The following is a 72,089-nucleotide window of genomic DNA, read 5'->3' as shown; positions in this document are numbered from 1 at the left end:
ACAATTCTTGCTTTTTAACCTGAGCTCTTGATGTGTGTTGCTATTACTGGAAACTTATAATACTGTCTCCCAGATATAAGAGACCTTTGGGCGGCTTGCTGACGTGAGTAGAATTGAATGGCATTGCTTGACTCTGCATAATGGCAGATGCCAGTGAAAACCCACCCTGATCGTAAACCCCTTTTGTTTAAAGTTACTTGATGATAAACTATGCTATATAACTATATAAGCAATGGTTCAGGGGGAAATGAAAATAAAGGAAATATTAAATGAGCTGATTTTTTTTTGCAAGGATGATCTCCATGGCGGGGAGATCATTTCACAAATAAGTAGCCCCCGATTCAAGATCTAGTCCACTTTTGAGGTGGAGTGGCTCTACCCTCTCATGTAAATGTTGTGAGATGGTTGAAGCATGTTTTGGGTAGGAGATTGAAGTTATATTATACATAGAAACAGAAAACTTTGCATTTGTTGTTTGTCGTTATACTCACTCCATAGAAAACAGAAAACATGTCTATGAAAAAGTAGTGTTTACCAATTTCTATGAAAAAGTAGTGTTTGTAAGGTTTGTTTTGTTAAAATTTAGTTTAAATGAAATAATATCACTCATGATTTATGATATTTGTTGTGAACAGGTCCGGATTATTGTTTTTTTCATTTACATCGGTGAGTTTTTCTCCCATCTCCGGTTTGGTGTTAACTTGAAATGGGGTTTTTCTAGAAAAGTTGAAACTTGTTTTGTTTTACTTATCTTGGTTATAGATACCGTTAGTAATCTGATTCTATCACCAAATGGGGTTGTGTTATTGTTATATGTTAGTCCCGATTCTAAGTTAAAATGGGTTTGTGTTGGTCGCTTGAGTTTTTAGGTATAACTAAGTTCAATAAAATCACATTTGTTTGTTATGTGACTTACTAGATGATAGATATTTGCTACTTGTTGACGTGATGTACTTGCATTATGTTCTCTATTTATTATATCTGTCACTTTTAAGGTGCAATTCAGAATGTTAATTGCAGTAAGTTGTAGTGTTGATTAGCTAAGTGTTGGGCATTTTATGGAATTCAAATCAATATTTTGTAAGGTCAAATATACCCATTTGTTATTTATTTTAGAAGAAATAATTTAATATATTTAATAATTTATTATATTGTAAGTGAGAGTGTCTCACATACAAATTCATCATGATTCTAAGCACCTTAATAATCCATTTGTCGATACCAAGATTAGTAACTTGGATGCTATTGTTGTTATTGATACTTCTTTTAAACCAAAGCCTAATGTTCGCGGTAGTCTCAAGAAGTAATTGTTTTAATATTGAGTCTGTTGTTAAAGTGTGTGGTAGTTGGTAGAAGTGAGTAGGAGAACCCTTACTTGCTTCTTTTTATTTTTATGCTCCTACTCTATATTATATTGAATGCAAGTTAAGATATTGCTACTGGGTTAACTAAAATACGCTACTAATATGGGCGGTATAATTATATTTTTTCTAGATAACATCCTACTTGGTTGCATATGATATCATCTTTGTTGTTACTGTTCTTTATCTAGTTTCAATTTATTTTTTAGAGTGAGAATGTAGTTTGTTTTTTTTCGTATGCATGCCTCAATCGATCCATTTTTTTGTGTGCTTCCAATTTATTTGAATTTATGGGTGCAACTAGGTTAGATTGATTGTTGGATGTAGTACTTGTGCTATTTTAGTCTCTCCCAACGTGGAGTTCATTATTTACTTATGTGGTGGTCTATTATGTGTATGGTTTACCTGCCATTGTATTTTCAGCTCTAACTATTTTTGATTTATTCGTATTGCAAGAACTACAGTATGGAGGGGTTTGGGGTGATAGATAAAAGTTGGATTGATTTACCAAAAGAGGACAATCGTTTTATTCATGGTGTTAATCAATTTGTACAATTTGCAAGGGATAACTGTCACCACAAGGATGTGATCCCATGTCCATGCGATAACTGTAGAAATAGGGGTCGAGCACTAACCCATGAGGTGGTCACATTGCATTGTTACCAAAAGGGCTTCTACAAACAGTATACATTTTGGAGAATGCATGGAGAAACAAGTCAGCCACCAAGTGTGGCATTTGAAAGGGGTGGAAGGTCAAATTCCACTAATTTTGAGGTGGGAGGGGACTTCCCCTTTTTTAAGGAGAATGTTGCATTTAGTACCGTCGTAGAAGAACTTGACGGTGATAACTTGGATGCTGTTATTGAACAATGTTCAACAGATAGTGCTCGAGGAATAGTTGAGGAAGATCCTATAGTTGAGGAAGAGCCTGACACAATTGAGTCTGATAATTTTCGTGAGGCTTTGAGTCCCTTATACCCTGATTGTGAGGACTTTACAGTTTTGAAATTTGTCATCAAGTTGTTTCGGTTAAAGGTTACACATGGGTGGACGGACAAGAGTTTTACTGGGACTCCTCGAATTACTTACGTGTGGCTTTTTTTCCGCGACAACAAGACTCGGAGAATACTTATAGGGCAGAAAAATTAATAAAAGAGTTGGGCCTTAAATATGAGAAAATTGATGCTTGCCCTAATGATTGCATGCTATTTTGGAGAGATGATGATTGGAGGGATATTTGTACTACGTGTGGGCGTCGAGGTACAAATATGCCGATATCGAACGAGGAAGAAACATATTAGGATTCCAAAGAAAGATACTCCGATATTTTCCAATTCGGCGAGGTTAAAGAGGTTGTATAGTGTACCATGGGTGGCAAAGGAGATGCGTTGGCACTCGGAAAATCGATTGAAAGGTGGAGAGATGGGGCATCCAGTTGACTCATCTAATTGGAAATTAATTGATCGGAAGTATAAAGACTTTTCAGCTGAAGCTTGTAATGTTCGATTAGGACTAGCGACAGATGGTTTCAATCCTTTTGGAACTTGTGGCACATTATACAGCTCTTGGCCTGTAATGTGTGTTGCCTATAACCTTCCTCCGTGGCTTTGCATGAAACCCAAATTTACCATGCTCTCTTTACTCATCGAAGGGCCACGACAACCAGGAAAGGATATCGACATATATTTACAGCCTCTTGTTCGTGAATTACAATCTTTGTGGAATACCGGGGTAACTGTGAAGGACGCAAATAGAGGCAAAATGTTCAATATGCGCGCAGTTTTGTTATGGACTATCCATGACTTTCTTGCATTAGGTAACATATCTGGTTGTAGAACCCATGGCAAATATGCTTGTCCTATTTGTGGTCCAAATACCTCTTCATTGAGACTCCAACATAGCTAGAAATTTGCTTACATGGATAGTAGACGATTTTTGCCCTCGTCGGATGCTAGTAGGATGGACACTAGACCAAGCACCTTTAACAAGACTGAAGAGCTTAGAGAACAGCCTTTGAGATTGACCGGATTGCAAGTTGAACAAATGACACAGAATCTGAAAGTGCAATGGGGTAAGGGCAAAGAGAAGGAAAAGGGGAATGGAAAAAGGAAAAAAAAAGGAAGGGTAGTAGAAAACAAAAAGAGGACAATGGGGATGGGACATGTTTTTTCAAACAAATCGATATTATTTAGGCTTCCATATTGGGCGAGAGCTTCTTATCCGTCACAACTTGGGCGTTATGCACATTGAAAAAAAAATGTTTGTGAACTCCCCGATTGCTATGATGTTGAACACAAAAGGAAAAACAAAAGATAACGCCAATGCACGCAAAGATTTGCAACTTCTTGGGATTAAAAGGAAGTATTGGTTGAGTGATCAAAATGGTAAGAAGGTTATGAAGCCTGGGGTGTTTTGGCTTCGAGCGGAGGAGAAAAAGTTGTTCCTTGCGAGCTTAAGAGATCTCAAAGTACCTGTTGGGTTTAGTGGTAACTAGAAGAATATTGTCCAAGGCGGTGCGAAGGATTTGAGTGGAATGAAGTCTCATGATTATCACATTTTGATGCAACATTTGCTTCCAATGTTGATCCAACATGCATATCGAGATAGGAAGGAAGTCCGACATGTGATCTTGAGTATTTGCACATTTTTTCGTGCATTATGTTCGAGGAGACTTGATGTTGACACTTTACATGCACTTGAGAGGGGTATGGTCGACTTTATGTGAGCTTGAAAAATTTGTCCTCCATCGGTATTTGTAATAATGATGCATCTACCTATTCACTTAGCGTATGAGGCTCGTATGTGTGGACCAAGATTCTATCGTTGGATGTATTTGTTTGAGAGGTAATTCTAACTAATAAGATTGTTTACTTAGCTTCATGGTTGATTTGTGTTAAGTTATTATGTTATAAAATTCTTAATTTTGTGAAGGATGATGAAGGTTTACAAGGATTATGTTACAAACAAGGCACGCCCCGGTTGTATCACGGAGCGATACTTGAAAGAAAGAGAAACCATGAACTATTGACCGGGTTACAAAGGAGGGAATAGTCTTCTCCAGAAGCTTGAGCGAAAGTCTAGTGGTGAAGAAGTAATACCATCAGATGTGTTTGATAGTGAATTTGATGGGGCTGATGAAGTTGGCCCAGTTGGTTTGGGTCATACTTATCATTTGGTAGGTGTTGAATATGAGCAAGCACGCAATTGGGTACTGAAAAGCCATCCAAGATATGATTGGTGGTACACGTATGTATTTCTAAATTTTAAAAGTTGAAATTATAACTTCTATATACTTAAACAGACTATTGCTTTAACTAATACATATATTTATAAACGTAATATCTTATTTAGGGAGTACACCACAGATTTGGAAGCTCGTAGGCAGTGTGCAGGGAGGAAGGCAGGCCAATATAGGGTGTCCATGGATGACGAGTTCATTCCTTGGTTGAGAAGACATCCTGAGTTTGAAGACATAGAGGAAGATTCTTTCAAAAATATAGTGGCGGGACCAATGAGCTGTGCCATGGCGTACAAGAAGTATTGTGTCAATGGTTTCCTCTTTATTACAAAAGACTATCAGGAGAATAAGAGGAACCAAAATTGTGGTGTTTGCATAGAGTGTCCAACTACATTCCGGGCTAGCGCGAAGGATAATAACCCAGTAGAAGATGTTGCAGAATATTACGGTGTTCTTATGAATATCATTCAGTTGAAGTATCGAGATGGGTACCAGCCGGTTTTGTTCAAGTGTGAATGGGTTAAACTTAGACATGGTGTGAAGCTAGATGTGGAAGCGAACCTTAAATTGGTAAATTTATCAAATCAAATTAGTTCGGATAATATGAGTGACGAACCATTCATTCTTGCAGATAAAGCTTCTCAGGTTTTCTACTCTAAAGATCCAAAAGATCCCGATTGGCATGTGGTTTTGGAAGTCCCAAGAAAGGTGTATTGTGATCAAGATGAAACATGTCTTCTATCTGATGACCCAATTGAAGTTGATCCTTCTTATGCGGAGTCTAGTAACCTTGAACAATCCACAGATGATCTGATTTTTAACGATCCAGACGATATGTTTGTGGTTGTTGAAGACACTAGGAGGAAGAAAAGACAAAAAAGGAATTAGTTCACTTTAACTAAATGCTTATCTGCATTAACTATGTTTGAATTTTGAATCTATGTTTAAAATTTGAATACCTGTGTTTGAATTTTGAATACCTGTGTTTGATTTTTCAGGTTACATAATTATAAATGGATATTATGTTTTCTGATTTGTTTTGATAGATTAAATGTTATGCAATATCTATGTTTTGATACATCATGTTTTAGATACTTGAAAAATGCATGGTTTGAATATTAAGAGTTTATGGGACTTGTTACAATATGTACAAAGACCTTCATGGGAACTCCATCTCAAAACAACTTGAACTTGTCCGAAAGTGACTCGAGAGGACAACATGGAGCGACTAATTATGGTAAGAATTTTGAATTTTGTCTAGTTATGTGTTTTCTTGGTTACCCAAGACCACCCCCTGCTCCAAATTATCCTAGCCTCTGCATTGCATCATTTATTGCTGCAGGAGATAAAGCTTCGTGGTTATACTTAGGTCGCTACTTATGCCCATATCGCATCTACCTGGGGTTATACCTATAGCGACTAACTAACCTTTCCACGACAGATCTGGTGATCCAAGTAGCCCCCTAAGAGTGACCCTTATTTCTAGTCATAGCCCCTAACGCGTGAGTTGTCGTTGATCCAAGTAGTACCCGATGCCACGACGAAGCGGTTCCTGTGAGCTGCGGTCGGTTCAAAGATAAGAAGATGAAGCGGCCAGTTTGAGACCCCTTCTATCTTCATCTACTTTTCTCCATAGTCTTTCATTCCTCTTACCCGACTATAAATCAGGCTTTGCTGCACCAGCCAGCCCTTTCACTTGCACCACAAATGGCAGGGGAAGTTTCTTCGATTTATTAGCCATTTATCAAAAGTGAGAAGGCAAAATGTCTTCCCCGAATAAAAGGAAGTCGCTTGGGTGATATAGATATATAGAAGTAGATCGCGCAGATCCAAATGGATCGATTACATGTCTCATTATCGTTTAGACATTCAAAAAGGCTATGTGGCTTCACACTCATTCAGTTATTGCTTTTTGAAGGATTTCTTGTTTACCGTATGTGAATGCATGTGGAATTAGATTACTGTACTGGTTCTTAGATTGCAATTCATTTTTTCTTTGGTCTTAATATTTTCTTTAGTTATTATAGGAATTGCATCTGAACTTTAATGTATACTAATTGACAAGTTTACTATGTACTTATAGATAGGACTCCATCTACTCCAGAATCATCCAATGCTCCTAAGGAGACTAGAGGTAAGGCAAAAGGAATGTTGGATACGCCAAATACAAAGAAAAAAGTTTGGTTAACATTGGACCATCTTGAACAACCATGTCACCCTTTAGCAGAGGTAAGTAGGTTTTCCTTTGAATGTGGTGTACTTGTACGGCGTGACGTCCGGATATGCTACGATACTTTTCCAACCGCACTGAAACATACGTTAGTAGACGTCTTTGAAACATTGGAAACCAGCTTCGGGTTTGTGGGACGTCCTAGCATCAATACGATATACACTAAAAAAGTCATGGGTGAGGCATGGACGGTCATAAGAGCACCTTGTATAAAAACTTAGTCAAGGGAAAATCTCCTGCTGTTGTTAAACAAGGTCCAAACTCGAAGGTGTCAATCTTGAAGATTGGCGGGTTTTGTTGATATCTGCAACACCAAAAATTCGGGTTATCTAATCATTAGTTTATTAGTTGTGAATCTTATATGTATATTCTCTTATATATTGTTTTGTATATAGGTGCTGAGTGAAAGGAACACTATAAACCGGTCAAAACAAACAACTCTACTAGTTTGGAGGACACCCACCCAAATTATTCGACAACAGATTGCTAAGGAACAGAACAAGCCAGTCCATATGGTTGCTAGGCCTGAATCTTATATCCGGATGCACAAGAGGAAAGCTCCATGCACAGAACCAGTTGAGTGGGAGTTAAGTGTCATTTTCCTGGTGGGAGGGATTATTGGTAGTAAGTTATTTAAGTTGTATCAAGGTTTGATTGCAGTCTTGAGCTTTAGTGTAATACTTTACTTGGTAAAAATGTATTATGGTTTCACTCCTGTTGTGTTAAATAGGAGAGGATTAATGAGGACATGTCTGCAAATTCAGGGTCTCCAATGACAATCACTGACGATGCCGTGGTATGCAAATTAGGATGTCAGTAGTGCATTAAATGTTTGTGCTATATTGTAGGTAAAATGAAATGTGTTTGGATACAGGTGGTTGGCAAAGATAGCAAAATGATGTCGGGCTATGGGTCCAGGGGTCAACAAAACAGCAATGAAGAGCATGGAGCTTGTTTTGGGTCAAAACTATCACTTGGCAGAAGAAAACTCCAAGCTATGGAAGGAGACTCAAACAAACCAAATGAATTTTGCTATGCAATTAGAAGAGATTAGGTCAACGATGTTGAGGCAACAAGAACCACCCACGACCAACTCTTTTGGAACTTCCAGTAATATACCTCGCTCCAGTAATGCAACCTCGGTATCACGATTGTCTCTTTTAATGCTTTACTTAAGCCTTTGTAAGTTGTTTGATCTTTTATATCCAACACCTTTGTTTTTCAGCCGGAAACCTCAAAGATTGGCAAAGAAGTTAACTTACTTGGTGGTTGGCCTCTTGACATTGTGGCAACTGGATGTATTAAAGAAGTTGACCCCACCTACAAGTTCCATGAAAGGTGCTTGGGAGAGAGGTCTTACTTAGTTTACGTTGATGAAGTACATGCACAAAATGCTGCTCTACCATGCCCTCATGATGCATGGTGTAAGAATCTAGGAGAGAGTTGCCTAGGAAATGTTATATGGCCCAAGTCATGTGTTGAGTTTACATCATCTACATCAGGTCTTGAATAAGTTTACTATCTTTTTTTTTTTTTGTTTATGATACATGCCTATGGGCATGTTTGACTATGTTATCTCTTTTGCTAATTTGAAACGCGTTTCTATGTTTATGTCCAAGCTACTCCCAAACTGGTATCATTTTTTTTGCTTTCTCAGTTTTTGCTAACCCATTTTTAACTCCGCCAATGCAAGTAAACTTTACGTTTGCATTTGCATTGCCGGTCCCAAGCCCGGAAAAAAGGAGGAGGGAGAAGTGGTGTATAATATGTTTGTCTTTGTATTTAATTCTGTTTATTTTTCTCTGGGCTGCAGGGAAGAGCTACCAAGAGGTACAAGGGCAACCAATATCACTGTTATCCCTTCGCTAATGGCAGGTCCATCATGGTGTTTGAATTTTTATGTGTTATTTGTGCCTTTAAGGCTTACTTCCCTATTGAATTAAGGAGTAAATTAAAATGAGATTATCATTCACAGGTAGTTCTCCTGGTGGTTGATGTGCATGCATGCATAGCGAGGGATGCATCTCAATTCCGCCAACTTGTTGTTTTCCTAGTGCATAAATTTCGAGTTGATCACTCGCTTCTCGAGAAGTGAGTTAATTTCCTTTTATGTTTACCAATCGGTTTGGATAACGTTGTTTCCCTCTATGAGTTTAAACATGTTTTTGTTTCTAATGTAAGTCTTTAATTTTTTTTTCAGGTGGTGCTTTGATAATCCATCGGCTAGGTATTCTTTTGGATGCTTTGAAATGTGTACTTGGAACTCTCCACAATTCTTGAGGGAGAAGCCGACTTGGATTTTCGTCCATCATGGTTCGAGTTACGTAATATTATGTGAGAACATCCACAGCGATGCCGGGGAGAGAATTTATTACGCTTTTGACATATGTGTTGTCTGCTGATTTGGCATATGATAGCTGTTCACAAAAGTCAAGATTGTGGATTCCAGTCCAAAGGTACGTCCATCTAGTCGATAACACACTAGTACCAACAAAGATATTTTGTAGGAAGACAAGAGAGAATGTAATGAAGAATATTATCGTAAATTGCTAATTTTATCACCAATCTCATTTTACTACTCATCCTTCATATACTTTTTGCATCTTAGAATTTTCCATTGAAGCACTTTCATCCATGATATACTGCAATATCAAGACCGTGAAAAGACCTAATTTACTACGGTGTACTTGTCTTTCTTGGCGGGGTTTACCGGCCGACGCAAGTTCCGCGTGATTCATCACCGGTGGAGGAAGATATTAATGTTAAGTTCTTGGTCCAAATGGACAAGTTGATCCGCTTGCTTTCGAGACTCCAATCTTTTCTTACTTTAGATCTGCAGGTGCACGGCTCATTTCATTTTGTGTAATCTCCAAAAGTCGTGTTTACATTTGCAATTTTTGTAATGGTCTATATTATTTCAGTTTGTAAACCACATTCGACAAGGCTAGAGATACTGAAATGAGCTGATTTTTTTCCTAATTATATTGGAATCAATATTGATTCCAATATAATTAGGGGCTCTTCAAGCTAGGTTCTTACCACTGCACAAGTTCCTCGAGTCCACTCTTAGCATCTGCACTTTGTTGAGTTTCTTCTCATCTCAATGCATGTGAAATTTTCTGTTTTCTCGTTTTGTTTCTATGGATGGATATCCCGAACTTTTTAGAACTTAGTACCATTTAATAATTACTCCAATAATTACTAAATCTTTTTGCGGTCGATCATTCTTGGTCGACTAGTTTAGGTGTTCTGTTAAGAAATTACTTGAAATACATTTTTTCTTAAGTTCACAACGACCCTTCACTTGTTATACAAATGAAGGCTGAATTGCTCGTTAAGAGTGTTAAAAGATTTCATGAGGGAAGACGTAGTTACTAATAATTAAAGTAGACATTCAATACTCATGTTGATTATTTTTTTCATCCAAATAAATTTATAACTTTTGTTGATTTTTTTTTTGTAATAGTTGGTGATGCTTCTCTTGACTAGAAGAAGAATTAAAAGTCATGGAAATTCCAATGCAAGTGGAGAAAACAGTTCTTCTTCCAAGCTAGGTTTGATAGAGAGTATTGATGAAGAAAATAATGTGAAATCCAACAAATGATGAGGAGAAGTTCAAGTGCTTTGAAAAACTTCATGGAGATGAGAGTACTTAAGACTGTTTTTATGAAGAAGATGAGAGAAGCTGGGCATCTCCTCCAATCACAAACGAAGTTCCCCGATCCCATTTTATCGCCTTCTCTAGTTGGTTCAGGGAAAGCTACTCCATTCAAACATCTTCTTGAATCTACACCAAATAGGCTTGTTCGTAAAAGGACTTTCAAGAAGATGCAGAAAACAACATCAAGGGAGAAACTCTCTCACTTCTTCATTGAGCTTAAAAAGTCTGCTTTCTATCCTGTAAGTTCTTAATTTGTACTATTTAGATACTCCACATATATGGTTCCCTGAACGTAGCATTATGATCTCCATGGTTTAACAAGATATTCTTGCTAAGGTTATTTTGACGTATAATACATTGATGTTACAAGTAATTGCATTTTGTATATTTAAACAGGTAATTGAGTACGACAGAAATACACTAGTTTGACATGCTCTAGCTGAGAAATTCGACGAGATTGAAAACTTCTTTGGTTTTCCACAACTCCTAGCGTCATGCCTTCTTGCGTAGGTTTTACCTATATAGATAAATTGGTTATTACTTCTTTATTATCCTTTTTATTTTTTCCTGAAACCTTCATTTAAATCGAGTTACAGGTTTATTCAATCCTCTATTGAGATTGCAACTATTGCGAGCCCCTATGGAGCCATTTTCGAAATATTTTATCATAGGGCTAAATTTTCAGGAGACGGACAAGATGCGGTGAGTCTGATTTATTCTTTCAGGGTTCATGATCACTTAGATATACAACATTTCAGCTTCCATTACAATGCTGCCATAGAAATAGCAAAAACTCTGATCCAAATTCATTGTACTTGCATGTAATTGGGTTTTGCATTCACTAACTATGCCAACGCTTCAAAATCATAGCATCCCCTTCATAAATAGATATGAGAGTGGAACTCATGAACTTATACACCCTAGGGTGGACTCGAGAATCGTGGAATTATGGGACAAAGTGGGCAAGCGTTTCCCATGAACTGGACTAGTTCCGTTGCACGAAGATGACGAAAAACTGTCACGTAACTATGCGTCATTGATGGTCGTAATAAAGAACATGGCGTTAAGATCTCACAAGCAAGTAAAATTCTATTGCAAAATGCTAAATCTTTTCTTTTTGGTCGCACTTCCCCGGATTTTGTTCTTGAAATGTCGTCACGCCGCTTCTCATGTTGGTGGACAAATGTGGGTTTACAAAAACCTGAAACGAGCTGCAGAATTCAGCTGCGGTGAGCATTCAACGCCTTCGATCGCTCACCCATGGTCACACAGGGGCCTCTCGTATTGCCACCACACAGCCGATCAAGGACCGCCCTTCATGCGGCTGTTGGAGGTCCTCCGTACTCGATTCATACCGTGCGAACTACAAAATCGGATTAATGCCACCAATTCTTGGGACCCGGTTTGCACCATTTGATAGCTCAAACCCCGTGCACGTGATGCTTCTCGCCTTCCAAGTTTTGTCGTAAGTCGTCCATTCTTCCATACTCTTATATAATATATATGCTTTGAATGTGCTTCTTCGTATTATCTATCGTATATGTTTATCTGTTTAGGATCATTGAACAAGACCTTATTAATTTAAACATTTTTTTTCAACCTCTTTACAATAGAGGTGATGATTTCTACCCAAGCAACTAGATGTTGAAAACCTCCTCAACCGCAATGTAAGTGGGAATAAAACCCAAGACCTCCCCGGTACAACTACTGGGCCTTGAGCAAAATGAGTCACTGGACACTTATATATAAATTTGAACATTTACACATGAATTAATAATCTTACATTTGATTTTATTTTGTTTTTCCTTCTCAACTAAAACATTTATATGTTAACTAATAGTCCTAGAATAAGAATTTCTTTTCCCATACATTTTTCAATTTTACTTAGTTTATGTGCTGGCTTTATTAACTCCTTAAACCCCCTAGTTTATTAATTGTGCATTTTTGTCATAAACCAACCAATGCTACATGGGCAGAATGGAGATAATGTGGCATAATCCTAGCCTAAGATGATCTCAGGCCTAAGATTCGGCTCGCCTATGTGCTATGTGCAGCAATTCCTATTCGTTTGTTAGATTATTGTATTTTTTAATGATTAAAAAGAAAAAACTGTATGCTCTAATTTTTCTATTTTTCTTTCTTGAATTTAAAAATGTTAATATTAAGAGCTTACATTCAAGGCCATTTTCCCATATGAAAAAACTTTTACATTTTAGCCATTTAATTCACGCAAGTTTTACCAAAACCAATCCAAGCCATGACAAAAGCCGCAGATTATAAACTATAGAAGATTCAAAACTTTTGATGGAAACAAGGCAGACCCTACCCTTAGGCGCGATAGGAAGGGCTAATGATATGGAATTCTTATACAAGTATAACATCCCACCAATGAAGTTGTTTAGAAGGGTTTTGTCGAGGGTATTAAGTGGGTGGAGTGGGGATAGACTATGTCTTCCCAAGGAACAAGGTGTGGGAAACAAAGTGGGTTTGGGTTTAAGCACATTACTGACGGGGGCTTAAATAGGCTTGTAGCATTGTTGAGCCGATTTTGTTGCTTGCATAATATGTACATTTGTTCAATCGAGAATACTTTCCTTTGTAGGCTTTGTTTTCTTTTTGTTAAGCGTAAAACAACATTGTGTTCATTAACATGGAATGTAGAGGTCCGTCATCGGTTGCTCCCTTCTACCTCGGGGGATCTTAAAGGGGTAAGTTTTCATTTTCTCAGGTTGAAATTTAACTTTGTTGGGTCCAACTTATTGAGATTTATAGCTACCGATATTGGCGACTATTGTCGCTCGGGGCACCCTTCACCGGTTTTCACTTAGGCGCCGCTTTCGGCCACGGATATGTTTGACCTCAAGTTCATCCAATATAAGCACTTGATGCTCTTTTACCATTTTTGTCCAATGCACTTGGAATTACATAAGTTAGTTTAAGCATCGGGGGACTTCACTCTTAATTCACGTGACATCCTAATATTTATGTTATGGCATGAAGCGCCTTAGTACACTAATGAGATATGCATCGCCCGGGATTCTCTTTTGATCTCATTGTTACTTTGTTTGCCTATCTTACCGTGTTCTTCTAGCTACTTCTCCGATGGCGGGAGCTCTTGTGGGTCTCTTGAAACCTGGTGCGATGAGCATGTTTGGGACACTTCTTGTCATATGGGGCCTTGTCAAGGAAGGGCTTCTTGGGAAACCCGTGAATACGATCCCGCAAAAGCGTGTTGATTAAGCTTAGTATGTGCTTTCACTTGTATAAAGTATGATGTCAATAAAATTGTTAAAAGTAGTCCGACTTCGACTTTTGGTGAAATGATAGAATTTTGTATGACCCGGGTGTGATGTGATGAATTGAATGAATTTAGTATGGCGTCGAAATCAATTTTTTATCCAATTCAATACATTTGCCACGGCCATAAACTGTGGCTAACCATTAGGTACACATCCAATAAAGACATTTGCCACGGCCTAGACACGTGGCCAAATTATAGATCCATTCTACGATGAGCATTAGCCACGGTTTAATCTTTGTGGCAAAAGGAATATTCACCACGGCCCATGTAACGGTTCATAACCGTGGCATAAAATGAAGCTTTACCCATGGTCTTTAGCCGTGGCCAAAGATTAGCCACACGTGCATTGGCAACGGTCGTGCAACGACTTATAACCGTGGCAAAAGATCTTTAGCCACGGTCAATGACCGTGGAAAATGCTCAGTATTCTTATAGTTCCATTCTCAATGGGTTGTGCCAAGTCATTGCAATAAAGCAAGTCTTCCATCTTGGCTTTCCAAATGGTGTAGTTTTTCCTATTCAGACTCGTCATGCGAGTGTTCACGGAATTGTCCATCTCTACAAGTTATTTAAACTCAAATATTCTCTCAGGAGTTTTGTCAAATACCTTTCGACCAAGATTTGGATAACACCATAGGCTAATCTGACCTGGCTCTGATACCACTTGTTGGGGTTTATACCAATACCAATCGATTTCCCACTACACAGATAACTTGTATTTAAACAATAACCACTCCAATCAACAATCTAAATATTCCCTTCAACCAAACTAACATGCCCAACTCGCTAAACAATAATTAACAATAGATAATAATGTAAAGCAGTAAAAGCATACCACAAAACAAATATATACCGTGGTTCGGCCAATGATGCCTACTTCCACAAGAGCTAATCCTTTTATAAAGTGGGAAAGAAGATTACAATCACTCCTTACAGTCTCTCACCTTACTAGACCACTCTTCCCTATTTACAGGGTTGTTTCTCTATAAAGGTTATCTCTCAATCTTGATTGTTTTCAAGATTGGGTTTCCTCTCTGTTTGCTGTGTATTTTTGTGTCTTCTGACTTAGTTAGGTTTTGCCAAAAACTCCAACTTGTATTGCAAACTCGCTGTTCACAAAAAATAAAATGCTACCAAAAGTAGATATGGGCGCGGAGCGCGCCTTGGGCAAGGCCAAGTCAAGCGCGGGGTGCGCTCTATCGCCTGGAGGTTTGTCAAGGCAAGAGCGGTCGCTTTCGAAAGAAAGAACAACCGAAAGCGTCGCTCAACCTTTCTTCACGCTAGGTGAACTTGAGTTTCTCCTCATGTGAGGGATAACTCCAACACGTCTTTCTCAACTCTTTCCCCAACTTCTCCCGGAAACTATCCTGGCCCCTCAAAATTTCTTTTCTTCTTCAAAATTTCAAATAACATAATTCCGAAGCTATAAATATCACTTTTGTAAGTTACTTCTTGTCCTCTACCCACCTCTGGGGCAGCATAATCGTTGGTCCCTCTATATCCTGACTGTTCGACCTGATTTAAATTCCTTGCCATTCCAAAATCTATAATTTTAGGAGAAATATTTGAGTCAATAAGCACATTATCTGGCTTTACGTCATAGTGAATTATTGGTGGTTCACAATGCTCATGTAGAAAAGAGAGCCCATTTGCTATCTGAATTGCAATCTCATACAACTTCTCCCATTCTAAGTTAAGGTGATTCTTAAACAAAATCTTATCGAATGTGTTTTCCACGTATTCGTAAACAAGTGCTTTCATGTTGGTATCAAAGCAATACCCATATAGTTTGATCAAGTTTCGATGGGAAGTTTTGCCCATGGTGCCCATTTCAGCCTCGAATTGTTTCCTCATAATTTCCTTTGTGTTGTCTTTCAGTACCTTCACCGCTATTTTGACACCGTTAGGCAATTCGCCTTTGTAGACGTCTCCAAACCCACCAGCACCTACATTCTTCTCGAGATCTGATGTAAATCTCTTAAGTTCATCAAGTGAAAATGATCGTGGTATGTCGTTTGTTAGTTTATACAAGAACTCTTCGATTGGTTGTGAGCTGTCATCGTTCTCCATTACTTTATCTCAAAAAATATAGGGAGCGACTCTAGAGGACAAATCGGCCGAAAGAGAAACTCTAGAGGACACATTATTTTTATAATCACTCATAAGGACCGGGTGGATGAAAGTTCAAGTTTACCCTTGATGCGAAATAAGAACTGCTCGGGTAGATGAAAAGTAAAGTATACCCCTGAAGAAAAAAAATAAACGGCCCGACCCAACTGAAACAACCCGGTTATGAACATTAATTGTTCATACCCACAATACCTATCCATGTATGAACAATATCTATGAACATTGATTGTTCATACCCCCAATTATGAACATTAGTTATGAACAATGAGTGTTCATACCTATTTGAGCTATGAACAAGCATTGTTCATACCTATCCATGTATGAATATTGATCCAGTTATGAACATTGATTGTTCATACCTACCCATGCTGAACATCAGCTATGAACATTGATTGTGGCTATGAAAACATGAACCCAAAACAGATATGAACAATAACTGTTCATACCCTAAATTATGAACCTTAGCTATGAACAATAGGTATGAACAAAACAAATATGAATAATAAATGTTCACACTCAAAACAGATATGAACATTGATTGTTCATACCTTCTTATACCTTCTTTAGGTATAAACAATCCGTGTTCATACCCAAAAAAAACATGAACGCAAAACAGATATGAACATTGATTGTTCATACCCAAAACAGATATGAACAATAAATGTTCATACCCAAACAGACATGAATATTGATTGTTCATACCCAAAACATATATGAACAATAAATGTTCATACCCAAAACATATATGAACATTGATTGTTCATACCTACTTAAAAAAAATATAAACCCAAAACAGATATGAATATTGATTGTTCATACCCAAAACATATATGAACAATCAATGCTCATATCATATATGAGCATTGATTGTTCATACCCAAAACAAATATGAAAAGTACGTGTTCATACCAACAAAAAAACATGAACCCAAAGTAGATATAAACAATAAATGTTTATTTCCAAAACAGATATGAACAATACGTGTTCATACTTAAAGTAGGTATGAACAATACGTGTTTAACAGTAAAAAATAAACAATCATTGTTTGATTAACATTAAAATTTTAGATAATCTTGGTGGAATCGAACCACCATCACCTTTGGATATCACTTTTACCCAAATTTGAATAAGTTATTCACATTAGCTATGAACATTGATTGTTCATACCCCCAATTATGAACATTAGCTATGAACAATGAGTGTTCATACCTGTTGGAGCTATGAACACTATTTTGTTTGATAATTAGTCTAGTGCCGCCATCTCTAGCTTTGTTTGATAATTAGCCATTGATATTATCGTATAAAAAGGGTTATTCTTCACAAGGACGTGTTATTATCGTCTAAAAAGGGTCTGGTTAGTTGGAGAAGAAGGAGTTTTGGCCTTTTGGGTTTTCTCTCTCGTAGTTTTGTTTTATTCACATAAGGGTAAAAGGGGAAATAAAATAAAAAATTAAAAACCGGGCCAACTTATTTTGTCCTTGAGGGTTATTTTAATTAAAAGATTGGGTCCGTAAGTGATTAAAACATGGAATTTGGTTTTGTGAGTGGTTTCTAAAATAGGTTGTCCTCTACCGTGATTTTGGCTCAAAATTGGTCCTCTGGACCAATTTAATATAGGTTGCAGACTTGCAGTCCAACAAAGTAGAGTGTGGAGGAAAGAGTGATAACAACTTCTAGAAAAGAAAAAATTAGAATGAATTTCTATATATTAGAGAATAGAAAGAAGACATTGATGATATCCCTTTTATCCAATATATTGAAAGCTCTTCCTTCACTAAACAACCAGTTAATTATATGAAGACATTTCAGTCGAGGATCTCAACAGAATAAAAGTACTAGGAATTCTAAGATAACTGTTCAGTACATGTATTTATTGGTGTGTTATCATAAAACTATAGATGACCCAAATACTTGAAAGTCTAATTAGAATTCAGCTTTCAGCATTTGGAATAGGTTGGCATGCAAAAGGATAAAACAAAATCAAATCAAGATAAAAAATAACAATTGTTCTCTATGTTTCTTCACAAGACTTGCATACTAAAAAAATTAAAAAAACTATCTTACCAGGATTGATTGGATAAATTTAAGTTCCAGTGCGCTCTGATTTCTTACTTGTCAAATTGTAAGGCGTGGCATGTTGTATACTGTATTATTTCATAATGAAGCTTTCGATACATACCAAAATGAGCGGAGTCTGTGTTATTACGTCGAAGTTCTTCTTCTCAAACTGTTGTAAGAGACGATGAGGAGTTGGGATTAGAAAGGAGAAATGAAGTGTTTTGGAGTTTTTAGATTGATTAATAAGCCAACGTGCTTTTTCTCCAACGTTGAAAGCTAGCAGAGGGCGTTGAAGATTACAGAGTCCAACTGGAATCGGTAGTTTGAAAAGTTAATACTCATACTAAAAATTGGACAAGTTGATATATTCTTATAGTACCATATTTAAATATCAAGAAATTGGGCCGAATTTCAATTGAAAACAACTCTAAAGGACAGTGTTTTGTGATAATGACTCACAAAACCATTTTCATCAATGAAATAACTCACGGACCCAATTTCTTGATTTTAATAACTCTCAAGGACAAAATAAGTTGGCCCAGTTTATTTTATATTTCTTAAATACCACTTTTACCCTTTCCTGTTAATAAACAAAATTACGAGTAAGAAAACCCAAAACCCCTTTCTTCTCAAATTGACCTGACTTTTTGATTCATGATGCACGTACCTCATCAAACTACAAGTCGAATCCCTTCCCTGTTTTAATCAACAAAATTACGAGAGAGAAAACCCAAAACCACCTTCCATGTTTTAATCAAACGAAATTATGAGAAAAAAAACCTAAAACCAAAGTCGAGAAATAGACGAAGTTGTGCGAAGCTTCAGTTATTTTAAAGAAGTTGAACAAAGATGGCAACCATTATCCAACAAATCAAAGACATTGAAGATGAAGAATCACACCATTATCATTTTATCTTTTTTTTTTTTTAATAATTAAACCCTTGTGGATCTTTAGCTTAAATGGGCGAGCACTTTGGAGATATCCAATGGTGATGGTGGTTCGATTCCACCAAGATCCTCTAAATTTTTAATGTTAATCAAACAATGATTGTTCATTTTTTATTGTTGAACACGTATTGATCATACCTACTTTAAGTATGAACACGTATTGTTCATATCTGTTTTTGGTATAAACATTTATTGTTCATATCTGCTTTGGGTTCATGTGTTTTTGTTGTTATGAACAATCAATGTTCATATATATTTTTGGTATGAACATTTATTGTTCATATATGTTTTGGCCGGGTATGAACAATCAATGTTCATATCTGTTTTGGGTTCATGTTTTTTTTTAAAACATATATGAACAATCAATGTTCATATATATTTTGGGTATGAACATTTATTGTTCATGTTTGTTTTTGGTATGAACAATCAATGTTTATATATGTTTTGGGTATGAACAATCAATGTTCATATCTGTTTTGGGTTCATGTTTTTTTAGGTATGAACACGGATTGTTCATACCTAAATAAGGTATGAACAATCAATGTTCATATATGTTTTGGGTATGAACATTTATTGTTCATATATGTTTTAGGTATGAACAATCAATGTTCATGTCTGTTTTGGGTATGAACATTTATTGTTAATATATATTTTGGGTAGGAACAATCAATGTTCATATCTATTTTGGGTTCATATTTTTAAAAAAAACATATATGAACATTTATTGTTCATATATGTTTTGGGTATGAACAATCAATGTTCATATCTGTTTTGGGTTCATGTTTTTTTGGATACCTAAAGAAGGTATGAACAATCAATGTTCATATCTGTTTTGGGTGTGAACATTTATTGTTCATATCTGTTTTGTTCATACCTATTGTTCATAGCTAATGTTCATAATTTGAGGTATGAACAGTTATTGTTCATATCTGTTTTGGGTTCATATTTTCATAGCCACAATCAATGTTCATAGCTAATGTTCAGTATGGATAGGTATGAACAATTAATGTTCATACTTATTGTGGGTATGAACAATCAATGTTCATAACTGGATCAATGTTCATACATGGATAGGTATGAGCAATGTTTGTTCATGGCTCAAATAGGTATGAACACTCATTGTTCATAGCTAATGTTCATAATTGGGGGTATGAACAATCAATGTTCATAGGATATGTATGCACAATCAATGTTCATACCTATTATGGGTATGAACAATCAATGTTCATAATCGGGTTATTTCAGTTGGGTCGGGCCATTTATTTTTTTTTTCTTCAGGGGTATACTTCACCTTTCATCTACCCGAGCCGTTCTTATTTCGCGTCAAGGGTAAACTTGAACTTTCATCCACCCGGTCCTTGTGAGTGATTACAAAAATAACGTGTCCTCTAGAGTTCCTCTTTCAGCCGATTTGTCCTCTAGAGTTGCTCCCTGTTTAAATATTGCATTTTAATACTGGAAAATTAAATAACTGGATGTTGATTATTTATTTTTGCCAAAACCACCAATTGACCAGGGATAGAAGATTTTAATCAATTTTAGGACGTGCACAGTGTCAAAGTGGTTTTCGCTGTCTTTTACTATTCCAGTGCAAATACTAAACTGCCCTTTCTGTCAGTTTGTATCTACTGAATGAATAAAAGATCTCTCTCTCCTCCACTCCTCTCTGTTTTGAAAGAACTACAGCTGAATTCTGATTCCTGATCATGTCAACTCAAGGCCAACCCATTCGTGCCGAATTTTCCCTCTCATTTATCCTGCCCTTTTTTCCCTCCCAATTCCCACTGCAACAAGACCCACAGACTTTGCTATTTAGTCCAGAGAAGTTGGTCTTTAGTTTAGTTGATAGCTCATCATTTTATGTACCCTTTTCTGTTTCTTTTAGGCTATTTATTGTTGTTTAGTTGGGGGGATCTATCTTCAGTTCATACCTTTAGTACTTGTCGTTCTAATTAAGTTTCATTGTCGTCTATCTTTTAGCTTATTTTGTGGCTGTCATATTTTAATGGTTGTGGTGGATTTTGAATATGAAAATGACCTTGAATTTTATAGGAGGAAGGAGGGTAGATTTAGGGCAAACAGAATGTGGAGATGGCCCTATTGAGATAGGGACATTTGATGAGTACTGGCTGGTGGGTAAGAGTTATGAAGAGATTGTTTGTATGGTGAACAGTAACAATTTTAGGCTGTTCTTACAATGTCATTCACAATCACCTCATTATGTGGATTTAGACACCCAAGCCCACATGTGGGAAATATTCGTAGTCACAGTGAACTGCTTGTACAAACTGACTTTGGATATGATGACTTTTGAGAGTGGATTTTTTTTTAATATTGTGAGTGACTTAGATTTGCTTATGTACTGGGGATTTGATGTTAAATTCTTGGTGAAGTATGTTTTAGAAATGAAACGTGACTGTTTGGAGAGTTTGGAGTTGGATTAGTGAGATTGAAAATGGATAACTTCAAATTATGTGCAACCTGTCATGAGTATGCACGGGGCATGTCATTGATAAATAAAGACTGTAAGTCTGACAATAAAGAAAGTCTGAGATGCATACAAATGCTCTGCAAGGTCCTTTATGCGAGGTTTGATAATGGTGATGCCAAAAGGAAGGTTGTTATGAGAGGTTTACTTTCGGCTCAATTGCATGTGCAATGGGCATTTGAGATGCGATTTCTACAGTTAGATTCTTTCGTGTCTTCCTGTGAGTTGCTTTCTAAGTTTGACATTTCCAGATATTATGAGAGCCCTGTTTTCCATGATGAACAACCCCCACAAGAATTCCTCCCTCCGCGAGGAGCGCTTAAGAAGGTCATTTTCACTATATTGTGACGACAGTGCTTCTTTATTTATTTTCATATTTTCATTGTCGAGTTTGGCCATGACATTGTATTATGAGATGTCTTGGTGTAGTTATTGCTAGGGTATATTGCATCATCGACATTTGTACATTAGTTATTTCCATTGTCGGTTATAGTCATTACATTGCAGCATGAACCATTAGTTACCCTTATTGGTATGTGGAGAAGGTATATTCATTGTCATGTTTCATCTGTATATTGTGTGTAGATGGACATTCTTATTGTATTTATTAATTGTTCCCTTAATTGTTTTAGTATTGGTGCAGTCGAAGAAAAGGAAAGCAGATCAGTTGGATTGCTCCATGACGGTTGAAGAGGATATGGAGTATGAGGCATTATTGCTAACGAATTGAAAAGACCACGTGTAATGAAGGAAGGAGCACCGAAAGCACAATTCATTACTTACAATCTTGGCGATGGAACAATGGTGATTGAGAACTATGTGCCATGATGTTGTAATCGGTCAGCGCATTGTCTCAGTGTGCATTTAGTTAAGCAGATTGTCTTTGCTAGAAGTTTGCATTTTGTAATGTAATATGTGCAAAAGGTATTTTGAGTAACTCAAATGTGGATGATACTTGAATAGACAAAATTTAAGAGTGTTGCATATCGTTGAATGGTGTGTATAGTTATTAATGCAGATCTATTACTATTTTGGTGAGAGTGTTATTTAGTGAACAAAGCAAGCATGATATGTTAGACTTATAAGAAGAACAATGAACATAACATTGACATTCTGTTTGTGGACCACGGAGTCATTCTTTATCATCTGATAGTGTAGCAAACTCTTGAGGTCGCTTTTCAAAAGTCTCCCAAACAACCACTTGCTTTGTGTCACCCTCCCCTTTGTCTGTCCGTAATGCGCCCCCCCCCCCCCACACCTAGGGCTAGAAATGGTACGGGATGCAACTCGAATCCGACCATATCCGAATCCATTTTAACGGATATGGTTTCTATGTTTGTGACTAGAATCCGACCCGAATATCCGAAAACCCAAATCATTTTAACAAGATTTATATTTTGATGCCTAAAAATTAATTTATATCTTACATTTATATATGAAAATCATTAAAATAGTGTATTTTTTGGTGTTTTTAATGGATATGGATATCCGAAATCCGACCTTAATTCGGATAGATCCAAATATGGTCAAGAGTTTAGAGTGAAAATCCGACCCAAACCCGCTCCATTTCCAGCCCTAGTCTGATCGTACACCCCTATTCTTTTCTCGTTTTTCCCTCTCTTCGCCTCCAATCTCTTCTGTGTGTCCTGCCGATACCTCCTCCGTCTCTCAACTTCTCCCTCAACTCCTCTCTCTCATTCTCATCACGGACTAATCTCTCACTCTCGCCTCTCTAACCCACTCTCCAAATTTATCAACACAGACCTAGAAAACACAAAGAAGAAGAAGGCAGATTTTGTGTAAGTTTTATTCCTCATACAAACTCTTCAATTCAATGTACTGATTACTGAGTTAATTTAATAAGTTGGAGTTCTTTGAATTGAAGTATCCAGTGATGGGGTATAATTATTTTTGTAATATTTGATGTTTTTTTTTAGTTTTAGAACTTGGGGTGTTTGATATTTTTTCGTTTTCATGATGAGAAGTTTGTGTAGTGAAAGAATAAGTGGTGTTGTTATGGCTGTGCAGAAATCAGAAGAAGAGTGGTAAGCTATTTTGTCTCCTGAGCAATTTTGGCTTTTGAGGGCAAAAGAGACTGAGTAATTAAGTTTACATTCTTCTTTTTTTTTGGAGCTTTGGGGGTGTTTTAATTTGATGTGAATTTTGCGTAGCAATTTTTCAAATCCATTCTTGTGCATCATTTCGATGAAGGAATAATGCACTGTTAGTTAATTCCCAATGTCATCGATGGGGACCAATTTTGTTACGGTGTAATTGAGATTTCATTTTGGTCAACTTGCTTTAATGAATCTCCTACACATTCAAAAGAAAAATACCCATCATCCAGCATCATCAAAATACTTAGAAACATAGAAATTTAGAGAGAACATGTAAGTTAGCTACCTTATCCATATCTGTTTTACTATCTTATCTAGGGATGTGGGATAATAAAGTTGAATCATGCTCCTGAAAATTCAGACCAGTCTTTCGCGGTAAGTTTTGGTGGTGTCATTCAGAATCTTGCATGACACACCGTACAATTACATGATATATACGATACTGTCTTTCTCTACTCCAGTAGAAGTTTGTCTCATAGTTTGAAGTAGAAATTTAGGTTTGGTAACACAACGGAAATGTCAAGTACTTTCGGGTCATCTCTTCCACCAAATCGGATGGTGCAAACTTTAGAAGAAATATTGTTGTACGTCCATCACTAAGTTGAAGAAGGAAATGAGTTTGGAAGGCAGGATGGAGTTAGATATTCTCTATGGCAAGCTGGATATATTTGTATGTGAATACGATATGATGCTGAAAAGAACAGAGGTGGCGGCAGAGTTGGCCCTTGCACATAAGTGCCAAAAACTGAGGTGGTTGGTTTTGCGCTGTCTTAAGCGGAAGCACAAATTAAAACAACTAAAAGATGTTATTCTAGATTCATCAGACGACACTTCATCAGATAGTTCGTCTTGAAAATATGTAACATGGCAGCCTCTTCGGTGCCATTGGGAAGAAAAGAATTCAATTTAGTTGTGGGGTTCTGTTGCTTGTTTGTTTAATGTTGGGATATTTGTAGATGTGATGGTTACTGTCGTTATCATCTTACTAGTTTATGAAAGTGTTAATGTTTTGGGTCCGTAATGTAAATCCCTAATGTTTTCCCCTTTCCATAATGTAAATGAGTGCTTCGGAATTTATGCATTTGTTTAGGGTTGAATGCAGTGGAATAATATTTAATATTTATGTAGGAGTTCATTTCATTCGTCGACAAGCACTAGGCGTTGAATATGTTACTATTGTAGTCCAATGTAGTGAAACAGGGAATCTCACCACTCCACAGCATGCATTGCAATCTAGTAAGACTTTAGAATGTCTAACTACTTCCATAAGATTTTGTAAGGAAATTATCCACTAAAAATAAGAGACGCCACAGTACAAAAACGAAATGAAAACCCACAGAAGCAAGACTGGAGACACACTATGACGAGACGACAAGTGATTCCCATTCTTAGAAACTGCAAGTTTGAAGGAAAGTTTTAGAATGGCGATAATATGTATGTTATTCGGAAGAACTTTACTTTTTGGTTGTCGTTCTTGCTAACTACATTGTCGTAATGGTACACATTAAATTTGTTGGGTTATATCTGGTTATGGTTATATTTGTGGTTAATGTTAAGAGGATTGCTAGCGTCCTGCCTATTTTGGGGGTAGGACCATCCTAACCCACTACATGCCAAAAAGAAGTGACTAGGTACTGGTGATGTGCGACTGTGCTACAAGCCTACAACTGGATTTGGTATGGAGAAGCTAAGGCAGTTAGTTGAATTTTGGTATTTGGGATTTTTTTGGTATTCATCCCAGACCATATCATGACATTCATCTTGTTGTACTTGTGCCATTTACCCATTATCATCCAGGCAGCCTGAGTTGGGATGTGACACTCATAAAGGAGATACATTATTTAAGAAATTGTATATCATATGATACAGAAGGTTAACCAAAGAAGATAACACAGGTACACCAGCTACAAACTACAGTATATGGCAGTCCTAGTAGTAGCTTAGGACAAGTTTTGATAGCATATGCTAATGAGCTTTCAGCCTTATGGGTGGACGGAGTACACAGAAGGCATCCAAGACTAATCAGCAATTCACTTTAATTTAATGAACAAATGTAGCCTCATACCATTGCAACTAACATAGATAAACACAGTTACTAGAAAAGCATTATACTGTCACAGGAATACAACTAGACTAGATTGCCCTATTTTATTCAAACAAGTGCGGATAATCAAAAAATTTACAACAAACTACAATTTAACCATGATCGGAGACACCTCGCAAGGCTTACATAACTTAATCCTTAGCTTGCTTTTTCCAATACAGTGATAACCACACCCGTACTACATCCACACAAATGTTTCAACTTTTCTCTTTTTAATGGTTGGACATCCAAATGTATTTCTGGGGCATATCTAATTTGTGTAGATTTTTTTGAACACGGAACCATTGACAACATTGCGTTCTTACTGACTTTGGGCAATGCATCAAAAACTTTCCTTTTGGATTTGATGATTTGAGATAGAAGTGATCCCGCCTCAGTACTTGCAAATTACTTCAATTAGCGAACTCAAAGCACTCCAACAAATAGGTCTAATTGTATGATAATATCATCTAAGAGGTAGTTAAAGTAAAATTCATGTAACCACAAATCTAATCAACATGAATCAAAACATAAATAACTACCTAAAATTAACTTAATAACTAAACATGCACCCATTTGTTTTGCCACCTTTTTGCTCCTGGCGGGAGTACCGGTATATGTTTTACCATGGAAATCCAAAGTTGAGATGAACACTAGAATAAGACAATTTGAATGGGTAGTTGTATAAATAGCCATTTCCAAACCAATCTTCACAGCAAATTCATTAAGGATGGATTTGCAATAGGTCATATCCTACAAGAGTGACAAAAACAAATAAAAATATATAACCTAAGTTACATTGACATGGACACACACACACACACATGTATGCAACACACCTTATCTATTATTGGACATCCTTCGTCTTTGACCTTCTTCAATATAGATTCCAGAGCAACTTTAGCAGCATTCTGTTATACCTCTTTCTTATGTGGAAATGTCTCAACCGACATATAATTTACCCCATCAACCAAAACAGAAGATCTAAATTGTGGCACAGTTCCAAAGCTTTTAGTAGTATAGGTCGGAAGTGGCAGTACGTTTGGATTTCTGAGCATACTCTTGCAATCGGTTCTTATGCATGCATTCATATGGAATACCTACACACATAGTACAAAATATCAGGATATGGGTGTTTATCGATACTCAATTTCTTGATATGTATCGTGGATGTCCAAATTGAGCCCAGTATTTGAACAATGTAAAAGTTGAGAATGTACCACTTGTCTCCATCATGACTTCAATTAGACCACAGGCTGTTTCCAATCAGACAAAAAAATAAAATCCATGTCAACAACTTTTTTGCATTGAGTTAAAAAGTATCTAGACAAAAAAAAAAGTTAAAAGTCATAAATTAAAGGTAAAAGCAAAAAACCATCTCACAAGGCATTTGACATCATAACTTTGTGCGTGTGGTAGGTACAAATTAGTAATCTAATACATGAACATGCAAACCAAGTATCTCAATTTCACATTAAGTGATTATTATCTCAAAACTAAACAACCACGGAGAAGTCAGAGAACTTTCATGTTTCATTCTTATATCAAACAGCGGGCAATCTAATTAACAATGTGAAGAAACCAATAGATGTTAGATACTAGGATAATCACTTTTTTAACAAATCCAAACAAAAATCCATGCCTAATCCTTTATCTCTCTTCACTAAACAGTTGTTACTAATTTGTATATCTAATGGGTCTTATGATTGGTTTCAGCAACTTTTTATTCTCTTGGGGTACTTCCTATCTTCCGGTTTCAACATCATCCCTGCTTCTTTGTACCCAACTAGCCTTCAATCTGATTCTCATTTTTTAATCTCACTTCAGTAGTTCTCGTCACCCTATAAGCTCAATTCTCTTAAACAAGTTGGTTTCAATGGACAATGACCTACAACAAGACGAAAGCTCTACACAACAAACAAGCCGAATTTGAAATAGTAAAGAGACCAACAAAAAAATTAAAACATGATTCATACAACACAAAAATTCAAACAATCATTAGAACGAATAAAGTCGAAATAAAATAAACACAGGATTCATCCTACCATTATTAATCATCATAAAGTCAAAATCAAGCACGATAACTGACCTTAATTTAACGAATAAAGAGACAAACAAAATCCCAAAATCTGGTTTCAGATATAAAATCCAAGTTAACCCACTGAGTTAGGGATTAGTTTTGGTTGAGTTATGGAGATTGTGGTAATTGGAAATTGAATTGACATAGAGAGAAAGAATGAAGATAAATACAAAAGATTTGATAACCAAAGAGTTTCCTTAGGCGATTTGAATTCATTCATAAAAATTTCAATTCAAGTCAATCAATAATTATGAAAGAAGATTCAGTGCTCTTTCTTTCTATATTAATCGCTTCAATTTCTATTCTTCAATATCAAAACTAATGCTTTATTTCCAACACAAATTTGGTAACGTGGTGTAGCCAGTTAAACAACTGATCTACCAGTTTTACCCTTATTCAGTTTTGATGAAATATTCGAAATTGACAGTGCAGAATACTACACATTGAGTGCATTTACAGTACTACGCATTCAAGAAAAAGTAATTTTTATAGGACCCAATAAAATTTGAAAATTGTAACCCAAATGTCCGAATTTGAAGGGAATTTGATTCGCATATTGTCTCTCCAAATGTCTGAAATAACCTTTTCTCTCTCCAACCTAGAAACCCTTATTTGAGTATTTCTCTCTTCAATTTTCTAGAACACTAAATTGAAACCCCTAATGAAACACCAGACTCAAACCTTAAATTGAAAACGAAATTATATACCCGATTTGCATTTGTAGTGGAAGGTACACTTCAAGTTTTGATTTTAATTTGACGTGATTGTATTCGTATTTGTGCAATTATATTTTCAGAACCCTTATATTTTTACCATTTTCCCATTTTTTTTTCTTGAACAAATGTGTAGTGTTAACGAAAGTAAAAGAAGTTAGGGGAAACAATGTTTAAACGGTTGGGTAATTAGGAAGAAATATGTTATTTTGTCTAAGATGAAGAAAGATGTGTAAAAATATAAGTGTAAAAAAGACGAAGATGGTTCACATCGAGGTGATATCAAGGTTATCAGTCGATGTTGTCCGAAAATGCCCTAGAATAAGATGAATTCAACATTTAAAGATGGAAGGGTTTATTTTAGGAAATCACCTTTTGGTTTTCTTCAACTATTTCCTTACATTTTGGGTAAAAGTTTGTTCCATAGATATAGATAAATATCTGTCACAATGATACATCACATAAGAAAAGGTTTAGCATCGTGACAAATATAATAGGGTTCCGAATATAATAAGGGGGACATATCACTAAATCATATTGATATCTTGGCATTTCTCTATTATTGTTTATGATATTCCCTAGATATTTTTGTCACGACGCTTAATCTTTTTTTGGATATTTTTTTGTCATGTAATAATATGAAAATATTTGAAAGGAAGGTTATGATAGAGTTGGCTATCCCGGTGGATGTTTGGTTATAATGATCTGTCTTCTCAATTTGAAAAAAACTTTCAATTTGAAAGGATAGATCATTATAACAGAACATTCACCGAAAGTAGGTAACTCTATCATGTCTAACTTTTCAATTATTTCTATTCATTTTAGGTTAAGTTTGGGTACAAGGTTGTTCCATAGATATAGATAAATATCTGCTACACAATGATACATTACATAAGACAGTGGTGCTTTAGTTATTTTCATTGTCAAATTTGGTAATTACATTTGATCATGAGATATCTTATTGTAGTTATTGGTAGAGGTGGAGAAGGTATTTTGATTGGGGAAACAATATTTACTATTTCAGATTGGTGAAACTGTTGCCTAATTAGGAAGAAAAATGTTATTATGTTATTTTGTCTAGGATGAAGAAAGACGTGTATAAATATAAGCCTAAAAAAGTTGAAGACGGTCGACCTTGAGGTGGTATCAAGGTTACCAGTCAATGTTGTCCGAAAATGCTCGAGGATAAGTTGTTGTCGACATTTGATAAAGATGAAAGGGTTGATTTCAGGAAATCACATTTTGGTTTTCTTCTAGATATTAATACAGTAGATCCAATTGACAGTAAAAGGTATACTATGCTTACCCACTGCAATCTGATTGTGGAAGTGTTGCAAAAGAGGATTTTACCACTGACTTACAAAATAAAAAAGGTATACTTAACTTTCAAGGAGTCGGATGTGGCCCTTCTTACTGGACTATCCATAGATCGACCTCCTGACTGGTATTTCTGGATGGATTCAAAGGTGCCTACCTGCCTTCCGGTTAAGGTATTTCAGGACAACCAAACTTTGGCGGAGTTACTGTGACGATGTTTTGCTAACGGAGATTTTGACGGCAATGACGTTAGTTAAGTCAAAGTCAGTATGGAGGAATAAGACGACTAGGAATGACATATACCGCCTGAACAGATTGTTTGTGGTCGGGGCTTTTTTGATGCCAAAGTCTACGAACGGAGTTAGTGTACTTCATGTCGACATTGCACAAGTTTTGGAACCGTTTGATGCATTTCCATGGGGCTATCTTACTTTCCAAGGCATTAAAGCTGGTGTGGAGCTTCTAAACACTGAAATGGAGAAGCAATTTAACAGTTTTCAGGAGAAGCCATTTACACACACCCTAGACGGGTGTGCACTTGCTTTCACCTTATGGATATTCCTTCACGTTCCCTCTTTGGATGCATACCGATTGGATAGGAATGTTTTCCCCTGGTTTCTAGGGTGGGTTAAAGTTGCAAGGAAAACCATGCGGGACAGTAAGTGGGACCCTAGTTTGAAGAACATGAGAAAAGTTCATGTGGTGAATGACTTACAAGTTCCACGGAATCTACAAGCAATGAGAGTTTACAGAGATGCAGTTCAGGTTAAGATGTAAATTTGTTCTGTTAGTACGGATCCCTTGTTTGTTTCTATTAAAAGTGTTTTTGATTGGGTTGTTTGTTACAGAGAGAAGCTGCTGATAACCAGGTTCCTCTGGACATTTTTTTTCATCAAGCAAAGCAAACAGAGGTAATGTTTTATCTTCCTTTGTGTCTTTGGTCCATCAGTCTAATAAGTATCAGTGATGTATGTTATAATGAATCTCATGTTATAATGACAGGTGATTAAACAAAAAGCTAAGGAGATGTTGAGGGAGTTTTCAAGCAAAGCTGCTAGACCTGTTGTGGAAGTTGAGGGAACTGAAGAGCAAACTGTGGTACCGAAGGACTGTGGTGATGATGCATTTGTAGAATCGTCGGCAAAGAGGCTGCCAAGAGGGAGAAGTCTTCCCAAGCAAAAAAGAAAATCAGACACCAAGCAAGTTTTAGACAACCTTGAACCGCTGAGGAAGAGGCAACCATCAACTAAACTTGTAGTCACACGACATGAACATCTATTGAAGTAGGCGAGGACCACACACAAGTCTAGTTTGAAGATTCTACCCTTTACTAAGAAGCCCAGGACCCAAAAGACAAAACTTTCTAATGATAATGATTTATCTCAGCAAATTGCAGAGAAGAATGTTGTTGAAATTGAAAAAGAACGTGAAGAGGGAGAAGACCTGCCCAATGAAGTCTTAAGCATAAGTTCATTGGAAGATGAGTCCGTTAGGGGTTCTCAACTGGAAAATGTTTGGAACACCAATGGAGGAGTTGTTGAGAATAATGGCGGTGAAGTGGTGGTTGATAACAACGGTCGCGAAGTACAAACTTCAACTGCTGCAAAATTGGTATTTCCATGCTTTTATCTTTTTTGTTTGCACACTGTGGTTGGTAGATTGTAATGCTAGATGTATCTTTCTTCCTTTGTTTTTTTGGCAGTCTGAAGGGGAAATCTCAATTGATATGAACAAGTCAATTTATGATGAAGGGGTGGGCGGTTTATTGTGTTCAAACGATTCTATCTAGTTTTGTCTTAAATATTTACAAGTTATGCGAACTATAAATTCAATTGTTTTGACCTCAACTGTTGTAAGCTCAAATGTTGATTTTGCAGAATGCAGACATGGATACTGCTAACGATTCGTCTGGACAGTCAGAGTGCTCATTACAAAATTGGCTTAAGTTGAGTGTGGGTAGAGATAGTATTTCTTGTTACATCAATTTCGATGCTGTAATAAACAGTGTAAGAGTATGCAGGTGAACTTTTAAACATGTGAGGAATGAATCCATAACTAAAAGTCGCCTTTACAAGGCTTTGCACATTGCACAGGGTAAGAGTATGCAGCAAAAATAACTTGATATTCCCTGTGAAAAAGAAAGGGTTATGTATGCGGCAATGATTGGCTAAAGAAAGTAGTACGAAACATTGGCTAATGAAAGTTCTAGATTGACATAAGGTTACTTGTTTGAAACTTAATGTTTTTTCCACTATTTAGAGTGTGTAGTGTTGACTCACGCACTTATTTGTACTAATTGTATCCATATTTTTTTCATCTATTAACAGGATGGAGAAGCTGAAAAGGTTGATGATGGTGACAACCGTGATGCTGCCAATGAAAATATTTGTACAACGAAAATATTTGTTTAAAAGTGAAGCACTTTTAAGTATTCATATAATGTACTTCGCAAATGCAATTATAATTACAGATCCTTATATTTAAGAGTAAACATTACTGTGTGTTATATTTTTGGTTACAAAACCTGGAGGGGTGAGCAAATTTTAAGTGAGACACTGTATTGTACGTATGCGACAATGTAATGTAGGCTTGTTATAAAGCTATTTTATTGAAACTACCGTTTCTTAGACGTTGACTCAGTCGAGGGGAAAGCAACAAGCTATTCTCATGGATGATTTGTACTATAGGTGAAGGAATGCTACACTTGATAGAACTAGGACATGATACTATCTCTATACAATTTGGGAAAAACTCAAAAGCAATTGTATATGTAGATAAAATATTTTCTTTTTTCTGCGACAATGTAGTTTACCTGTGCGACAATGTAGTATAAGGTCTATTCTACGTGCAACTAACTCACCTTTATCTTATATACTGTTGTAATTTTTATCCTTATATTTAAGAATTCTATCTTGTTGATACTGAACACTGTCATAAGTCTTAATAAGGCTATATTGACAAGTATAACTACTCAAACACTAACCCACGAATCATATAGCTTTCAAGAACTTGTAATTGGACCAACTAACAATAAATAGGATAAGAGCACAAGAACTTTGATGTCAAGATGTTTCATTTTGATTTGGAAATGAAGCATCGGCACTGGATACCCTTGTAGAATTTATGAAAGAGGATGATGAGAAGAATGTTTAGTCCGTGTTAAATCTGGTTTAGTCCACAATTTCTCTTAAGCGGTTGTAATTTAGTTTTTTTTTGAGGTGCATAAGTATTTAGTTTATAGTAATCAAATTCTAAGTAAAAATAAAAAATAATAAGCATTGAGTTATGCGGTTAGGTCATAAGATCTAATTGTATAAAGGATCCGAAGTTTTTGATAATAACTTTTTATTATTTCCTCCAGATCCATTTTATTTCTACCAAGATTCATAATTACTAATCATAAAGACTATATAAACATGATTTATATAACTACGTCGGATCTTACCTAAAACATAACCTAGAAGCAAATCCTCATTATCTAAACGAATTCGAAACAGACCATTGGGAAGTGATTCAGTAATTAAACCTTCATGTATCCATTTTTGTTGTAACTCGTTGTTCAAACAACTATTCAGATTTCCTAGAGCTCCTTGTAAGGCTTGTTGGAAAACGCATTGTCTGACTTGATTAATCGCTCTTTCCTGTTCAAACTCGATGTCTAATAGAGAGCTCGCTTAATTGTGGAGAAGAAGATGGACTAATTTTAAACTTTTTAAATTGAATAATTTTAATTACTCTTTTAATTATTAATTAGAAAATAATGAGAACGCTCTAATTGGTGAGAGTGCTGGTGGAATCTAGCAGCATAATTGGTGGTTAACAAATTCGGACTCAGTTTCTACCTGCTTCATGAGGACCACTTCTGCAATCCCAAATATTTAGTTTTTTGGGGGAAACTAGAAGTAGGAAAGTTTCTTTTCCTCTCTCTATCTATCTTTTCGTAAGTTCTCTCTCGAAAGCTTAACATTGAAGTCAACTTTTCAACCAATATTTCAATCCAAATTTCTGTCGTTTAAATCGGATTTAAATTTTGGAACAACGTGATTTGGTTTTTCCTTAAAGGTTTAACTTTACAGAACTATATCGGTTAATTTGACCATATTTGTTTTCCTTAATTGTACCATAATTTCTATAGTTGAAAATTTGTAATTGACTCGAATATTCGAAACAGAGTATTCCGTTACTACTTTTAATTTTGGAAATTATCATAGGGTCGTTCACATATTTAGGTTACAATGTTCGAAATTGAAAATTTAATTTTCTTGTGTATAATGAAAAAGGGTGGGGGCAAGAAGAAAGTAGTGCCCAATTGGAACTTGATAAGATCCCAAAACTGTAGTTTTAACCCCATAACAATAATACTTTTAGACCAATTATGCGAGTAATAAATAAAAGTTAATGCTGATTACGTGTTTTTATGTATTTCAGGCATTGGAGTCAATTATGTGCAGAAATGTATCACTTTGGCAAGATAAAGGAGCAAGAGTTGGTTGCTAAGAAGTTCTGTGATTAAAGGCCAAGATTCAAGGAGAAAAAGCCTTTTTAAAGCCCGGTCAAAGCTGAAAAGTCAAAGTCAACGCGGGCAGAAACAATGCACAAAAGTCAGCAGAACTTCCGAAGACCGTATCTTTGGACTCAGACCTCGGAATTAGGCCTACCTTATGTCAAAACGACCGGATCGGAAAGAGATTTCCAATGGTCCAAACCTTGACCCAATCAGAGGAGCAAAAGTGGACGAAATGTCTGTTGAAGAAAAATCCAGCTGAAAAGGCCTTTATGGACTGAAGAAATTGGGTTTTGGGCTCGATTTTTCCGGCCCAAAATATGGCTCCTCAGCCCATGCACGAAAATGTGGATCTGGTCTCCTCCATTTCAACACACAAGACTTAACTCTTAAGCAAGGAGTTTTTTAGTTAGCCATTAGGGAATAGTTTTAGATCTAGTTTTTAGTCTCCATTAATTAGTTCAATAACTTGTTTTAGATCTAGATTTATTTCATTCAGTTAATTAGTTTTTTCAATTCCAATAGATTAGTTAGAACAAGTAGATTGCTATTTTAGAATCGAATTTAGTTTATAATAAAGTATTAGTTTTTCTATTCAATTTAGTTTCATTAGATCAATAAAATTAGTTGCTTCTTCATAATCTAGTTTCATTTCATTAAATCATTGTAGTTGCAATTCATAGACTTAGTTATTTATCATTGTTAGTTTTAATTAATCTTGCTTGAGTAGATTTCCATTTAATTCAAATAAGCAAATTTGGAATCTTTATATCATGTCTTGCTTAAGTTTATATGGAAATGATAGTTTGATGAATCAAGGCTAAACCTCCATTAGAGGGGTTTGATGAAGCCTTGATGAAAACTTGATTGTGTAGTATATAAATAGTTGTAAGAGTCTATTCCACTCTAGAAGGTAGTTGATTCGCCATGAGAATGGTTTGAACTTCCTCACATGCTAGTCATTATTTGGTAGAGATTGCCATGATTGATTAGGGATTAGAACGACCAATTCTTATCGTAAGAACGTAAGAATTGTATTACGACAATCAATACTAGTTTATTAAGTTGGATTCAGGGTGGAATCAATTCCCCGAATTCTTTATCTAGATTCAAACCTTAGTATTATTTGTTAAATTATTGTATTTTGTTAGCATTATTTGCACCGTAGTATAATTCCCATCATACTCACATTAAGTTTGGATAGACCGATAATCTTAGGAAACGTGAATACTAAAGAACTAGGAGTGGAACGAATCTTCCACTCCAGCTCTATTACGATAGCTTCAAGAGTAGAAATTTTAATAAATTAGAACATAAAATAGTTTTAGTTTTACTTGCGTTTAAGTTTAATCGCTTATTTGTAGGTAAAACTATCATTTTACTTTTATCAGAACTATGTGGAGAAAGAGAAGGATGTGAAGAAGAAGGTTGTTTCGAAGGAGAAGGAAAAGCTGAAACCTCCTCCGCGAAGAAACATCAAGGTTACTTGTCGATGTTCTCCAAAAATGCTGGAAGAGCAACTGTTTTCCACATTCGACAAAGATGAAACCAAACATTTCAAAAAGTCTCCATTTGGTTTTCTCCTTGATATGAATTCAGTTGATGTGGAAGGCGGTGAGAAAACTCATTTGGTTACCCACCCAAATTTGATTGTTGAGGTTTTGGAAAAAATATTTTGCCAATGACTTTTAACATAGGAAACCGATATTTGACTTTCAATCCTTCCGATGTGGCTCTCCTTACCAGTCTATCCACAGAGCCACCACTTTAATGGTTTTACAAAATGGACGTGTTTGACCCTTCTGATTTTCGTCAAAGGTATTTTCAGCCAGAGGGAAGACACTCGACTCCGCTTGGGGCCGTTATGCTGACCGAGTTTGCGGCAGCAAGGAAAAAAGCTAAGAGAGTTTTGGTACATAGCGATCTGAACACTTGTGACGACATCTACCGACTTAGCCGTTTGTTTGTGCTCGGGGCTTTCCTCTTGCCAAGCGGTTCGAAGAGCGTTGATGTCAAACATATTGATATTGCAGCTGATTTGACGAAGTTTGACAAATTCCCTTGGGGGTATCTGACGATTGAAGGCATTCGTGATGGTGTTGAGGTTCTACATACAGATATGGAGAAGCACTTTCAGGTTCAACCAGAAAAGCCGTTTACGCACACCCTATATGAGTGTGCACTAGGATTCGAGTGTTGGGTTTTCTTTCATGTGCCCGCTTTGAATGTCCACGGGTGGATGGGGAGATATTCCCCTGGTTTCGAAGTTAGGTGGGTTTCCTCGGGAAAACCACCCATGGGAGAACTTGGGAGACCAAATTAAACAACCCCAAGAAACTAATTGTGCTGGGTAAGTTACATATTCCTCCGACGGTGCAAGCATAGGGAGTCTACAGAAAGGCACTAAAGGTTTATAAGTCTTGCTACTTTGAATTTGATGGAGGGTTTTTCTGTTATTATTATTGCTGAATTCCATGGTTTGTTATAGCAAGAACCTGATGATAAGAAGCTTCTTTCTTTGGACATTTTCTGTGAACAGAAGAAGTAGAATGAGGTTAACTTTTGCGTGTTGCACTTTTTATTGATATTGAGAATTTCAATACTGACAAAGCTTCTCATCTGTGATATCGTAATTATAGGTCATAACCCAGGCTGCAAAATTGTTTTTACAGCAATCTCATAATACTGGAAGTGGTCATATGGAGCAACAAACTGTGGTAATGTGTACTGCAATGTATCTACATATTGCCACAATGTAGTCATGAGTAAACCTAATCTTTTGTGCTCCTGTACTGGTAGAATTTAAATCAGGTGCCTGCTAAGGAAGTGAGGAAGGTGACTACTAAAACAGGAATAAATTTGGTCCTGGATGATGAAGAAAATGTGGTGATTTTATGTGTTATTGAATGTATGTTATTATTTGCACTACAAAAATGCAAGATGAATAAAATTTTCCCTTGGATTCAGCCCTTGCAGGAATTAGTGGAACGTCGTGCTAAAAGAACAAAATGTTCTGTAGAAGATCGACAACCATTGGTAATTAATTATGTACTCTTGTACTCTAGCCCATCTCTTAAATGTTTTTTTGGAAGTTGATAGTGTCTTGGTAAATTTATATGTACTTTCATATTTGTAGTTAATTAAAGGAAGCGGGCCTTGGGCTAAAAGAAGGGGTGATGATGAGAATAGTAGTGATAGTGATTTTGTTTAGCCTCCAAAGAGGAGGGCAATAACACCATGTGAGAATAAATTAACTAAGAGCGGAAAACAGACAAGACCACCAACCAAAAACCATAACAAACCTTCAACTAAGAACAATCCCAAAGAAAAGTCTATTCCAAAAAGCAAGCAGCAGGAGAACCAATATTGTAGCGAGCGGATTGGGAGGAACAATCGTGAACCGCTAGGGCCTTCTTACTTTTCGGAAAAGACTCCTGAAAAATCTGAAGTAATAGTGGCAGAGGCACAATTCATGGTTATGCAAACAGTGAATGAAATTAATAGTACATCCGATCCTCTGTACAACATTTTGATGATCTATCTCAACTAAATGCGGAGGAAAATGCTTGTGTAAATGCAGCTAAAGTTGTAAATGTATGTGACTCTTTTAGTCAACGTTTAGATAGATGCAACCTTTTATTTAGCATTCACAATATGAAGGATATATTCTTAACAATTTATGTATCATTTATGTATTGCAACAGGGTGAAAGGAGTAAAGTGGATATCACTTTAGAACCGAATGACCCTCCAAGGGAGTCAAATCAGGTGTTTACCATGTTTGTGATTATGGTTATGTACAACATACAATTTACGTGACCCACGCTTATTATTGGTTTATAATCTTAGGTTGTTGCTCAGAAGGAGATGGGGGACTTTGTTCGCCTACCAATTGGACTAGGATTGGCGGTCCAGAATTGGGTACCAAAGGAATCCAAACAAATATTAGAATTGTCAATTTCAGGAACTGAGGCCATAATAGACAACCCGGATGGCGGTTCTCAACCGGAGGGTCTTCAGGAACTAAGTGGTTATCTGTCTATTTCGCAACGAGAACGTTGCCATTTGGGCCGCTCGCAGCCTGAGATGGACCCTGAACTACTAGATTCTTTGAGGAATGAAACTTTTCAGAAAGAGTTACACACTCATTACGCTCAGCGAATGTTTGCAAATGATGGGGCAGTCAACACTCCCGCACTTGCTGAGTACCATGGGGAACTTCAAGAAGTGGTCGACAATATAGCCGAACATGACTTCATGACTTTGGAAGATGGCATGAATATGCTATTACAAGATCCGGACCATATTGTACACCTACCCGAAGATGCAGCAAGTTTTGACCCTGAACTACTGGACTCTTTGAGGAATGAAAATTTTGAGAAAGAGTTACGCAATCAGCGTGTGTTTGCAAATGATGGGGCAGCCAACACTCCTGCAATTGCTGAGTACCATGGGGAACTTCAAGATGTGGTCGACAATATAGCAGAGCATGACTTCATGACATTGGCAGATGGCGTGAATATGCTATTACAGAATCCGGACGATATTGTACACCCACCCGAAGATGCAACAATTTATGAAATTGAGGATACCACCATTGAAGAAGATTTGGACGTTAACACAACTGATGGAAAACTGGTTTGTGCATTGTTCTGAACACCTTTATCTTAAGTTACAAGTATTTTTGCAAGAGTTAACATTGCAGGGTGCGTCTGTTAAACATTGTAATATATAGTTGCCAATCTCGGTATAAAATTTGCCTGCAGGAGTTATTTTTCCATCCACTGTGACAATGTAGTGTAGATGTGTGGCAGTGTAATAGTTCGCACAGAATATGTGATGTTTCTGACGATTGATTTCTGCAAGGGAAGCAATGTTATACTTCGAAGAGTAAGCAGTGGAACAAAATTTGTCACCTCGAAGAAGCAATATATACCATTTGCGAAGACAAAATTCATGCAAAATTTGATGAAATTCCATTAGTAGGGAGGAACTACTCAATCAATACCCACAATGAATGAATTGCCTAGTGACCACAATAAATGCATGACGTCTTGAGAACTGACTGCACATTACTGGAGCCAGTATGAGGAAAATGAAAGGGTCAGGGCTGTTGCACCCACTGTCATAGTCAGGTGCTATGGACATGGTTTAGAACTAAATCTGAGAAGCTTCTCCTTTCTCAAGCACCAAGGATGGCTGAACGATGAGGTCTATACTACTTTACAAAATATATATGTTGTTCATTCTTACCAGTTAGTCACCCTCTTCCACTATTTTACCACTGTTTTCTTTTCTTTTTTAATTTCCCTTTAAGGTTGTCTCCATCTAGATGGAATTACTCAGAAGGTGGCAGTTGAAGGAGGGGCAATCTCGGTATAAAACTCGGGATTCAGGAAAGTACACTATTATTGGGGACACGCTCATTCCGGTTTGTTATGTCAGTCTCCACCTCATTCTCATATTTTTAGCAACTGTATTACTTAACAATTGGATTTTCGAGTTATACAGGTTTCCCTACTTACCTTATATGGAACCATAGAGGGCAAGTTAAATGATGGAAGTCTGACTATAGAGGAAAAGATTTCAGAAACTGCATCCCTAATGCCATGGAGCCTAAGCATGCTCTTCAGAAATATGGTTCAAGAAAAAAGTGATGTACCCCAAGCAATGAAATCTAAAGGAGTAATGATGGCTTTGAGTATGGGAATGAACAAACACTGGGTTCTTGCTGTTTTTGACTTTTCTACTTGGAAGTGTCTTCTGTATGATTCCTTAGAATCAGTAATGTTCGACACTCTACCAACTTTGAAGATGATAGGTGTAGTGTTACCTTATGGGTTGTCAGTACATGATCCTCAGTGTATACATCGATCACAGTTGCAGAGACAATGGGAAATTATTCTTATTGACTGCATTAAACAACACGATTCATGGAATTGTGGTGTTTTCGTACTAGCATATGCAGATCAGTTGCAACGGGGTGCACACGTCCAATTTGGAAGGGACGCTGCCCTTATTAGGATGACAATAGCGAAGGACTAGATTATGGAATTATAGAGAGATAGTTTCTCAGCAAAAAGGAAGATATCCAATCTTGGTGTAAAGAAGGCATGGTCATTTATAGACCACCAATGAGTTAACCAAACCGAATACTTCTCATTCTTGATCTCAATGGTGTGCTCATTCACGTAGCTAACAAGCTTAACCTGCCACTCGGATTCAAAGCCGACACATTCATTTCAGGAAAGGCAATTATAAAGAGGCCATTCTGTGATGATTTTCTGAAGTTTTGTTCTGAAAAGTTCTATGTGGGTGTATGGTCATCAAGGAAAAAACTTAATTTGGTCCATCTGCTCGATTTCATTATGCGCGAAAGAAGGTACCAGTTGGCATTTTGTTAGGACCAATCCCATTGCACTACCACTGAGTTGCACATTGTTGACAACATTGACAAGCCTGTCATGTTAAAAGAACTGGTCAAACTTTGGGATAAGGACGACCCAAATCTTCCATGGGAGAGGAGAGAGTATAATGAATCAAACACAGTGATGTTGGATGATTCTCCGTATAAAGCATTGTTTAATTCCGCACACACTACCATATTCCCAACTTCATATGATTTTCAGAATGAAAATGATAATTCCTTAGGACCTGGGGGTGATATTAGGATGTATTTGGAAGGATTAGTGACAAGTAAAAAGTCCAAAAGTACATCGAGCAACATCCTTTTGACTAGCAAGATCTTATGGAGAGCGATCCATCTTTGCCACATTATCTGCAACTCATCATTTCTCTGTTGCATGCTCCTCCAGACCCTGGATTGTGAAAATTGGCAAATCATTTTTATTCTTATATACTGTTGTAATTTTTGTTTCCCTTTTTTGTTTGAGTGTTAGATGTTGTTGAAGTATTTGTCTGATTAAGTACTTTGTTAGATGTTGTTGCAGTAAATGAAGCACTTTGTTTTGTACTACTTTTTTGTTTGAGTGTTAGTGTTAGATGTTGTTTCCCTTTAACCTAGTTTTGTATCTTCCAATGTGTCTTCACTAGTCCATGTGCAACTAACTCACCTTTATCACTATGAGATTAATCTAACTGTTGTCATTGAGTAACCGTTGGAGAGTTGTTGCAGTCATCTTTGTCAGTAATTGCTTCAAATTTAACCTTTAAAAGTGAGTGAAAACTAAAAACAAATTCAGAAACTGATGTCTTTTTCTTCAACTAATGTTGGTAAGTTCATCATTTTCAATATTGTCATATTTTTCATTTTTCTGCAGCAGGGGGATTTTCCAAATGATTTCGGTGATTTAAGGGGGTATCTAAAATTCTCTTGAAATTATATATTTTTCCAGATTCAGTGCCAAATTTGCGATGAAGTTGGACATCTAGCTTATAGATGTCCTTGGGTGTATACCCCTGCGAAAATCCTAAATGCAATGGGTTTCTTATGTTGCAACTCTCTCAAACATCAAGAAATCCCGATAGAAAGTATCTAAAGTGCCAATATGGGAACTGTCAAAGTGGATTAAAATGGCTTGATGAGGCTATTTTAGATGTTAAAAATGATTCAACAAATGTATGTCACAAGTGAGAGATACAAGCCACTCGAAGATACAATGCCCATGGAACAATTGTGTCTGCAATAACAAGATATGTGGTGGAGAGAGGTCACTCAGGACTACTCAAAATGGGTTGAACACTGGGAGGAAGTACTTGAAATGCTCACTATGTATCAGACTTTGCAAAAATGAGTCTTAAGTAATGTATGCATGAATGAATCAAGATATGAGTGCCAAATCCCTGTAATGAATAAACATATGAATGCAATTTTCTTAGTTTTTAGCAGTCCTAATCAAATAACAGTCCTTAATGAAATAGCCTAATCAATGAAGTACGTTTTTTATGCTCTTGACCCAATAAATGTAGGGTCAATTTATGGTCAATAAATATCTATGGGAAGTATATACCCTACACTTATTAGGTTCGTTTATTCTCCCATATTTATTCGAAAATGCTAAAGAGAAAGCTACTGGCCTCTATCTACGTGACAGACCAAACACTACAATATGCTACGTGGCAACTATGAAATTGGATACCGGTTGATTATAAAATAGAGAAAATGGGCAAAAAAAAGTTAATCAAGGAACTCTACCACCCTTTTTTCTTTTAATTTATATTTAAAACTGGAGTTAAGGGTTCCCAGTTTCACAAAAGTAACATGGCGTATTTTGTTTGGTTTGTCACTTCGATGGAAGCCAGGCTGTTCTCGTCGCATTACTCATATTTATTCTTTGTCTCTTTGGGAAGTGGGAAACGCAGGTCCCCATAACAAAATGTAGGTTCCCAATTAACCACTCATCCCCTTCTTACTCCAGTTAATAAGGGAACTAATAAACGGTTATTCTATTCTTAAACCACTTACTAGGGTAATTTGTAATACTTTGCAAAAACGGTTTGCAAAAAGGGAACCGAGACTTGAGAAAACGTTTACAGTAACCTCCATCCAATTCAGTATAAAATCCTTAAACAGAGTCGTGGAAACATTTTATGCCATACAAAGCAGAAACAGACAATAGATCAAACATACAATGGTGGCCTCTTCGTCTACTGCACATAACAACAACAACGGAAAGGAGTTGCATACAGATTTATGGGCAGAGGTTCTTAAACATTCTCCACTCCCATTTGTCCAGAAGTCAAAAATTGTTCCCCGAGAATGGGAAAGCCTTACAAGTCGAAATTCCTTTGTAATAGACAACACGTTACTCACGGGATCACTTCTTGATTACCTTATAAATACTGGCAAAAAATGGGAATCCACAGTATCTTTCGCATCTAGAATTGACAACAACCCACCAATTCCAACCCCAACACTGAAGTATAAACCGTACAGTACTGCAATCGCTGCGTCGTCTTCAATGCAAGGTATTGCTCTCTTGACCACACTTTACGAGAAAAACTAAAAATATTACGTTTGCAAACCAATGACAGGAGAGGTACGGTCTATCAACTCAATACTCCTAGGGTTAGATTCTTTACATAATCCCTTGGAATGCTGGTGAATTCAATAGAACCATTAAGTTTCATTATAGTTCGACTGTCAAATCCCAACTTCAACACTGTAAGGCCTACCCAAGCAAATAAAATGAAGCAATCTCGCATCATGTATGTTGAATTGTTTGATTCCCAAAGTTTAAAATGGTGAAGGTTGAACGACTTGGACTTGTCATTTCTTGATGAACACATCAAGAAGCAGCCCGCAGTGGCTGCAAAAGGATCTCTTCACTGGTCTCTTTATGATACAGGCATATTGGTATTTAACATTGCCCTCAAATCTTGGATGAGGATTGGGCTATCGCAGACTAAATCCCCACCAAAGTCGTACAAACTGTTTCAGTTTAATGGTACTATTGCTATCATGTTCAGGTTCTGGGGTGAGGGGAACAATGCTACTGAGAAATTAGAACTTAAGGTTTTACATGAATACGACAACAGGTTGTGGAGTAAACCGAAGATGTATTTGTTAGCCAAATTGTATTCCTCTTATTGTCACCCGTGTTTCGTTGACCTACTCACAGAAAATATTGGAGTTTTTGAATGCAACGACAAGATCTTTTGGTATGATTTCAGTGTAGAGAAGTTGCTATTTGTCAAAAAAATCCCAACCATCGGCAATCACTCCATTCTCTCATTCATGTCAGACTTCACTGCAACTCGGCTTAACCTGTAGTTGTATCTTGTAATATACTACTTATATTTAGGGTGACATAAATATTTCTAGTTTATTATCGATTCCGGTTTTTTATGCATGTTCTTTAAATAGACAATGTAGTTTGGTTATATGCCAATGTAGCATGGTTATACTGCAATTAAACGAGAACATAATCATTTTTTTTAGCAGTCCTAATCAAATAGCAGTCCTAATGAAATAGCCTAATAAATGAAGTACGTTTTTTATGCTCTTGAGCCAATCAATTTCTGGTCAATATGTTGATTTAGGTTTCAATTCAATATCAAGCATTCAAGCTTTGGCAACGCTTTCAAACATGGCTAAAAGTGGTCTGCTAGTTATTGCTTTGGTTATCGGCCACACTCTTAGCGCATAAAAAACTTTTATAATTTTGTACTGTTTTAAATACGACCTACTTCCTGTTTCAAATTTGGTAATAGCTAAACAACACAAGAAAATAAACCATCAAAACATATCAAATCGAACAAAAAAAAATTTGTCCAAATTTGAGTACTAAAAACTTGTCCAAAATACATTGTCATATCATACAAAAAGATCTACTACATACAAAATGTACTGCTTGGAGATATTTTCACCAACTTGTAGCATTTGCACTTCAAGAAAACCCAAAACATTTCCCCCACGTCTTTAACACATTAGTCCACTTGAATTTTGCAATTGAAAAAACGGATGTAGTGAGATTCTTATAACTATATATGAAATAGAGAGTAGATGTACACCTTTACACGGTAATTAGGTAATAGGCATGGACATATTATTATACATAAGAAAATTCTTATGACTTTTGAGAAAGTACGGCAATAATATGATAAATGGATGTGAAATATATAATAACCTACAATGAATAGACCAAGGTATATATGTATTGGTGTAGGTAACAAAGTTGGACATGTTAATGAAAACTTATTGCATGTTTCTTTTGATCTCCCTGCCCATGCAAAGTTACAAGAACATAGTTTGGTTATACAACAATGTAGTATGGTTATACTGCAATCAAACGAGAACGTACATAATCAATTTTTTTGTTTTTAGCAGTCTTAATCAAATAGCAGTTCAAATGAAATAGTCTAATCAATGAAGTACGTTTTTATGCTCTTGACCCAATCAATTTCTGGTCAATATGTTGGTTTAGGTTTCAATTCAATATCAAGCATTCAAGCTTTGGTAACGCTTTCAAACATGGCTAAAAGTGGTATGCTAGTTATTGCTTTTGTTATCGGCCACACTTTTAGCGCAGCAAAAACTTTTATAATTTTGTACTGTTTTAAATGCGACCTGCTTCCTGCTTCAAATTTGGTAATAGCTAAACAACACAAGAAAATAAACCATCAAAACATATCGAATCCAACAAAAAAAACTTGTCCAAATTTGAGTACAAAAAACTTGTCCAAAATACATGGTCATATCATACAAAAAGATCTACTACATACAAAATGTACTGCTTGGAGACATTTTCACCAACTTGTAGCATTTGCACTTCAAGAAAACCCAAAACATTTCCCCCACGTCTTTAGCACATTAGTCCACTTGAATTTTGCAATTGAAAAAACGGATGTAGTGAGATTCTTATAACTAGACATGAAATAGAGAGTAGATGTACACCTTTACACGATAATCAGGTAATAGGCATGGACATATTATTATACATAAGAAATTTCTTATGACTTTTGAGAAAGTGCGGAAATAATATGATAAATGAATGTGAAATATATAAGAACCTATAATGAATAGACCAAGGTATATATGTATTAGTGTAGGTAACAAAGTTGGACATGTTAATGGAAACTCATTGCATGTTTCCTTTGATCTCCTTGCCCATGCAAAGTTGTAAGGCTATTGCATCTGAAGGTCAAAAATAGGGTGCCTACGGCAATTGACGCTAGTGGAATCATAAAAAAAGACCTTGACATAAACAATTTGTCAAAGGCAAATAAGACCAGCAGACCAAAACAAAAAGGTTAGCAACATCGTCACATTGCTAGAGTGCATGAAGGTGTCATAAAGTATGAAGTCAGTGAACTAGACCATCAAGGTATCATGATCACTTGGTTAAGTTAGGAGTTAGGTGTCAATATATGCAGTTTGACGACTCAAGCTAAGCACTTACCATTCTCAGTTGAACCAGGAGAGCAATAAAGCTGAGTATCCAATATATAGCCACTACTGTGTGAAGACAAGGCCAATATGATGGCAAATTGCCTAGTGTTGAAGGGGACTTTTTCATGACATTCACTACCACTCCCTATCCCCAATCAGTTATGCTGTCATGTATCCTTCAAAATTGCACTTTCTTGAATCGGACCTTGTTGAATTCCTCTTCATTAATCCCACAGTCTATTAAGTCCTTCGCTAGGGCCATTCGTTCTAAACACAACAGGCATATGCCTGATAACACAATCGACAAATGTAAGTACATACACCCTGCAATTCCATGTATCATTTTGTTTAGCACGCTCTACAAACACAATTTCCCAGTCCTTTCCTAACTGCATATCCAGCATACAGTTTGTATCGTGCAATAATATGCCAACAGGCAGCAGCACACCAAGTGCCTTCAACTTCAAATTTAGGTCGCTTGCCGGTGCTTTCGAAGAATTGCACACATAACATGTCTATGTCAAGAAGTTGAAGACAACAAGGACCCAATGTGTGTTCTTCCCTACGTTTAATGCCATCATTAACCCATTTGATTTCAAAACATGTGGCACATCTCTGTTTTTTTGAACTAAATCTCTGAATGTCATCTTCAGACCGAATGAGAACAACAACCCACATTTTGAAATCTTCTCTTCAATAGTAAGACCTGTCTCATGTAGTATGCCCACCACTTGTTCATACAAGTCCAGCAAACGTACCTGTTTTTGAATTAAAACAAAGTAACAACCATATATTTAGCACTTCCCACGCCTGTCAAACCAAAAAAACAAAGGATGTGTTCATTTTAACAAATACCGGGAAGAATGTCTCAGGCAAAATAGTGTAAGTATCAAAATCGGGTGTTGTATGTGGCACATACTTCCTTCCGTAAGTAATCCACCGCCTATGCAACTCCAGGTAGGTAGAAATCAACTTCAAACACAATAAAGGTGTTATTTAGATATAGGTTAGCCTAACATATAGCTACAAATAATTACTTAGTAGTTAGGAATACTATAAACCTCATTATTCAGCCATTGTCTGCCCTTGAGAAGTTAGAAGGTCCCCAAATCTAATTTTGAATCATTACCATAGTGTATTATATCGGTAACCAATATCCTGCCTTTCAGTGATTCCCTCTCCAACCAATACTCAGTGGCATAATCTTCTGAACTGCTACAGTTCACACTTTTATCCCATAGCTTAGCTGGCGCAGTTACTTTAGAGCTCTTATTTATGAAGGGTCCTTCACCCCATAACTTTAACAATCTTTGGAATGCATATATGAGCCACTTCAGTTTCAACTTCTGAAAATTTGTTCCTCTGTGCCACCTTCCTTCCAAGGATTTCTTTCACCTGTTCAAAACAATGGCCGGGTTAAATGCACTGTCTAAATAAGTAAACAAGAATGACAAGGGAATAAATACATTTCTCATACAAAAAATTAATAAAATTCAAATAAAATTAAATAACATAAATGATAAACCTTATTAGGATCCCTTTCATTACTATTGTTCCCTTCAAAACTTTCATTTTTCAATAGCTAAACATCATCATTTTCTAGTAACTGAGCACAACAAACTTTGCACAATTAATATTTTCACTATTATTGGTAAATATATAAACCTAAGTTCTAAACAACCAGTACTTGCTAGCCCCTTATAAATAAAATACAAGAATACATTGAGTTTTTTAGAACTTAGGTTTTCAGACCTTTCCAGCATCATTGTTGGTACATCTCACTTTTGACTTCACTTTACGGTCCATCCGGATAGCCACTTGCTTCGTTTCACTACCAGTCCCTAATTCTTTTGTCCTCACAGTAGTTTCTTTGAGAACATCATCATCAGGTTCTTTTAATTCATCTGCATCTCTACCACCCTCATTTTCATCTTGACCACCCTCATTTTTCCTCACTTGTCCCAACATATTACGGGCCCTCAGGCTAGCCGATCGTGTCTTTCCACAAAAACCACTTCTATTTGCAACACCTTCATTCTGCATTGTCACTAAAATAGGTATCTATGACACCTATATAAACCTAACTTTTAAATCCAGGAGGTGTTTTCCCCTTTACATTGTCGTAAACCAACAATATATTGACTTTTATCAGAAAACCTACCTTTTCCTGATCTTTGTTGGTACGTATCACTTTTGACTTCTCTATGCGGTCCGTCCGGATAGCCACTCGCTTGGTTCCACTACCAATCCCTAATTCCTTTGTCTTCACAGCAGCTTCTTTTAGAACATCATCACTACGTTTCACTTGAACTAAATTATCAGTATCTTGACCACCCTCATTTTTCCTCACTTGTCGTAAAATATTATGGGCTCTAAGGCTAGCCGCTTGTGTATTTCCACACAAACTGCTTCTATTTGCAATACTTTCATTCTACATAACCACATAATAGTCACTAAAATAGGTATCTATGACACCTATATAAACCTAACTTTTAAATCCAGGAGTTGCTTGCCCCTTTACATTGTCGCAAACTAACAATATATTGACTTTTATTAGAAAACCTACCTTTACAAGATCTTTGTTAGTACGTATCACTTTTGACCTCTCTATGCGGTCCGTCCGGATAGCCACTCGCTTGGTTCCACTACCAATCCCTAATTCCTTTGTCTTCATAGCAACTACTTTTAGAACATCATCACTACATTTCACTTGCACTAAATCATCAGTATCTTTACCACCCTCATTTTTCTTCACTTGTCCCAAGATTTTACGGTCCCTCAGGATAGCCGCTAGTGTATTTCAACACAAACTGCTTCTATTTGTAATACCTTCATTCTGCATAACCACATAATTGTCACTAAAATAGGTATCTATGGCACCTATATAAAACTAACTTTTAAATCCTTGAAAAGCAAACATGAAACTTTTGCTAGATGCACTGAAAATACATTGTCGAAGATCAAACCAACCTTTTCAACGACATTAACCTGAGTACCTACTACTTCTTCAACTGTCGTCAAAACACCTTGTTCAACAACATCAACACCCACATACTCTTGAGAAACACAAATTTTTTTAAAATGATAAAAAGCTTCCTCGAGTAAAGTAGCTGTCGATGATTCCACAATATTTTCGGCATAACCCATTCTTCTCAAAACCAGTTGCATTTTTTTCCCTCCAGTTCTGGTGAAGATAATCGAGTCTTGGTACCGAAGCCCACATATGGACCATTAAGATCCACAAGATGTTTCAACTATCTCTGCCCTGGGGTTTGGTCAACCGCTGATTTTCGACTTCCAACTGTACTTGTTTTCGGTTCGTGATGAATTCGTATTACCCTATTATCTGACACCTGCAAAATGATCAAGTACATATTCGAAATACTGTTTAATATTTAATATTCTGACCAGACAGCAACTTGGAAAGTCAACATAGTCAAGGAATAACAATAATGAACTTACCCCCCGACTTTCACAGAGTATGTCAAGATTAACATAGTGCGTATTAACACTCCTTTCAAGCTGCAACAAGATTAACGCTATTACAAAATATGACAAAACAAACAAAATAAAAATCTAACTATTTCAGACGACAGAGAGGATTGACCACCTCAAGTGCATTTTTCACAGTTAGCTTTTCTTTCACATAATCTGGAAGACGTAGCTCTTCCCTCACCACTAGAGTCTTCCGATTCTTCAATTTCCCTTCCCAGGTACTACCCCTTGTTGTTTTCCCTAGAATTTCCACCCATCCTAACAACCAAGGGAAAACATTTTCATCCTAATGATGTGGACCCAAAGAAGTCACAAGGAGGAAAATCCAAAGACTAAAAATTATTAAACAGCCATGGAGGGCTGAACTAAAATTGGGCTGGTCCGGAAGTTCCATTTTCTTGTTAAGAGCCTCCAAACTATCCTTAATAACTTCAAATACAAAATAGCCCCAAGGAAACCTATCAAAGGCTACCAAATCATCAGCAACATCCACATTTTGAATGCTGACCCCACGATGGCTCATGGGTATTAGAAAAGAGCCTAGAACATACAGCCTGTTTAGTCTATAGACATCATTCCAACACTCTACATCATTGATGGCATTTTTCTTTGCCATCGCCCTAGCTTCTAAAATTTCAACCAGAGAAATCGAATTTTTCTGCTTACTTTCGGGAGTAACATGAAAATACTTTTCCCTAAACTTCATCAGTTTCTTCTTACACATCCTGTAGTACATGTCATCAGGCTGATTAGTCGGAAACCTCGTTAAAAGTGCAACATCATACTTCTTAAAAGTAAAGTATTCATCCTTAATTCTATAAGTCAGCTTCGACACCCTCATCTTCAACACTTCCAAAATCAATCTCTCATGGGTAACAAGTTTGGATATCCTTGGTTCCTCATCTGCAGAACCAACCTGACTAGGAACTGCAAATGGATACGCATTCACCAAAAACCCAAAAGGAGACGAACTCAATTCAGCTGCTTCTTGCGGTTCTAATGCATCAAAGAAATCCCTTTGCAACTTTGACAAACTGCAACCACTACTAAAAAAATGACATATTATGACGTTTGTTTTTTTATCTATCTTGACGGCTTTGTTAAAAACCGTCAAGATAGGTGTTTTAGTAATATTTTTATGACGACTATTGCAATATTATGTCGTGTATGACACAAGCGTCACGAAATTATAATAAATTTACGACAGCTATTGCAATATTATGTCGTGTATGACACAAACGTCAAGAAAATATAATAAATTTATGATGGCTGTTGCAACATTATGTCGTGTATGACACAAACGTCAAGAAAATATAATAATTTTATGATGGCTGTTGTAATATTATGTCGTGTATGACACAAGTGTCAAGAAAATATGATGGTGTTTCCTAAAACAGTCAAATTAGCAATAAAATAAACCATCAACCTTCTCATAATTTTTTGGGCACTAGCTAGGTTGGACCATTTTGTCTTTCAATTAAACCGTCAACAACTTAACCGAAAAAAAGAATACCAAAATCAATAGACTCCTCACTAGGAATCACTACTAAAAAAATGGCTTTTTATGACAATTTTTAGTTGTCATGAAATACATATCATGACACTTTCTGATTGAAAAACTAGTCGTCATTACTGAGGGTATCATAAAAAGTCAACCAAAACTGTCATTAAATTTATGACGGTTCATAGAAAGACGTCTCAAAAGGTCCTCCCATTATGACATATATTAGTCTTTAAAACGTCATAGTAGGTAAATTTTATTATGACACCTCATATGTAACTGTCATTAATTATATTTAGAACCGTCAAGAAATTAACAATATTTTTGAACAGTTCACATCAGAACCGTCATGAAACGCTCATTGACTACTGTGGAACCGTCATGAAATGTCCATTGACTACTATGGAACCGTCATGAAATGCCTATTAACTACTATAAAACCGTCATTTTATGGAAAAAAAATACGTCAACAAATAGTTTACACTGTGACAGTTCTTCTACAACCGTTATCTATTTTTATTTATTTATTTTTTAAAATTTATATTACATATATTATTATATTTTTCCAGTAAAAACTGATGCATAATAACCTGTAATTCAATTCCTAACCTGTAAACTTATTTCACCAATAAAACAACTATAAAATTCTCAAAAATAAAATTAGAACATCCACAGTAACTTCAACCCATATATTTTCAAACCATTCTAAAATACTTATTTCTTACATCAATTTATCATTTATCCAACATCACTGAAAAATACTGGATACATTTATTTGATAGCACATTCAACCAAACTAAAAATCATTCTAATCAACTCCATCATCAACAAATTAAGTATTATCCATCAATCGATCGAACGTTGTCAAACCTAAGAAACAAATAAAGTAAAGAAAAATTATTAGTAAATTTGCTACAAAAAGCTCAAGCCACTGACCAAAAGCAGACTATTTTATATCGGCATGAGGATAATAATGCGATGGGACCTAATTCTCACAACGGAAGAAAAAATAAATGAAAATACCTACAATACAAATGGGTTGTGGTTCAAGATATACACTACTACATACATTTAAAGTTATCCCATATCTTAAAGCAGCAAACAAAATAAAAACAAAATACTATTATCGCAATACATACACATATCTTTGGCTTGGCGAGATAAATCGTTCGATAAAGTCAATAAACTCCATACGAATTTCAATAAGCTCAGCAGTGGTATAGGTAATAGTGTTGGCCAACTTCATTAGCTACACGAGTACATCAAGTTAACAAAGAATTTAGTATATATGATATACATTTACAAGAAAGAATTACATAGATATTTTAGAATATATTAACAAGAAAGACTTGCTAACCTTTATCTTAATTGATTGACTAGGATCCATCATAAAATGTCTCATGAACCGCAAGACATAATATCCATGTACACTCGTATCCTCCTGGTTGAATTGGGCACTACACGAAAACATAAACAAATTATCAAAACACATTCAATACACTAAGTAAATCTTTCACATTCAAGTATTGTATATTTACCTCGACATAGTCCCACTCTGGTTCCACTCTTTTTCCTTCACTTAATGCTAATGTTTTCATCCCACTAAAAAAACTAACTTTATAATTAAATTACAAGTTGTTTGCATATATGACATACAAAATAAAAATAAGATTCATCAACTCACGTGTTCACTATGCATCTTAGCTTTATATCAGGGACACCTCCAGTTGAATCAAGAAATTATATATTTTTTTGCACTTACATCAATAATTACCAAAACCCAATGAATCATATACAACCATATATAGGAGTTAAGAAAGTACAAAAAATAAAAATAAAATGAGAACTGTTGCTCAAGGTAGTGACTATAATCCGATTTGGCAAGCTCAAGGTAGAGGCTGTTGCTCACATTGTACATCCTTCAACAAATACAATCCATGCAAAAGCTTTAAATTAGTTGTTACTAAGATTTGTTCACAATTTCGATATGCTAAATAAACCAAAAGAGGATATAAAAAAAAGAGTGGCCTGACTTTGAAAAATAAAACCAAAAATCACAAGTATGTTCAAGAAGCAAAATTAGTTGGTTTGGATGAAGCCCAATATTTGAAACTTTTACCTATCAAACAATTAATTAATATATAATGGGCACTGTCTAAAATGGGTCTTATTAAGCTATATAAGGTAACAAGATGCTGAAACAGGTTGGTCAATTATGGTATACTTTCCATCATGAACAAAAAGACTCAAAACCAGGTAGATGCATTCTTGTAAAACAAGTAAGCAAGTACTATACAAATACTTAAGATGTTGGTCAACAATGACATATACTACGTTATAGGAAAGGAGATAAGAGGCAATAACCAATAGCCTGGGAATTGAAAGTAGTACCTGCCTCTTCGGACTCCTGAAGTGGAACTGAACCATGTGATGTGTTGCTAACCATTGTAAATTACCTGATCTTAAAAAAAAAATGCATTATAAAACAAATAATCACACATGGGACATACACAAGACAATGCCATAATAATAGCTAATAATATAAATCATGCAATAGATGTCCTTACAGAGTTAAAATAGACATGCAATATGTCAAACAAAAAAAATTGCATATGTAAAGGAAAAGGTTCAGAAAAACACACATTTTTATGCTTTCAGCATTCGCTTTATGGAACATGCTCATAGCCTTGGATACCCTTCTTTTTATATTATCTGCATTTTATCTTATTGAAAAAGAATAAGTCATCTCCAGTCCTTGACAAGCTGACAACAGAGAGCTAATGAGAGGGTATGCCAATATTTGGCTTCAACATTTAATATTATATTAAAATATTTCTCATACATTATACAAAAAAAGCGGCTTAGCCTCATGAAGGTGGTGACACACAAGAACAGTGTGCACTTGGGAACTACTTATAAAAGCAATAGATGATGGTGAAAAGTCAACAGCACCAAACGAAGGTAAATAGCTTAACTTCCAAAAATGGTAAATGCAAGGTCTAAATCCGAAGCTTGTTATCCCAAATGTCAACGATATATACTACTTTTTATGAGTATCCAACATCCAGCCCAGAGAATAATAGATCCCCATGTAAAACCTATCTTGCTTAGTGCATCTTCAATGTCCTTATGAACTCATTATAAAGCATTTTTTAAATTTGTATTCTTAGCTCTTTTATCTCATACATCTATTTTACTTGGTTCCCAGAACAATTTGACTATTTAGTGTTTATTGTTTTTGCGTAACATCCTTGAGCTACGTAACACAAGCTTCATCCTTTATATGTCGAATTAATATGATTGACTATAACAATAGTGGTCGGAAAACCAACAGTGAATTCAAGTACATTCAACAGAAAACTCTAACATGAATTCAAGTACAAAACTAACTAAGGTTTTTTTTTAAGACAAGTCCTTTTATGCATTAAAAGTGCTAAAGATGAGTTCAGTTAAAAAAGGGTAAACTTCAAACTTCCAAACAAAACCGAGTACACCATTGCATAAACAATGAAAATAGGAATTTCCTAAACGATAGCATTTGCAGCACTAGCAATCCTAGGCCATAAGTCAGCACACTCCTTACCAATGGGGCCAGTGATAGCAGATCCTTTCATTTCACCTTTTGGGTTCACTATGACTCCAGCATTATCTTTGAAGTACATGAAGACACCATCCTTTTGCCTCCGGGGCTTCCTCCGCGAACAACCAACCCGAGGCATCACCTTTTTCCCGAGATCGGGCTTACCTTTCTTGACAAGAGCCATAACCATGTCACCAACACAAGTGAAGGAAGCCTGTTCAACCTTCCTTTGATACCCTTCACAGAGATAATGTACAAGTTCTTGGCTCCGGTGTTATCAGCACAATTAATCGTAGCAGCCACTGGAAGACCCAGTGACATACCGAACTTGTTTCCTGCAGAACCACCACGTCCTCATTTGGACATCTCTGAAACTCAGTTTGCTGCTCACACTCAAATGACGATTCCTAACTAAGGTTTTTGCAACAAAACCTAACAGTGAATATTTTTCCAAAACAAATTAACACCCAATTTTCCAATCTGAAACATAAATAGACCAAAATATATATGTAGATACAAAACCATTTACACTACAAATAAACCCTAAACATAAATAGAAAAATATTTACCTTGAAGCTGTTGGTTTTAGTAGATCGATCAATACAAGCACGCCTTCAAGCCATTGGTTTCAGTAGATCGATAAATAGAGAGAGAGAGAGAGAGAGAGAGAGAGAGAGAGAGAGAGAGAGAGAGAGAGAGAGAGTATGCAAACAATGAATTGAGATTGTTGTGATGAGAGAAGGAGAAAGACAAAAAGAAACATAAAAAAATAAATAGTTAAGTGGCGGCGGGGGACGAAGGCTAAGTGGCGGTGGGGGAAGAAAGGTTAAACTGGTCGTATATTTATTTTTCCCAAGTGTTATCAGCCCTAACCCACGGTCAAAATCGTACCCGATGGTTTCGGCCCTGGCTGCACCCACGGCCCAAGTTATGAGTTAAATTGTGGCTAAAAATATTGAAGCCACCAAATCAGAAATAACCTATTTGCTACGGTCAAAAGGCGTAGGAAGTTATGCCAGGGTTCATGACCGTGGCTAAAATTAACAGGGATCCGTGGGCAAAAGTCTATTTTCTTGTAGTGAGCGGGGAAATCCTTTCTCCATATCGATTTTATTATCTTCAGTATTAGATAGGGATTCAGGTTTTGGTTATTTGGGAAGTTTGGTTATTGAGTAACCATAAAAAAAAAAGGAAGTTTGGTTATTAAGAATTGGGTATACTATTACTGACCCGAGACTTAACCCAATTATTCTTATTCACGGTTCACTCAACCAGTCAGTTACAAAGGGTTCATTTTTAATTGTTCCCAAATGGTTAGACAATTAATTAAACACCGGTCATGCTGAAAGGAAAAAGTTAGACAATTTTTCACTTGACGTTTGTGAAAATAAACTCATAAATTAGACACCAAACTTGACATTGATAAAAAAACGTCAAAGATATTTATGATGGCTAGCCTATAACAGTCAACATTAACATCATACGTCATAAAGCGAACGGTAAGTATACAATTGTTAGTCACTAACTTGACATATTGATAAAAAAAAACGTCACATATATTTATGATGCCTAACCTATAACCGTCAACATTTGACATCAAGCGTCATAAAATTAATGGTGAGATAGAAATAATGACGGGTTATACGGAAGTCGTCAAGGTAGAAAAAAAATATCCGTCATAAAGAGCCCTTTTTTTAGTAGTGAATTGAACCGTCAATAGACTCCTCACTTATGGAAACAACTTTATCAAAAACAAAAAACTTATCTTATAAAAAAAAACTTATTGAAACAACAATAATGAGAAATCCAAGTTCCCTTCACGATGAAAATTCTCCCGCTCACCCTAATTATTTTTCCCTCTCGCCGAATATTAAGGGATTGATGTTAGGGTTACGCCTATATATCTTTCTTCCCCTTCCATTGCAAACCCTAACAGTTGTGCCTTTTTTTTTTCTTCGTCTCATTGGTTTCTCACACACTCACTTCTTCACTTCTTAGCTGCACTTAAACTTGTTTGAGAAGGGATCAGTCTGATTACTACTACAACGAAGGTTTCTGAAATCTAAAAGTAAGTATTTTTTTTGTTTATCTCTTTTTTCTTGTTTAAATTGTTTGTAGAAATATTTGTTATTGCATTCAAATTTTTTTTTTCAATGAGAACCTCAGTCTGAGGTTCAAATCATCTGAAAAAATGCAGCAATATTATGTTTTTTGGGTTCTGGTTGTTCATTGTAATATGGATCCTGAACAGTGAACACGTACTATTCTAGTTTGCTTGTTATTAATTACTAGGTCCCCATCTACTTATCTGTTTCATCAACATTCAAGGTCTTGTGAACTATTGCTAAGAATGAAGATTGAATATGTTTAGACATACATATGGAAAGTTAGTGTGCTTGTCATCCATTTGATCTGTTTCATGGTTGACTACTCTTATTCTTTTATGTAGATTATTAAAAACCTAACAAACTAGTAAATGAAATAATACAGGAAGTGAAAATATGAAAGGGCAGACAGGCTCACTAATTGGACAGTGGTACAGGAATGATAACAAGCATCCCTTCTTCTCTTTCTGATTAGTGTACTAAAAGTGATTTATTTCATATGTATTGTATATCACACATCCGATTATGGTTCATCTAGTCCTAATTTCGTTCTAACTGAGCTAGCTCGTGGCTTGGTCTTCAGTGACATGATCTTCCCTTGGGTGACTTTTCTGCATATTGACTGACTCCCTTGCATTGAAGTTGATTAGCTTTATGCTTAGCTACATTTTCTCTTCTCGATAGCCGGATAGTGAAGAAAAAGAAGGGCGGTCTCCATCCTTTTCATCATAAGTAAGTAAGTCTTTGAGAGCTTGCTTGCTATTAAGCTACTGAGATTCGTTCCTCGGAAAAAGAAAGATTATCCGTTATCTATGAAATTATGTTATTAGCTTATTCAAAGGTCATTCTCCCTTCTCAAGGAAGTGAGCCAGTCATCCGAGCCAGTATTCAATTCTGTTGTGCGGTCGCAAAACGCGCTTCGCTTAGACTTTTGTCCATTAAGTGCTGACTCCGCTAATAAGCAAGAGGATTATTCAACTACTAACTGATGACCAGGGACTACTATGCTTTTATCCACTACTAATATTGACTGACATGTTGAGAGAATAGCAGCAGGAGAAAGAAAAAAAAGAAGTAGAGTTAGGTTCTGTTCATTTGTGTGAGCATCTCCTTCGGACCCTCGGTCAATTCGTCTACTCATTCAGCGTATGATTCTTATCCAATTGCTTCTTCTAATAAGTCTTATGAAACGGGAGATATGCATTCGGATTCCTTACTTGGCTTGGGGCTTATGAGCATTCAGATTCGTTAACGTGCCCATAATAATACAGTTTTCCCTGCGTCTTCCCCTATATTTTTATCCTCCTTTTGCTGGCCCTTCTTCTTAGGGCTAATGTACTTTTATGCCTCTTTTCTCTTCATCCTAGAAGAGAGCAAATATAAACAAAAATAAAAAATTTAGGCAATCTACTGTAAACCAGAGATTTAGTCCACCATATGTATACAGTAAAGCCTCATTAGCAAACAAAAATACAACAAAATTGGTAGTAAGGAGAACAATTCATAAAGAGTATTCATAAGTAGAACTCTCATGCTAGGGCAGAACAAAATTGGTAAAACACTATAAGAAAAACTAAATCATGATTAAACTAAATCCCCAATCAATTGACACTAAATTCCAAACAACACAATCTTAATTTAAACAGACCCATCTACAAAACATGTAAGGGTACATCAAACATCTAAAACAAAAATTAAACAAATTGGGTTGTGAGGAAAACAGTATTACCTGTCAGTTTAGGAACTGAAAATAAGACTTTATTAATGCTACACTGCGAAACCCAAAATTCAAATGAAAGTGAAGTCTTTCACACTTCGCAGCTAATGGGGTTTAATTTTGGATTCCAAAATCAAAATAGAATTTTAGTTTAATATTAGGGTTTAATTATCGGTTACTTGGGTTGAAAAAACAGTTGAAATCCGACTGAAATACTTGGTATTCAATTCCTGAGAAAAAGGTGTGACTAATCCCCAAAAAAAAAGGCAACTTATAAATTTTAGCATGTCCCCCCCCCCCCCCAAATATATATATTCATGTGCACCGGATGCATATTAGACTAATTAGCATCAACATCATATCAAAGATTCAAGGAGAAAGAGTAAGATGACAGAGACTAGTTTGGGGCAGATTGGTTTTACCAAGACATTCTTTTACTACATGACAGTTGTTCTCCAACAGCTTATCAACGCAAGACATGTTGGTATACAAAAAGATCCTTTCATTCTCCTCCTATTGTTTGTGTAATCAAAGTAGAGAATTCTCTAATCATCTTTACTTTGATTGCACATATTCATGTGAGATTATCAATGGTATAAAAACTGCTCTAGGAATTATGACTGATTGTAGAAGTTCGAATAGGGAATGGTCCTCGCTGTTGAGATTGTGCAAAGGCTCTAGCTTAGTGGCTGAAATCTATAAGGTTTACATTTGTGTGGCAGTGGATGGGATATGGAAAGAAAGAAATGGGCGCAGGTTCAAGAATAATGCTAGACCAGCTGTAGTGGCGTTAAGGAAAATCATCAGAGAAACCAAGGGGTACATTCAGACTCAGGTAACTGAAATCGCAGATTCCCTAGAAACTAGAAAGCTCTGTCAGTCGCTAGGCATACAAGTTAAGTTCAGAGCTATGAAGATGCAACATTGCAATTGGATTCCACCAGAACAAGGAGTGGTAAAGCTGAACACAGATGGGGCTTTGACGGACAAGGGAGCTGGACATGGCGGCATCATCAGAAACAATAATGGAGAGGTGTTGGCAGCTTATACGGGTAGTGGTGATAATCAGGTTGGTTTGTATCAGGAGCTAAAAGCTATTGGGCTTGGGCTCGAGTTATGTTATGAGATAGGAGCTCAAAAAGTGGAACTTGAATCCAATTCCCTTACAGCAATGAAAATCATCACCAAGATCGCAAAACCACCATGGACATGTATGGATTTGGAATCTCAAATTTCAAACCTAGCTACAAAATTTAGATTTTGTTCTTTCTCGCATGTTTTTAGGGAACCTAACAAGCCGGTAGACCTACTTGCTGGTCTTAACCCTTCTCTTTGTAATGATTTGTCAGTGTTTATACCTCCTCTAGATAGAGAATTGCAAAAATTAATAGAGGGGGATGCACGAGGGACTACCTATGTAAGATTTGGTTAATTAATGCAGGTGAGGGTCAGCCTAACCCTAGCTTACTTTTAAAAAAAAAATAGATTCAACGGTCTGAAGATTCAAAGTTAAACGTTAATTCCAAGTTGCTGACGTCACCATTACAAATAGTGAAACACGTGACTTAATCTTGGAAATCCATCGAACGACTATTAAAGAGCTGTTCCATACAAGCTTATAAGGGAATCTTCTCCCTTCACAATGTGAAAACCAAGGCTTCAAACACTTCCAATACTTTTTCAATGGCTTCTGCTTGGACGTTCAAAGCTACCGAAAATGGTGAAGCTTCACTTACATTCAAAACTCAACTTACTCAAGATCATGCAATTCCCCCAATCAATTCTTCTGTTGGTGTGGTAAGAGGGTCTAAAACCTCATTTAATTCCTCTATTACCTTATATTTACTGTTATGGCCAAATACAATATTCTTTACATTTTATTTTCAGCTCCCTTTTAATTTTCAAATAACAGTTCCCTTTATTTTCAGCTCCCTTTATATTAACAGTGACATTCGGCTCATAGGTCACATGTCAGATCTGTGAATCAAGGAAACATACTGCACTTGATTGCAAAAGCCTTAATACCATTTGCCACAAACAACATTGCAATTGTTTTATAATACCACGTTATGGAGTTTATGAAAATGGTGAAGTGCACAAGTTTTTGATATGATCCAACCCTCGCTGCAATGGATTCCAACAACTACACGGTGATTTGGATGCTTGTTATTGTGGTGAAATAGATCACTGGATAGGCGTATGTCCTTACAAAGACATCCCCTGTCCAAGTGGTTGTCAAGAGGAGAGGGAATTTACCGAGATGTTGCCAAACTTGGCTAGAAAAGGGCTTACAATGCTTAAATGTGAACTATGTGGGCAGAGTGAGATGGTTGGGCCGCTGGTGGAGAAGCTTAAGAGCTTGTCTGTCACTGTTAATGTAAGAGTTGAGTGATAGAAAAGGTTTTCAAATAATAGTTTATTATGGATTCCGATTTCTTATGCATGTTCTTCAAATCGACAATGTAGTGTGGTTATACGACAATGTAGCATGGTTATACTGCAATTAAACAATAACATAATCAATTTTTTTGTTTTTAGAAGTCCTAATGAAATAGCCTAATAAATGAAGTACGTTTTTTATGCTCTTGATCCAATCAAAATATTTTATCTATTGGAAGATCTATATACTTATTCTCCCATACTTATTCTCTATCTCTTTGGGAAATGGGGAACGCAGGTCCCCATAACAAAACACACACCCCAATACCATTTCATCACCACACCTTCAGTTAATAATAGGGTTAAATAATAAATCCACCACAAATTTAGATACAACAAAAGTTCCTAAGAAGCACTATACTACTCGCAATGTAGTAATCCAATACGAGAATGAACGGATAAAGTACGTAGTGAATAAAAGCGATCATGGTGTAAATACTACCCACTATAACCCTTACATCTCCTTACACGAGCTTCTGTTGCATTCCAAAAAATTCTTCTGTTACCTCCCAAAACACGATACTAATTACACCAAAATTAAACAACATTACAAATGGCGAAATAAGACAACTACAACATCATATAGGAAAAGTTTTGTTAGTTGCAGGAACGTTGGAAGGACGTACAGTGGCACCCTTGTCATCAACAAAATTCTTGCAAATACGTTTGTTGTGCCCTTTCTCTCCGAACATGGTGCAATGTCTTTCCTGCTTTGACCTCTGTGATGGCCAAAACTTCATCCTCACAGTTGGGGGACGACCTGCTTGACGTTTGCCTTCAGGTGGTAAAATGCGCTCATCGTCACATTTAATGTCCCATTGCTCTCTGCTAAGAATTCCTTTCCACACCTCAGCATATGTCCGCTTCCACATGTCTGTTGTGAAGTACTGATCAACAAAAGTGTGATATGTCCCACCTCTCCCGCTATGGTGATTGACACTGATGGCTTTGCATGCATGCACACGGGATACCCATCTGTTGGAACCACCCACAAGAACACTCCCTTTTCACAAGATCAACAACGAACTTTCTGCCTTTGGTTGAGAGAATGTCAAATGTGTTGTCCGAATACCGATTTACTGAAAAAGTCATTGACCTGCTAATGTTATCACGCAAAAGAGAAGTAGCAAGTGGTGTTAAGCTTTCAAATTTCAAGGACCACGCATCTGCAGTAGTACGGAATTTGTAGAAATGAACTCCTAAATTCATTCTTATTTCATCAACAAGAACAGTCATGGGACATGAACGGTCATCCATAATCATTGCATTAGCTTTTAATATGGTTTGTATATATAATGCCATACCGCTTCACTTCATTAGCACAAGAAGCCCACTTTTCTAGAGGTATTTTACTTAGCATATCAAATGCAGGTTTGCACACGGACATCAGTTTCGTCATCACCGCACGGTGATGCCACTTTACCACTGTTGTTGCCACTGCTTTAATCTTCTTCAAAACATAATATGTGCATTTCGCAAGGTTCTTACAAATGTGGTTCATGCAGTACACATGTTTCGCTTTTGGAAACACTAACAGAATTTTACACTGGATACTTTGGTGCCTATCCGAGATGGTGACGAAGGGAATGTCGAACCCAACAACACTCCTACCCAAGCATCCCAAAAACCATTCCCAAGTTTCATTGTTCTCTACACTAACCATGGTAAAGGCAATAGGGAAAACATACCCATCACCGTCAACGCAGATGGCTGAAAGAAGGCAGCCTGATGATTTGCCTTTCAAATGGGTTCCATCAACTTCTATGTGTGGCAGACAAGTATTTCTGTAACTCCTAATGGTAATCCCGTACGTCTAGAAAAAACACTTGAATCGATCCGTATGTGCCACTCGATGAATCTCTGTGTAACAGCCATGATCAACTTTCTTCAACTCTTTACAGTAAGTGCTAAGTAGCTGATAAAACTGACCAAAACTACCATCGATCTATACACATAAACAATTATTATGTAGTCAATGGTAACAAAAACATTATTTTGAAATTGATTGTGGAAAATGAAAAACATAATGTTTAACCTTAACTCATACCTCCTGTAGAGCCCTCTCATTTGCCCTCCACATTGTTTTGTAACTCAACTCAACATGCTTAGAATTCTTAACCACCTGAATAAGGTGGTTCACCTTCAGCGTCCTGTCGTCCCTAAGAATATCAATTACAACCTTCGCAACAAAACCACTCGAAGCCTCCCGATTGAATTCCCCTACACACCTATTTGTGGACTTTGAGAACACTCCTCACAGTCCACTCATATGAACCTTTATTAGTGCTGCAGTACACATGAAAAGGACAAATTTCTCTTGAACTTGTATCAAACCCTTTACATCCGTATTGGACCCTCTACCAGTCTTTCTTCACCTTCAAAAGTTCGAAATTAGAAATTATTGCCTAATTCTTCATGTGGAAAACAACCAAATTACGATCGGGAAACACCATACCCACAGTTAGCAGTGCGTAGTCATATGTTTTAAATTCTGTGTTAGGTGCATGTTGGCGGTGATCACTGTGCTCTGAGTCTTTATCAAATCGTTCCTCCCCATCCCCTTTCCGATGCCTCTTTGTTCCCCTCCCTTCTTCGGATATTCTACCGTTACTCCCCGTACCAATACTTTGATCTCCAACCTCTCTTACATTCACAACTCCATCTATCCTCCCAATACTTTGTTCTGGAATCTGCATTACGTTGCCAACTTCTGCTATCATCCCAATACTTTGTTCTGGAACTTGCCTTATGTTGCCAACTTCTGCTATCTTTCCAATAATACTTTCTTCTCCAACCTCACTTCCATTCTCAACTTCTGCTATGGCACAACTCCCTGCACCTATACGTTGTTCTCCCACCTTAGTTACACTGTCAACTTTTGCCTTTCCACTAACTGTTAATTCCAGTCTCCCACCTATTTCTCTTTTATCTCCTGTTTGTAAGTTACGACCACTATAAACAAAAGATGATCCTTCAAATGTAGTGGATTTCCTAGGCATCAAAAATGAACTCGAAACAAAGTTTTTGAGTATTGCAACAACAGTTGAATTGCTCCCAATTATAGTACCACCCATAACGGTGTCACTCTTATCTGCCTCATGTATTCCATCACCATCAATCCTAGCATTAGTAAAGTTCACATCAAATCCATCACTCTGCGTTCCGTCCACATTTGTGCCATTTTTGGAATCACCACCACCGCAAATTCCAAACAAGGGATCTGTGTCTTCACACATGCTATCACTGTCATACACCTCATCCCAATTAGTATCCTTCCAATTGTTCGCACTATTTGTGTAATCCCAGGGCTCATTCTGGCCCTTGGTACAATCTCCATTACCATCGGTCCGGTCCTTAGTACACTCACCACCACTTCCTTCCACACTTCAATCTTTTGAGGAAACGCTACTACTATCGCTAACATTCTCAATCATCGACTCCCTATTCTGAATTTGACTATTGTCGTGAATAACCTGATCATGTAACTCCTGTGAATATCCTTCCATAGCCACTTCAGTCACCCAGTCCCCTCCATCCTCCCTAAACATAACTCTGCTCTGTTCCATTAGTATCATCAGTTCTCCAAAACTCGGTATACACAATTCAGTTCTCCTAACTTGTACTTCATCTTTCTCAGGTATATACACATCATCCTCCCCTTCCCCCTAGTTGTGAATTTCCATAGGAACAATTTCACTTCCCAGCCCAGTAACGATTACTTTCTCAGTCAATATTTTAGGAATAACAAGACTGAAGATATTGGGTTCTGCCTCCATGTCAGCTACGTCAGCTGTCCTAAATTCTAATTCATGTTTCCCAAGTATATACACATCATCCTCCCCTTCTGCCTCACTGTGAATTTCCATGGGAACAGTTTCAGCTCCCATCCCAGTAACTACTACTTTCTCAGTACCTATGTTGGGAATAACAAGACTGAAGATACTTGGTTCTGCCTCGACCCGGATGGTGCTTGGGCTACAACCAACCACTTCTACATCATTAGTATCAGGCACAAGCTCGATATCGCCATTGGACGTGTGATGCACATCTGAAGCTTCTTAAGTACCTTTATGAATAGTTATTTGGCTCAGCACATACTAATATATTAGTTAAACAATAACAGGTTTGCCACAATGTGAACATACCAGTGCCTACATCCTCATCATCTTCAGCCACATAATAAAGTTCACCCAATTTGGTTTCAGGGACCACAGTGGGAAATAAATTATCCCCTCCCATAAAACCTGATCCTTCATTACTACTTGAAAAACACACATTGTATAGTTATTTCTGCCCACTACAAAACTATGTTGTTAATACAATATGACACAACCAAACTTACCGACAATAAATGCTTCATCTACATCACGTTTGGGTACAAAAAAACAAATTGCATTCGTCGGTTATGTTTTCTACTCCAGATGGTATAGGGTTTGCTACAACATAATAATTCGTTACATAAAACCAACAAAAAACTTCATATTATCTTTGCACATATAGCTTCTTCCAAAATTTACTTCTGAATCATTGCGACAATGTGTTTGTATCCATCCACTTTCCTTCTTTATAGGTTAATTTATGAGACAAATCGACAATGTATAGAAGCATTGCAACGAAGTAATTTCAATTTGATCAGGCTGCCTAATCGACAATGTACGACCAGATGCCGACAAAGTAATTGCAAAGTAAATCGACTGTCTAAAACTCAATTTGAAGCGATATATATATAGATCCATTGTGTTCATCTTCACGATGAACATATCAATTTTCGTCTCGTCAATTTATCATATCAAAAATTCTTAAAGATTTTCAACTACTTACCACCAGCACCTACATCATCCGATAGCTCAACACAGGATGCACCAACGTCTCCTTTACTCCCACTTAATGGTCCAACCCTAACTGCAAAAACAAATTCAAATTGGTTTCTCTAAAACATTACCTTGCTAAGGGCTAAAAAAGTGCACAATTTTTTTTGATCAAACAACTTACCGCCGGGGGTGTTGTTCCCAATATCTACTCTGTCTTCTTCAATAAACTCCTGTACAACCACTTCGGAAGGTTTCTCAATATCTGCCAAAGCACTTTTTAAATTAATTTACGGCAAATAAAGGCAAACTAAAACAGAATAAGGGGGAGGGACGAGGTCATTACCATCTCTCATTTTATTCATGTACACAGGGGAAGCACATAAATGTATGACATCATCATCCTCATCCATCAAATCACTTCTTTCTATTCTAGAAATCATAATCCGTAATTCTCCCATCTTTTTACACCTCATCGACTCAATCATTTCCTTGTAGTCATCCACATCTTCAACAGTGCACGGATGGCCGTAAACCAAAAAACAGAACTTTAGTGGTTTAATTTTTCTTATTTTCTCAAGAAGTATAATGAAACCGTCCAATGGAAAGTTAACATAACAACTCCAAAGCTTCATTACCCCACCGGAGTACCTACCACCACCACCAGTATCATCTGCTTCGAATTTTCCATCTTAACTGCATAAGAATTGAAAACTTTCCACCATCACATTTAAACCTATCCTGGAGAACCTCCACCTGAGACATAAAAGGAAATGAAATAATGAAATAACATTGAAATAAAGACTCAGGCTGTATTAATCTACATAACTATAATTGGACGCCAACAAAACCAAATGCGAACGATAGTGTAAGAGAACTACAACAACAACTTAACTGAGTACTGAACTTAATAATTCACTTATAAAATCACTCAAACTTTGACCTACAATTCACTGAAACTTTTAGATGACAAATTAAATGCATGGACGAATAGCTAAAAATTAAATGCAATAACTGCTTTGTATAACCTACCTAGTACACAGAAAATTTTCAACAATGGCTGTTCAGAAATTGAAGAAGAAGCTTCCCTTCTTCAATGAACTCTCTAACTTATTTTTCCTCTGAGGAGTAGTGTGTGGTCAAAGAGTACAATTTTCAAAAAATGTGTATTTAATTTTTTTTCAATATTTTTCGATTGTTTACTTCCATTTAGGAGAGAGAGAGAGAAACTTTATATGCATTAAATGCATGGAAATGATGCAACTGGTGAAGGGTATGTTTTGTAAACAAAGTGTTTTATGAGGTTACTTATTTAAGGGGGGGTATTATTTGTAAATTTGAAAACCGCTTGGTCAACGAGACCAAACCACGGTCAACGACGCTCGGTATTTGAATAAATGGTCAACTGGTGGTTATGGCAATAATAAATAGTCAACGTCCATTTATTTAACAGTCCCTTTTAATATAGAGTATTGTTTTCTTTAATACAACTTGTCGTGATAGATCTCAGATGGGTAGTGCTCTCTGTTTGTTTATTTTACAAGAGGAACGCGATGGTGTTATTCAAATTAATTGTCTATCGATTTATTAATTGCAGTACATGTTCAAGGTCATTGTGACTTGTCTAGATTGGACTTTTCGGAATCCCATCTTACCAGACGTGTATTTTTCTTCTCCTGTATTTCACTTTTTAGTAATGCGTCCCGCTATAATTGTAAGAACATACTTCCTATTTCATTATTTAGTAACTAGCCTATATGCATGAAAATATTTCATTATTTCAAATCTTTTTTTTTTTTGCTCAGTAAAGTTAAATTTATTAAATGAAAAGGAAAGTACAAAATTTTGTGGGCGATTGTGGAAACAACTTCCTTTAGACTATATGAGACTAGAGTTCATTCCTTTCAAGGCTGTGAAACTCTTTACAACAAGCATTTTTACAAAATCTATAGTAAACTTGAAATGGTACTTCCCAAGTATGCAATCAACTTGGTTTACCCACATGAATCTCACTATGACCTGATGGCATGGATGCGCCCATCTTAGCTGCACAGTCTGTGAAAAAATTTGCTTCCCTGAAGACATGTGTGATGATCATATACAAAACTGAGTGTTGTATATCTATCCATCTCGCTTGAAGGGCCCAAGGTATGCAACTGTTTGCAAAGGCAGTTACTGCAGCAAGGGAGTCAGATTCCAACCAAATGTGCTTCCAACCTCTTGTAATTGCTGTTTCTGCACCCTAAATGATTGCCACGCATTCGGCATTGTAATTATTATCCACTCCTATACTCTTGCAGAGGACAAGAAGGAATTTACTATCTGCATTTCGAAATGTTACCCCAATTCCAGATGGACCAGGGTTACCAAATGAAGCTCCATCAGTGATTATCTTGATGATATCATTATCCGGTGGAATCCAAGTGCAATCCAAGTGCAACCCTTTATTCTTGGAGCTTGTTTTGGCCTCACTACTATATTCCAAGAGTTTAGGATGCTTGTATCATGAGCATTGTTGTTTGAGTGTCCTTTCGAGAGTCTTGCAGAGCAAGCAACTTGTAGTTTAATAAAGTACTTGTATTTGTTCAGATTGGGTATCTTGTCATCATATCTTGCCTTGTTTCGTTGTTTCCAAATCTCCACCATACCTGCAACAAGTGCCGCATTCCAGATATGTCGAACAATGGGACTCCAATGTTTTGCTTGTCTTATACCACTCATCAATGAAGAGATCCGCTGCTGAGTTCGATCTAAAAGTTTCTAAGATCCATTCCCAAAGTTGTACTATAAAAGGGCATTCCCACAATATGCGATCCAACGTCTCACTATTGTTATTGCACATTCTACACTTCGAGGCTAGCTTGACCCCCACCCGTTGCACTCTGTCATTTGTGGCTGCACTCTTTTATGAGAGCTCCATGCAATAGCTAATGGCTTCAAAATGCTTGTAGCCCAGTCTACATGTTGTCTCCTGTTTCTGATGGCTTCAAAAGCTGATTTAGTCAAAAAGCGACCTTTGCTGTCATTACACCACACTTGGTAGTCCTGATCACCAGACTTGGCTCGCATAACTAAACTTAAGTCCACCCCCACTTGATTTAGAATTTGTTGGAGTTGTTGTGGAATACTTAGTTCATTATTGACAATCAGCTAGTTTACCTTTGCAGTACAACCCTTTAGGTCCTTTGACTTCTTACCTTATAGTAGTTTATCAGGTTCCCTTCTTTTGTAAGGTATTTGTGTCTCATGAAGAGAGAGAAATCATTAGTTCCAGTAAGAATTGACCAAACTAGTTTCATGGGAATTGAAAGATTAATCTCCCTAAGCTTTCAGATGCCAAGTCCACCCTCCTCCAAGGGTTTACATGTTTTTTCCCAACTGGTAGTGATAGTTTTTCTATTCGAATCAAACATACTTCCTATTTCATTAATGCGGCTTACTCTAGCCCATGTTATTTAAGCCGAGTATTGCTAAAGGAAAATAATCGTCTTGAGAAAGGCTACTATGCCCTGAAGCTTCGAAAGGCGGGAATATTGTCATCGATGGAATTGGGATTGCTTGCAATACCAATAAGGGAAATGGAACTCTTGTTTAATTTTAGTTCTGCCTGTGAGGGGTAGGGTGGTGGTGCCATTTAATGAGCTTCTAAGGCCCGTTAAAGTCCCCATTGTCTCGCGCCCCTAGCTAGGTATTCTCAACCTACCCACCTTTGTCGCTTTCAGGTACAGGTAAGCTTTTGTTGACGGTCGTTCGAGCTTTTCCTTGGAGTATGGCATGGGTTACTTCAGCACCATAGCCCCTGGTACTTAGATATTGAGAAGGCTGCTGGAATGGAAGCCGTAAGGGCTAGTTAGCGCATGTGGGCCTGACAGAACTACATGAAACCATGGTCTATGTTGATGTGATCTTTTACTTTGATTAAATTACACTCTGGCGCTGTGATCTGTTCTAGGAAATCCAAAAACCGAGTTCTTTCTAATGAATGACCACACATTTTCTCAGAAGTTATGATTTATCCCCACTCTAGCCCGGCCAATTATTCATTTTGTCTAGCTATTAATTTTTTCTTGTTCTTAGGATCTATTCATTCTCTAGTTTGATAACAAATGACCATGCATATTAAGATTTCCTCAAATGGCAATATTCTCTAATCCGATGCATATAATCGTTAGGCAAAAAAGTGAAGCAATGCAAGAAGGAAATGCATCTAACAATATAACCATTGATAATAAGAGTAAGCGTAACTGGTAAGTGCAATCAAAAGTACTTCTCTAGCTGCGATTAAAAGAAGAAAAGATAAAGGTAAAAGAGAGAATGTGTTTTTTCTTGGGAAGTTGGAACTACATCCTACAGAGAAATATCATTTGCACCATTTCCCCACCTTATTCCTGCCAAATTAATATTGCGTTATCTGAAGTGAGGCGCAGATGACAACAGTGGTGTGTTTTCCAGTTTGTAGTCGATCCTTCAGTTTTCCACTTTCCCTTCTTATTTCATACTATTTTGACAAGCACATTTGTCCATTACTATACACAAATCATATTCAACCCTGCCCTGGTTCAAGAATCACTTTTATCATCATCTTTTCCCATATATACATTAAAAGTTATAAAGAATAAAGTTATAAAGAATATGTAAAATTAGGCAGGACTATACTAGTTGTAACTGAGCTTCATTCAAATAGAGGATAGTGTTATCATATTAGGCAAAATATAATGTGGAGGGCCTGTTCGTTGATCTCCTTTAATTTATGAGGGATGACACATATAAAGGACACTACTTCTCTTAACAAAACATACATTCAATTCATTCAAAAAGAGCACAAGGAAATCAATGCTGCTTGATTATTGTTTTTACCGTTGACAATCCTCAAATGAAGACGCCATCTGAAGGACCGGCATGCATGCATGTTTCACATGAGAACTGTTGTGGGCAAATATCGTCACCCCGATATTCTAGATCAAACATTACGATATATCGATAATTGGTATTACAGTTTGTATATTGCAGGTATAAGATGGGAAAAGGAGGAAGAAGAAGAGAATGGACACGCGGCAGTTAGTGATTGGTGAAGGCTATTCTCAAAGTACTATATAAAGACTGGAAGGAGAAGAAAAGATTTATTCCAAAATCATTACACAAAAATCTGTAAAACTAGAACGAGAGAGGGAGAGAGAGAGAGAGAGAGAGAGAGAGAGAGAGAGAGAGAGAGAGAGAGAGAGAGAGAGAGAGAGAGAGAGAGAGAGAGAGAGAGAGAGAGAGAGAGAGAGAGAGAGAGAGAGAGAGAGAGAGAGAGAGAGAAAATATTGTAACTGATATTGTTACTCAATAACAAAACTCATTTTTAGTTCTATTCGATCTTTATTTTCATCTTTAGCATTTCATTCTTGTTAATCTTAGTTGGTTTCTCTTGATCACTACATTGGCGCCGTCTGGGTTCAAAGACAAAGATCGATTGTTTTGTCTTTCGTTTCTTTTTTCTTTGATCAAATCCATTGATTGAAATCATGGTGATAAAGAGTAACTGTGTGGTAAGGTCAGAGAAAGGTTAAAGAAAGTAATCAAGATGCCTCCAAAGTGTACTACAGCAAGTAAAGCAATGATGGTGAATGTGGGAAGCATTTATCATGTTGTGTCTAAGAATGAGGAGCTGAAGAACTCAGAGATCAACAAGTAGAATGATAGAAGAAGTAGAGGAAATACAAGAAAAAGAGGTGTCGTTGAAGGTTTTGTTGAGAAGAATGGAAGAGTTGGAAAATCATAGTAAAATTTTAATGGCAGAAAATAAGGCTGTAAGAGAAGTATATGGGAAACGTGCAGAAGACGCGATATATGAGAAAGATGGAGAGGCATCGAGTTCTGGCACTCCAATAGTAAGAAAAAGCCATATCGAGGAAGTGAGAAGAAGCCATCATGAAGAAGTACAATCAAAAGCAAGATCGACACCGAAGGTGGTGCATGAGGAAGAGATAGAAGCACCGATCACAAAGGAAATGGTGCAGGAGATGTTACAGAAGCAGTTTGGAGACCAATTGCTGGAGAAAGTCTCAGCCTTGGTATGAAAGCTGGTAGATGATGTGAGTAGAAATCCATTGAAAAAAGAGATAGAAAGGGCCTCGTTACCCCCAAAATTCAAGAATCCAAAATTCAGTCAATTCGAGGGGACCATTGATCCCATGGATCATATTTTTAGCTATCGACACCAGTTCTCAATTTATCAGCGTACCGAGTACTAGGATACGGTATTATGTCGATCGTTTTCTTCAAGTTTAAAAGGGAAAGCATTGAAATGGTTTTGTACTATGCCTGAGGGATCCATTTCATGTTTTCGCGAAATTGAATAAAGGTTCCTCACCAATTACGGT

General features: G+C 36.6%; 1 protein-coding gene, 1 long non-coding RNA gene and 2 pseudogenes across 3 annotated transcripts; 1 reads left to right on the top strand and 3 right to left on the bottom strand.

The window, feature by feature from the left end:
• Positions 1 to 15,153: 15,153 nt before the first annotated feature.
• Positions 15,154 to 15,861, bottom strand: LOC147524344 (rust resistance kinase Lr10 pseudogene; annotated as a pseudogene).
• A 36,637-nt stretch (positions 15,862 to 52,498) lies between these two features.
• On the bottom strand, positions 52,499 to 54,339 carry LOC147524343 (uncharacterized). Its single transcript, XR_015196939.1, has 3 exons — positions 53,467 to 54,339; positions 52,614 to 52,677; positions 52,499 to 52,532 (listed from the first exon to the last, which is right to left on the bottom strand). It is a non-coding gene; the product is annotated as an uncharacterized LOC147524343 (long non-coding RNA).
• A 24-nt stretch (positions 54,340 to 54,363) lies between these two features.
• LOC147524342 (large ribosomal subunit protein uL14x/uL14z/uL14y pseudogene) lies at positions 54,364 to 55,340 on the bottom strand (annotated as a pseudogene). Its single transcript, XR_015196938.1, has 2 exons — positions 55,225 to 55,340; positions 54,364 to 55,066 (listed from the first exon to the last, which is right to left on the bottom strand). The product of XR_015196938.1 is annotated as a large ribosomal subunit protein uL14x/uL14z/uL14y pseudogene (transcript).
• A 3,753-nt stretch (positions 55,341 to 59,093) lies between these two features.
• LOC147524341 (uncharacterized) lies at positions 59,094 to 59,909 on the top strand. Its single transcript, XM_086574364.1, has one exon. The coding sequence runs from the start codon at positions 59,094 to 59,096 to the stop codon at positions 59,907 to 59,909; it is 816 nt and encodes a 271-aa protein (XP_086430490.1).
• The last annotated feature ends 12,180 nt before the right edge of the window (positions 59,910 to 72,089 follow it).

This window comes from Coptis chinensis, chromosome 1 (genome assembly GCF_015680905.1).
Source record: "Coptis chinensis isolate HL-2020 chromosome 1, ASM1568090v1, whole genome shotgun sequence".
Classification (NCBI taxonomy): domain Eukaryota; kingdom Viridiplantae; phylum Streptophyta; class Magnoliopsida; order Ranunculales; family Ranunculaceae; genus Coptis; species Coptis chinensis.
This window is presented reverse-complemented; position numbering and strand designations above follow the sequence as displayed.

Coding starts and splice junctions, on each gene's coding strand:
- LOC147524341 (XM_086574364.1), top strand. CDS start 59,094: ATGACTGATTGTAGAAGTTCGAATAGGGAATGGTCCTCGCTGTTGAGA.